Raw genomic sequence first — 72,089 nt, forward strand, 5'->3', positions numbered from 1 at the left:
TCAAGCAGACCAGTGGAACCGCGATGGGTGCTTCCATCTCCGTCACCACGGCAGACCTCTGCATTCAAGCTATTGAACAGAAGGCACTGCAGTCATTATCTACACCACCCAAGATTGTCTTGCCGTATGTAGATGACTGCTTCTGCGTCCTGGAAAAATCTGAAGTGGACAAATTCCTGGCGCATCTCAACACCATCGAGCCGGCCATCCAGTTCACTGTGGAGCGCGAAAAGGACGGCACCTTACCTTTCCTGGACGTGCTAGTAAAACGGCAAAAGGAACAGCTAAAATTGTCTGTATACCGAAAACCGACGCACACTGAACGCTACCTCCAGCTTCAATCCAGCCACCCAGCCAATCATAAGGCGTCGGTGGTCAGGACACTCTTAACTAGGGCAAAGACCATCTGCTCATCAGAAGAGGACAAAAGAAAGGAGGAACAAACCGTCATTGCTGACCTTAAGAAAAACGGCTACACGAGCAGCTTCATCCATCGCGTTGCCCGCCGTGTAGGCCGGAACCAACGACACGTGCAGCAACAGTTAAGTTCGAATTTCCGCCCAACCTCCCGCATCAGCGTTCCCTACATCAACGGAACAAGCGAGGCACAGGCACGTGTGCTTGCGAAAGAGGGTATCCAACTAGCGCACAAACCTGTGTCTACCCTTGGACGACTCATGCCACGCCCAAAAGAACGCCCTGGTAAAGAAAGGGCCCAAGGCGTTGTATGTAAGATTCCGTGCGGGGTTTGCGCGGCCTCATACATCGGCGAAACGAAGAACTTTAGAGAGGGAATCCGTCAACATAGAAACGACGTGCGCAAGTTCGATCACGAGCGTAGCGCGATTGCTGACCATTGCGACGTCCAGGACCATCGCATTGACTTCGACAACGCATGTATCGTTGACGTTGAGACAAATCCTCGAAAAAGACTGTTCCTAGAATCATGGCACATTCAAACAACGCCACAGAACATCAACAGATCTCTAGGGGCTTTACCATCCGCCTATGTGAATGGGCTTCGTCACATCATTGAAAAAGGCACAGCCGTAGAAGAAGAAGACCAGACACACGCCGTAGGAGAAAAATAAAAGGACACTGCTCCTCAACGGCCATAGCCGTCGTCGCCCCTGAAGAAGAGGCCGAATTGGCCTTTAAACGTTGGGTCCCTACAGAAGGGCTTAGTTGGTGTTCGAATTTTTTAATATTAATTACTCCCAACCAGACAGATCTCTCAAATGTTTACTTTAAAATTTTTAGGACTACTTTAGCATCGTACCGGGTAGCGAGAGGTTTTAAACGGTGAGCAATATTGTGCACATACAGTATCAAAAAGAAGCTTTACTTTTTTTTTCCTGTTTTTGGGTTGGGCAGTTAGATGCTGCAATGAGTCGCTGGTGGATAGTGCGAAGGAGATTTGAGGGAAATCCTGCGCGGAGAAGGCTGTCATCATGACGGAGGAGGCACAATACTGCCCACCGTTTCAATATTCCTGCTGCCCGGTGCGTAACGTGAAGGGACATCGCATGACGTGACACCATGTTAGTACTTGACACGGTGACGTCACTCGACACTATGACATTGACTTAGATATAGAGCGCAAAGCAACGGGATCGGTGAAGGGACCAGATAAATCCGCTTGTAAAGGTATTGAACCAAGATTTTGTACAGACGTGGCCGAAGAGCGTGCGTTAATGAAATGCAGATTTCCCTGCACAAATTTCCCCAGCAAAAGGCACAGAATGAAAAACTTAAAATCCCTACCTACTGCGTCCCTCTGCTACCAAAACGCATCTGATTGTCGCAACAACCGACAGAGGGCGACAAGTAAGATCGCAGGTAGATAGAGAGACTGTTGCAAAAAGTATCCAACTGCTCAATCGGAGTCACGTGGCTTATGGTCGCGTTTGCAAGACGAGCTGCGAGGAGGAGCCGAAAGTGTTGATCGTCTGCTAACGTCTCCGCCTTTCCCCCTGCTTTCCTTCTCGCCATGCGAAAACGCAGCGCATGCGGACTTGCGACCGATCCCCGCAGAAGGCGTCAGCTGTGACATTGCAAACGCTCCCCGTGGTTTGAGATGGACCTTCTCTTCAAGCTAGGCTCTCAACAGGCGGCTATGGCGGGCGCTTCCCTCGACCTCGACAATAGAGCAGAAAATGTTTAAGAGCTAGAAGCAATCCGTTTTTTTTTTATTGCGAATTTTCGTGCATTATTATTTTATTTTAACATTAAAATATAAAACTCGAAGATGAAAAAAGAACTCCAAAACAGATTTGTATTTTCGTGTTATATGTTTCGACAATTATTTTCGGCTAATGTCATCCGCTTTGCAGTCTCTTGTTTTTACCGCGTTTCTTTCCTTGTCTGTAACCTTTATCCGCGCTGCTTAGGGATGCAAGCCGTCTTCATGGTGCGCTTAGCTCCTAAAAAGCGAGTGAAGGTTGCTCTCTGGTACGGGGGCTGTCAGAGGACGAAGGATGTCCGCCGACGTTTTCTGGAGGAGCTTTGGCTTCGACCTCCGGACTCCCCTGCAAGTCTACGCTGGTTGAGACGCCTCAACGAGGAGAGAAACCTCCAAAATAAGCCACAGACCACAGTGCTGCCATCACCAAGTTAATGCTGAAAAATGCGGTACTTGGTGCCTTCCATGGCAGGCCCCCACCTGTTGACGCAGAGATCTATCGGCTGCTGCACCGCTCAGACGACTTTGGTGAGCACACAACCATCGTAAGTAGGTGCCTCATGTTTTTTTTTTTTCATTTCTAACTCACTACTCTGGAACATTTGTTCGGTGCATTTAATTTTAATGGGCGTTCTTCGGCCATTTTTGTGCAAACCTTTCGCAAGCCATCTTCATGTTCGATACGTTCACGCTCGCGCTCACGCTCGATACGTTCAGAAACCGATGTATGTCGTCCCTTCAAACAGCCATCGACACTTTGACACAACATTGACCTATTGCACCACGTGGCATTTTGACTTTGGCCGACATCAGAACATTACAGAGCCCGGTGACGACACGTGAACCATGGGCGTCACAGTGTCCCGTGAAGCGCGTCACCTGGTAGTGTCAAGTCAGGTTACATCCTGAAATTACACTGTGACGTCAGATATAAGGTCACGTGGCACTGACATCATTAGGTCACGTGACTGCGTCTCGTACCATGACGTAGCAATGTGGCGTCGCGTCAGGTGGCGTCACCTGACACTGATGTCGGGGGAAAATATATTGTAACATATAGTGACTTAGCGCGACACCACGTACTCACGTGACAGTACAGTGTTCCGCGACATTGTGACGTCTTTATATAGCCACAAAAAATTGTCATGCACCCTTCAGTGTCATTATTCCTGTGCCCGCCAAAGGTGCTCGAGCGTGAAAAGGCCCTATCAATGCGGTGCATTTCGCATGTAGTTGGGAAGTGCTAACGACACAGCAGCTATTTTTTGGGGTATGCCAAACTGGCCTATTAATAAAATCGGAGTAGCTAACCGCTTAGTTTCTTCCTTTTTGGGTAAACCATTAAAAAAACGTTGCAGTGCGTGTAAAACAAAATCCCATTATGTAGTTTTCATCGAGGTAGCTATTTTCTTTCGAATTTATCAAACATTATGTAAAGCGCGAGGTTGACCGAAAATCCCGCGTGACTACCCACAGGTGAACTGCGATGTCTGAGCCATTAGTCTCGCGATATGTTTTTATTTTCTCGCGCTTTCTTAATAGATTGAAACAAATAGATACGCGAAGACTATTCTGATGGAAAAAAGCACGGTATGGTATTTCTCAACACGGTCTACAAGTTTTGTATTGCGAGATTCAACCACAAAGCAATGTGCGAAAATTTAACTAATGTTTTTTTTGTTATTTAAGCAGTTTTGACCGTCGCGACAATACCTTGACTTGCTCGATATGGCTGTTAGAGATACTGCGGTATTTTGACACGCGTAGAGCTCAACCTTGTTTTAAGTTTAGGCACAAGTTAGCTGAAACGCCTTGCACGAACATCTGCTGGAGTAGCAGTAGGGTATCATGGCTGAGCAGAGATACTCCAGAAAGTATTTGGAAACACAAATACTGAGTTGCGTGCATTTTAAGGCCCAAAATACAGATACTGAGATACATTTGTTTTTGATGCAACGGGATATCTCTAAGATACTTCTGCAAACCCAGCGAAAAAGTATTCCGGAATACAGGTACAGATACTTATAGAAATGCGTTTGCTCCCGAATGGTGCTGGGTGGGGTGAGTGCAGTTCGTGGCGAATGCGAATGATAATTTATGCTTGTGCTTCTTTTTGGTGCCATTTTATGCTGTTGCCCTTACCTCGAAATCTTTGTTTATCTTAATGCCGCTAAAGAAAACATGTTACCTTTGGTGAACCAGATAGTTACAGAACGGTCAATACTGCGTGGCATGCACGACGAAAGGCGTAGCGAATCTAACGAGATACCCAAATCTGGCAAAGTATCTTGATACAAGCGATACACTGTTAATGTGTTTCACTACTGAGATAAAAATACATTTCTCACGTCTATCTCGACACAGAATTACAGATACCCAAAAGCATCTCCAAGATACTCTTGCGATACATTTGTATCGCGATACTGCCCAACCCTGTAGAGTTTTATAAGAAGGGAAGGCAAAGGGAGTGTTTTTCGTAGCCGTTGCTCGGAATATCATCTTTGGTTTAGGGAAGGGGGGAGAGTGAAAGGTCGGTGAACGAAAGGGGTTTATTATGGGGGGATGTCCCGATAGTGTTTCGTCTCCTATGGTCCTGGAGCAGGTGTTAGCGCCCAAGGAGGTGGCCGGCCCCAGTGAGAGCGGAGCCGCAAGCGGAGATAGGGGGGTCGAGCCTGAGCTCTTCATGGAGAGAGGAGCGAGTTGGTAGGCTTGCTTTCAGGAAGATCGCGGTGCGCTTTACAAATAAATGAGACTAACCTTGATTATGACCCGAAGACATGACAGAGGCCGTTGGCGCGCAAGGTGCAGTTGCTTGTGTACGCCTCCGAAAGATATCCGACGAACAGTAATAAAGCACAACATGAACACAAGAGAAAACTTGGCTCATGCTTTGCATACCAACATACAAAGATGACTGCAGGTAGGCTTCACCCCCCCCTCCCCCCCTTCATTGCCAGATACAAAGGGCGTCAGCTCCAGCAAGTTCTTAGCAATTATCCTTGGTAAGGGTAACCTAAAATTATTTTTCGACTTAATAATAAATGTCTCACCAGGCTACCGTCCCTCGGGGAATATTCTTCGTCGCACGTTATTCCGGGAGGCAGTCGCCGTTCGATGTTATCAGATTTGCATCGTGCCGAACAAGTGAGAAAGTTGAAAAAGAAAAATCCCTGAAAAGGACAAAATGAAATGCGTTATAAAGCCATTGCCATTTCATTTCGGGCCAAAATGCAACAGAAGTAGAAAAGAAATTCATTGGAATACTCGTGACCTGTTCCTAACTCGCTGTACCTTGGAGATTAGAATAGCATGCATTTTAGAAAAACATTGCTTTCATGCTGAATAATTGGCGCGGGGAAAACAATTTCGTTACGTCTTATAACAGTGCCTCCTAGACACTAGCTGGAAATCAAGGACAACGACATAGCGACGTTTCGAAAACGTTAGGCGATACAGCACAAACTCGCTTTTATAAATTATAGTTTCGTGTCAATACAGCGAAACAATACAATAGCTACCAATAGACTTACAACAAAATTGATGCAAGCTTTGCTACGTTAAAACGTAGGTATTCTTTGATTTCATTTGGGTATTTATAAAAAGACAAACTCGACCTTTACACTTTTTTTTTGGCAGTATAACCATTTATGACACTTTTGGAGCTCGGTGGCGTCAATCAATTGTACGGTAACGCTCCTTATATTATCCTGGTGCAGGGAACTATAAAGCTTCACAAGGAGTTAAAAAACTGTTTTATTCTTTAATGTTCATGAAGTGCTGATTTAGATTCAGGTTTTGCGTTGTGTTTCCATATGTTTCAGTCTTGCCATGATTTTGTTTTCTTTTTCACTCGTGCATATACCTTTAGCAGTTAGTGCCACTTACACTCGAAGCTGACATCCCTCAACGCTCAGCATTTTACTCCTTAACATTCTAATCTACAGTCCAAACTAAAATAGATCGGTAAAAGCAGGTGATTTCCGGGCCAGCGAAAGGGTGGCTATTTACCATGCAGTGGTGCAAGCCTCCAAATAAAGCTAATTACTGAGAGTTTTATAAAACATATCGGCAAGCAGATAGCCGCGCGGGGACCATTTTTGTTCCAAAAGAGCGCTTTTGAAGCGACGCTAGTCTTCGTCAGGCGCTTGCCAACCCCACGTGACTGTACGCGGTTTCTCATTTTGCATGCTAAGTGAGCGATACCTTCCTTTCTATTCGCTTTTTTTTAACAAACTTAGTGGCGTTATTTATTCGGCAGCCCGGGCGCACTCCCAGTTCCGGTAATGTTTATGCATCATTCTTCCACCCCCCCTAACAGGGAATTTTCTGCAAGAGTCAAATGAGAGACCATTTTCCCAAAAAATAGCGCGTGGATTTAATCTCTCAAATACAGCGAAACGCGCCGTCTAGCTGGGAACTGGAAGTGTTTGAGGGAAGTGTTTGAGGGTACACTGGCGCCATCACTCTTTAACTTAAGCAAGAAAGAGCGATTCGAGTGCTTTACAGCCCTTGGTTGTTTTTTATAGGCCGATTAATAAAATTCTGTGCCAAGCGAGGGTGATGCAAAATGCTGGCTGCGTATTTTAATTATTTTGCTCATAAACTCTCTACCGAAGCATGACAGAAAGGTTTGAAAGTCCCGACCACTCCCTTTCACATGCATTTAGAGCATGGCAGCAGTGCTAATGAACACTCCAGCCGTTGATTCATTGTGCATACCTGTTTTAGGGCCGATTATAAGTGCTCATAATACAGGAACTGTCGAAATTTTACTTACATCTTGATCATGGTTGCGACACACTCTATCACTCGCGTTAGCAATTTTCCAGTAGCAGTCATATGCGTCCTCTGGTTTCACAATCCCTCCTGTAATAAAGGAACGTGAAAATTAATTTGTTATCTTTCAATTATGTACAATTTTGTTCAGATTAAAGTATCTGAATATATTTTGCACGTAAAGATGTTGCGAAAACATGGATGATATGAGTGCAACACGCGTTTTTTTATCGCCGTTCTTGCGCCTGCTGCCCGAGTGGTACATTTCGCGCACGCCGAACTTCCCTTTTGTTCCTAATTGAAACCATGTTTATTATATTCACCTACTACAAATTAATTATTTAAATTTAAATAGTTATTTTACTAGCTGGCATAATTTTTGCAATGCGTGACGTCCACCAGTTTGTTCTCAAAATAGTTCCTTTCCTAGAACACTCTACTTTTAGGAACTTTTAGAAGTCTTCGCAGAAACATCAGGTATATACAAACAACGGTACACCCTGGAGCTACATCTATCCTAAATAATTATAATTAGACCAATGTATCTTTGTGTAAATACCTATAGTGTCAAATTTTTATTAAATGAACGTTGACAATTAGAATATGAACATGTGATCGCTCCACACTGCAATAAGGAGTACCGACAGTATCTACATTGTTCAGTAAAAAAGTTAAAACTTTCATTCAAGGGTACTGGAACACGGAAAACAGTTATTATTCTAGTAAAATAATTAGAACAAAACGACTGACATCTTGCAAAAATAATAACACGCAATCAAAAATAAAAGAACACAGTTGCGTTAAACATGACGAAAAAATATTCTACTTTTATGGTTTACAACTTTCAAAATGTGTTTTTTAGATGTTTCACAAATGTAATACAAACAAAGCGACTAAGAAAAAAAGCTTCAAAACAGCAACAGGAAGGAAGCCGCCGTGGGTTGAAAAAAATCACACTTCACTCAGCATAAACCTTATATAGTAAGTTTGAAGATCATTATTAGTTTACTTTTCTAAAACCCTGTAAAGAAGCTTGCACTCAATAGCTCTTGTAATTGAAGAAGAGGGAGCAATAACTATAGAATTTTATACTTATATTCAGTTTTAAAGTATAATTAAGAAAATATTCAGTGGAAACCACTTGAACTAATCTCGCAAGATCGGTTCCCTGAGGCTGTAATTCATTCAAAGGGTGCGGGTTTATGATAAAATTCGGATGTAGAAATACTCAAGGTCTTCAGTGCATCAGTTATTGCATACAATAGGAAAGTTCCCGACTAGTTACATATATATGGAGTTCCCGACTAGTTACATATAGAGTATCAACTGGAGAGTACCGACTGGGGAGTATCAACTGGGGTAAGCAGAAAATCAACTGGAGAATCAACTGGGGTACTCCAGCTGTTTCTTCAGCTACCAAAACAAATTGAATTTTCTGATTACCCGGATTTTATAGCTCAGGGTATGCTATTCATTGTATCGAAATTCAAAACAGCTATTAGAAAAACCGGAAATTAATATTATGGCAAAAACAACATTCAAATTTCCGCGTGTTCTCCAAGCGTGTGACATCACAAATGGTACAAAATTTCAGGTCACGCAGCTGGGCTTAAACCGAGAATGTCGAGTGTTTTTTCTTGCTTCTCAATGAATGAGCTTCCGAGGATTTTTTTTCCCACCAGCAAACGTCTTGCGGTCAGTTGGGAACGTAGTTTACTGCACATAGTGTACCATTTCTTTCGTCACACTACAATGTTGCCAGTAGGGGATCTCGGTTCGTTAAGCGTGGTGAGATCAAAATAAGAAAATTCAAAACGTTCGTGAAATTTCCTTGTTCTTTATACAATATCTGGGGGACTAGTACAGTCTTGTCTATCGGCGTGTTGAGCCACTTTGAAGCAAATAAGTTACAATAAAAAATCCTTAAACTACACCCTTAACCGCTACGCCATATTCGAATGTTTGCTGCGCGAGCTGTGCGCAAATCTCGGAAGTAGGCACACGGACAAAAGCAAATGGAGGGACACCGACGTGCTTATTGTATTGATAACAAACTAACTGACACAATATGCTCTGTTTTACCTTACATAAGACCGCATCGGACGCTACAGCAATCGGAGCCAACCCAAAGCAGTTGGAGAGTCGCGCTTGACCCTCGGGAAAGACAAAGCGACGCTTAGCCTCGTGATACGACTGGACAGCGGGACTAATGATGTTGTAGCGTCCCCTGCGGTGTATCAGAAGGGGAAGCGGAGTATAGTGGTGACAAGCGTAAACAGAGCTTCCCATGTACAACTCTCGCGAGAACCTGGTCGGAGGTGGTCGGCCGAAAGCATCGGTCACACGTTCGAACGGGTTCAAGTCCCAACATTAAGTCCCTGATAGCGGGCCATCCACCCCCCATGGTGACGAAGCAGCGGTATAACCAAACTAATAGCCGGTTTGTTCAAACTGCTTACCCATTTGGTCGAACTCCTCACTGGTTTGAACGAACTGGTGAGCAGTTTCAAACCGGTTCACTCGTCTCAGTGCGATACCAACAGGTTCTCCTACCGCTACGCTCGAACAGGAACGTGGTTTTATCAAACCCGCAAACGATTTGATCAAACCGTTGAGCTAACTAAACCTGGGATTATTTTGATTACACCGATGAGCAGCTCGAATATGCTGCTAAGCGAAGGTCGAAACAGATACCGCTATGGTTGAACGGGTACCGGTATGAACCTCTTGAAATTTCAAAGGGTTTTCTTCAGAAGGGGTGAAGCTATTTTAGACGGTACATATATGGGACTAAAAAGAAGTTTCCTCAGAAGCCACAAGCTGCTTTTAATAAGGCCGTATCGAATGTGTACCTGTATGAACGGGTGCCGGTATTAGACGGGTACCCGTGTCAAAAGGGTACTAGCATTAAACGGGTGCAACAATCTCATAATACCATATGGTCTCAGTGGGTCAACTAGTTTGACACTTGTTCGAATTCTAAACGTTTTTTAGGAGGGTTACTATGGCAACATGAGCGAAACACTGCAAAAAAACAGTTGTTCACAGTCAAACCAATTTATAATTAGCCTGCATACGGTTACAGGCACTGAAAGTACGAGCAAATAGATTGCGTCCCAATATGTAGAGTATGTGTTGTGACCGGAATCGATAATCATATACGGCCATCATATATAGATATTCTCAATCTATGATAAATCGTACTTATCTGTACATTCCTATCAATGTTTATAGACACATATAGGGCAGACAGCGTTTAACATGTGATATTATATTTACCGTCGACGTCGACGTGCAAAGTGACCAGCGCAGCAAAGATTGCCAGAAGCATTATTTTCATCATACTTTTCAGGTTATCTTCCACCTAAAACAATAACAAACAAGAAAACAAAGCATGGCAGTTTGAACTTAAGAGAGACATACATATATTTCCAATGTTTCTTTGACGGATTCAAATAGGTGGGCGAATAACTGAGTGGTCTCAATCATCCTTTTTAAAATACAATGTGATATTGTATAAAATGACAAATTAAGAATTAAATAATTTGTAGCACTGAATGAATTCAATTTCTAATTGCAATTACAAATTGTTTGCTTTTACTTAAAAAAATATTGATACATGTCTCGAAAATGGAAAGACAAAGTTCTATGTAGAATTTGTCCCCCTACCCTGAGATATTTTTTAACGTATTCTTTCACGCCGACCCGAGACAACTACTCTACCTTAAATTTGCCTTGTCAGGCTTCCTCTCCAAATTTCTATATCCTTCTCGCACAGGTGATAACGATACGCAGAAAAGAAAAAAGAAAAGCGCCGAGGTGAAAATTTAGTTAGGATTCGTTCTGTCCGAACGAATCCTAACTGACCTACCAATGTGGGCCAAGCTTTCAAACGTACAACGTTATTTTATTTATTTCTATTGTTAATAATTAACTCGTTGTGCCACCCAAATAATGGTGGCATGAGACGCTTGTTTCAACAAGCTTAAAGAAGGAAGGTGAATTCGCTGAGCAGCTATTCCTTATTTCTAGTGTATAAATGGGCAGAAAGTCGAGCATTTAACGGGGCTTCTTATGTATGTAATTTGTTAATTGTATAGATATAAAGCCTGGAGGAGTTTATAACATCCATAGAAATAAAATAGTAAGCTAGTAATTTTATTTCGTTTTGGAGTTCTGTCAGTCCCTCGTCATTCTTAATGAATATTTGTGAAAATCAAACAAAAGTAAGTTTATAAATTTGAAGCAAGTCTTTTTGTGTTTTAGGCTTTACAGATTCTTTCTTTTAACCATGAAAGCTACACCACTGCGCTTTGTACAGCTTGGTTACGCGGCCAGGGGGTCATAATATAAGGTGCTAATGTTCATGCTAAGTCAATTAATTACATAAATTGGATTATTTAACTTTCAAATATTTAATGTTAACGTAGGGTTCTCATTGCAGACTTGCTTAGCGTCATCGAGCACTACGACACCTTTAAACTTTAGAAAAACTTCAATCGGGTGGTACGTACGGTGGTATCGTTTACTACCCGCTCGTGCACAGCCGCAAGGCTGTGCACGAGCGGCTGTGCACGCGCCGACCGACCTTCATTTTCCGTCTCATCCGCGTTTCCTTTCCGTCAGCTATGCGCCTGTTGAACCAATGTGAATTTTAGCGCACTACCGTGCTTCCCGCATGCTCTATATATTTATTCAGTATACCTGTTTAGGGTATTTTACTGACGGTGAGCAAGTTTCTACATCGAAGCAAATTCTTATTTTTACGCTATAAAAATAAATAACAAAAGTTTAGTTAATTATATGCCTCTCGTGATGACAGTGTCCTGTAATATGTCCACCTGACCGTGTAACTCACCTGCAGAGACCACACTAACTGTGCTCCCAGGTAGCACAGAGCTCTGGGCCAAAATTTGGCAAATGTCTGAAAGTTTCGGGTTTTGAAAAACCCGAAGAAGCCCAAATAGAGCCAAATTTGACCTTCTTTTGTAAGAGTCAGGAAACGGCCTTAATTCGGAAAGGAAGTGCGGAAGTTAGGCTTGTTTTCCTGGTAGTTCGGCTGGTATCTGTCCTCTTCGGCCCAAAATCGTCAAACGAGCGCCAGAGTTAGGCTTACTGCAGCTACGGGCCAAAGTCGCCAAACAAGAGTCAGAATGCGAACCTGTCCAAGAAAGGGAAAGGAGCAACGAAAGAGAGGGGCTGGAATTTCCCCGTTTCCTCCTTTCCCTCCACTTGATCTGGTCGGAATACACTCTCTCCCCTGTAGCTTTGGCTGGACTGCAAGAATTTTTTTTTCTTTTTTAAGTTGTCTTTTCTTTGCTTTTCTGAAAGCAGAGGGAGCTTAGCTGCATTGTTCATGCCCCATCGACCTCGTCTTTCGTTAAGCCTCCCCACCTGCTTTCGTGTCTTCGTGTGTCTGTCAGCGAGCGCGACGGCCGCTTGAAGCAAATCAGAAGGGTGGAACGAAACGCGTGACCTCACAACGTAAGGCGTGTAGGACAAAAAGCTTGAACGAAAATTTGTCACGTGACTTTCTCACTCGCGTTGATGGGATCTCTGGGGCTGTTGTTTTCGCCGTTTTCCAAGGCGGGCCACATAGGTGCGGTTTCCGAAATGCGCTCTTCAGTGTTTTGTTGCTTTCGTGCGTTGCAGACCCAGCCGTGGTTTGTCGTCGTAAACAGCCAAAATACGTCCATGCAATTTTTTTTTTTTTTTATAATGGCCATCTTTTTCGCCGGGTTCCCAGGAATTCTTGTACTGTGTATGTTAGACGCGCTTCGACAAAAACTGGTCTTCGCCGACGACGAGACGTCAGTTGAATGTACGCAACCTTGCTTCTCGACTGTGTATTTAGGCTGCCCGAGGCGGATTATGCATCTATCAAGGATTACATGATATCGCTCTTTTATTAATAAGTACACTACAAGCATGTTTCGGATAGTAGTTCTGTTTCCCTCTCCATCTCCGCCGTTTTTGTGTTTTCATTTTCGAGTTCTGCTTGACATTAAAACAGTGTTAATTCTATTTTATAATTTGGTTTTCGTTTTACACAGAAACAATACCGTTGTAAACATATCGAGGATAAGCTGTGTGTAATGATAGTGGTTTAATAAACTTCTGGGGGCGATGGAAAACAGGCTGTTCGTCCGTGAATGTGATCAATATGCAACAAATGATATGCAACGTCCTATACAACACAGACTTGCACGACGTGCGGCCAACACGGAGCAGATGCATCGTAGAGTATTCGCACGATACCGCAAGAAGACTAGGCCGGGGCAAAACTACTGTACTGCAATACCTGCCGGATGTCAAACCTTGGTGCAAAACTGGAAATTTGCGCGATGCTGGAACCGACTTTCGGCCGGTACTAGCCCGACACTACCAAGTATCGCCTTGCTGCTTGGGAATGAAGATGATGACATCTGACCATCATGCTTCCAACGATTATTTAATTTAATCTTTTTGTGTGTGTGGAGCATGTGAAATAGCCCTTCTGTGGCACACCAGAGAAATTACGAACTTAATTGGGCAGGCCTCTGGGTTTTCTCTGGCACTTCTGGCATTTATTTGACACTCCAGTAGCTAGCCAGACAAAAGTTATACTTTGGCATGTCCGAAATCCACAAATTGGATGTTACTTTGGCAGTTCTAGTTCAGGTATGGCACTTAGTTAGAAAAGTCAACCTTTGGCATGTGTGAAATACCCAAATTACTCGTTGCTTTGGCAGTTATAGCTCGAGTATTTCTCTTATAGCGGCACTCCTTTGGTGGACCAGAGTAAAGCCAAACTTTGGCGTGCCCTAGTATCTCCAAACTATGGCTTAGTTAGGCAACGTAGTTCGGCACTGACAAGCGTCATGGAGAAAAACCTAACCAGGCCCAAGTTAGGCCCTTATGTTTGCCACCTTTCGCCAAAGTTGGGCGTTTCTCCGGCGTGCTACCTGGGTTTCCATGGTAATTTTAATACAAACCTGCAAATAAAAAAAAATATCTACATGTATTGTTAATTTTACACCTACTCCAGAAGCTTTGCCAGTGACATACATGTTCGATTTATTCAGCTAACTGTGCACCGTTCTTGTTCAACATATCTGATCAGAGAGCTGAGTGTTCAGGCTCACGTGCCGTTTTAGCCCATATTGGCTATGAAATTTTCGCAGAGAGATAACGTGTGCGTTTCTTAACGTACAAAATTTACTTTCAGTGGAGCCACGAGTTCAATGGACAAATTTGTTCGTTACTAAGTTTGGAAAACGCGAGACTAAAAATTGAAAATGCGAGAGTAGACAGGTCAAACTATACGAAAGTACGAATTTTGAAATTAGGGTTTTCCCGAAAACCAGTACGCACTTTAGATGGCTTTTATTATCACAATTTTGTTTTCAATACAGCTTGGCTCCTTCTTAAATATTTCCAACGGTTTTAGGCTGCCTTTTTTACGCTTTGTTCTAACTTTACTTTTGGTGTTTAGTTATATGTAAACTCAAATGGGCTTCGTACGTATGAAATTCGATATTGTCCTAATTAAGGACGAGCATAAGTCCACACATACTTCTTTTCGTCTACAAAATGTGTGCTATTCTGCGTTCAAACGTCTAGCCTTTTCTACAGGTACAGTAGTAATGTATTATTATAAGCAGACGCACTAAACTTTCGTTACAAAACAGTTCTACTGCGACAGACACAGGTCATGGAAAATATTTAAATTACAGTAAAAAAACTTACGTGATTCGTTTACCTCAAAAACGATGAAGTGGTAGTCTGTATTCTGAAGAGCAATTTTTACATCTTTTATATCATAGGAAGCGGTCACGTAACAAGAGATATTGCCAAGGGTATATTGCATAAAATACTTGACAGCAAAAACAACGAACAATGCTCAAACACAACGAACTTCAGAACAATTGTTGTGCAATAGAACTGTTGACATGAAACCACACAACTATATCGACCAAAAACCACATGTTCACTGGATTTTATTTAGACTTACGTGTGCGGTTTCATATGGATTCAGGCAACGAGGTGCAGCCGTATTTTTTATTTTGCTTCAAATTTTATACCTCGTGGCGCATGTTCCAAGTAGAACAATCCTTTTTTTTTATTTTACTGTCCTGAAATGTTTAGATTCTTAGAAAAAAAAATCTCAGAAGCGAAAAAGAACGACCAGCTTTTGACAATTGTCGTGTGTGGCGTTTTTCGATCTCAAAGTACAAAAAAAAAAGTCTATATTTTTATTCTGGTGTATATGCAAGTAGGTGAAACGACATTATAACTGCTATTTATTATTTGGGGCTCGAATCGTTGTAAAAATCCACAAACATGCATTCGCGATCAACTGTGACCTAAACTGCGGATTTTGTTTTAGTCGACTATGTTTAGTATTGCTTTTTTAAATATTACCACGTGTAGAACCTTTCACAACCTTACGCATTATGGAAATTTTGTGTCTTAATCATGTACGAGTACTCAGAAATAAATTATAAAACAGAGAAGCTTTTTATTTTTGCTCAATTTCAGCACGCTGCATAAAAAAAATTGTTTTTCTCGCGTCGCGTTCACTTTACACTTTTCTTTTAGCGAGAATACAATTCCGTTAGAGGTACATGGCCCTGTTTCGACTTTGAGCCTCTACGTATTCCACAAAAGAGCAAATGCCGATGGTGGATTTGTGGGTTAAATTGACGGTTGTGGTGTGTGGCGTTTTTGAATAACTCGCAATCTCAAAGTATTTGAAATAGATCTATATTTTTTTTTATCTGGATATATATGTAACTAGGTAAAGCTACATTCCAACTACTATTTATTATTCGTCGATCCAATCTTCATCAAAATCCTCAAACATGCCTCCGCGACCAACTGTAACCTAAACTGCGGATTTGTTTTTAGTCGTCTCTATTTAGTACCGCCTTTTAATTAATACCGCGTTTATAACATTTCATTACCTTCCATATTATGCAAAGTTTGTGTCTTAATCATGTACGAGTAGTGAGAAATAAATTTTGAAATAGAGAAGGTTTTCAATTTTGTTCAATTTCAGTAGCTGCATAAAAAACATTATTTAAAAAAAACGCGTGTTGTTTGCCGGGTAAAATGAGAATATAAACAATAAAGAGTGACAAAAATAAAAAAAAAACATGATTTTGTTTTGTTATTAACTGTAATTTCGCATTTAGTGTAATAAATTTCGCATTTAAAATTTAGGCTTCCAATAGGAAGTGTATTTCACTCTAATGTTTCACAACATTATACTTTGACATTTCTAACATAGTATAGATTAATTTATGTAGCGCATAGAATTCAGGCTTGAGGCCTCTCCAACCATGGCATTGGCGGAAATTGTCAGAAAACCTGCTTTCGGCAGTTGCGAATTTATAGAGTGTTTAGACGTTTGGAATGCCAAACTTATCATTGTACGCCTAACGACATCAATGTATTTAATATGATTACTTATTAAACTTCCCTTAGAGTCTTATAATAAAGAATAAAATATGGAGCTAGAACCCATAATCCCACCATCGGCATTTGCTCTTTTTTAGCATATTTAGAGGCATAAAACTCAAAACTAGCGCATATATCTCTAACGGAATGTATGCTGAATAAAAGAAGAGTGTAAAAAAAAAAAAAAACGCGGCACGAGAAAAAAAAGATTGCTTTTATATACAGCGTGATGAAATTGAACAAAAATTTAAAACCTTGAACATAGTTAAAATCAATCATTACCAACTCGCCCAACTAACCACCTTACTACTGTATAAAACTTTGTTTCATCATTTATTTCTCAGTTCTCGCATGTGATTAAGACACAAATTATGCATAATGTGGAGTGTAATAAAAGGTTCTACAGGTGCTATTATTTTAAAAGCGATACTAAGCATAGTCAACTATAAAAAAAAAAATCCGCAGTTTATGTCACAGTAGTTCGCGGAGGCATGTTTGGGGATTTTTACAAAGATTGAAGCGACGAATAATAAATAGTGTTGGACTGTAGTTTTATATACTTTCCTATATTTTACAATACAAAAATATAGAAGCTCTTGTTTGAATACTTTGAGATTCAGAGTGATTTAACAACGCCACACATGACAATCGTCAATTTAACCCATAAACGCACCGTAGACATTTGCTCTTTTTTAGCATATTTAGAGGCTGAAAACTCAGAACCACTGCATTTACCTCTCACGGAATGTATTCTGGCTAAAAGAAGGATGTGAAGGCAACGCAACGCAAAAAAAAAGCAAAAATATTTTTTTTTATCCAACGTGCTGAATTCGAGCAAAGAGTGAAAACCTTCTCTGCTTTATATTTGATTTCTCAGTATTTCTCGATAAGAACACAAACTTTGCATAATATGGAAGGCAATGAAAGGTTCTACGCCTGGTATTATATTAAAAGCGATACTAAACCTAGTCGAATAAAAAAAAAATCCGCTGTATAAGTCACAGTTGTTCGCGGAGGCATGTTTGGGGATTTTTATAAAAATTGCAGCCACGAATAATAAATAGTAGTTAGAATGTAGTTTTACCTGCCTGCATATATATCACAGTAAAAAAATATAGATGCTCTCTGTTGAATATTTTGAGATTGAGAGGGATTCAAATACGCCACACACGACAATAGACTACTTCCCTAAACCCCTGCATGCAACACGGCGCGCGTTGGCAGGCATAGTTTCGGTTTCGAGCGACACGTCGACAAGAAATTATACACAGAGCATGGACTATTAACGGCAGTTATCTCATGTTTTCTGGCCCCGAGAGCGTCATTTTTGGTCTCTAAACTAACCTAAATGGCCAGACCTCGAAGCTTTAGCACAAGCCTGAGACGTATAGCTTGTCTTAACACATGCGTTTTGTATTTTTGTACTTGAGCCTTTCTGTTAGCGTTCCAATCGAGGTATGTGGACGAGCCAGTGCAAAGAATCTCGACGCTGCGAAGCTCGGGGATCTTGCTTATGTACAAATCAACAAGCTGTAGCAACCAATAAGTATACATACATCGAGCTCGCTCCTTTACATTAGTATTGTTGGTCAGGAAGTTTGTTTCGTGCGTCCATAGGCAAAATATAGTTTTTTGGAATTATTCTTTTTCTTAATACGCCTAATTAGTGAGGTAAAACTGGGAGGCGCCATTGAAAAGCTCCATTTGAACACACTTCTCATCTCCTATCTGTACTGACTCGCAGCACTCCACGAAGTGAAGTCACCAGTCTTACCACCCGCTTGCATTCCACTAATATTCAACATCCCGTATGCGCATAAAGTTATCCCGCAATCCTATAGGCACATTCGCACATGCAAACCGTTTTAAGAAAGCAAAAGTCGAACACTTGTGTGAAGAATGTCGCACCATTCGTCAGAAGTGCGCCGACGGGCATGAACCCCTATGCGGTGCGCCAAACGAACGAAATTATTCAAAGCACATTTGACGGTTGCTAATGGCCATAATATTTGTTATGTAATCCCTTTTCCCCTGACTGAGTACGCCTAGATAATTTCAGACACCGCTCAGACACTGATCCTGGGCGTCAGTAAAAGCTCGTCTAAAATGGCTTAGCGAGGACTAGGGGACGCTTGTTAATGGCCTCCGTCGTAGCAAGCCGATCCCAGCGTTTGCGAGAACTTTATTTTCTATCAGCATAAAATTTTAGTGAGAGATATGTGATGATACGAGGAAGACATCATAGTAACTTTTGTGCACTACTGAGGTCAAATTTATTGTTTCCTTAAAAGTTCGTGCGTCAACGCTGGGCTCAACTTTAATACTCCAGTGAGGATGCGGCTTGCTTTACGCCCATTAAGTAACAAGAAGCGGGCGTTTAGCAAACAAAATACGTGTAAGGTTCAAGGTGACCATATTTCAGTTGTTGTTCACTGGTACGAGACTGGATTATTGAAATTGAGCTCAAAGAAACACTCGAGGGATGAGGTGTCTAAGCCACGACTTACTACGTTTGCATACGCTCGCACAATATCCGGTGTTTCGGGAACCAACGAAAGTGCCCCGGTCTTCGTTTTGTATCGCTCGAGAATGAGTGTATTGTACGTTTGTGAAAAGTCAGGTAATTGAAAACGCAAGCCGCGCGTTCGGTCGCGCCGTAATAGCATGAGATGAAGCTGCTCAATCGAAACCAAAACTGAGTGGGCAACTAGTTCCCAGAGTGCACTGCGTGGTATTTCGCCGCGATGGGACGCCTCGGTTTTGGAAGAAGTTTATATTGTCGAATCCTCGTCATTCTTTCCCGCTTCTTTGAAATTTTTTTGCTTTTTCTCAGAAACTAAACTTGTCAAGACATTAAAATAAAACGGATTGTTCTTCTTGGAATATGCGCCACGTAATATAATAATTTAAAGTAAATTAAAAAAAAAAAAAAAAACACTGCACTCGTTGCCTGAATCCAAATGCAACAGCCCTCGTATCCTTGTGTTTGACGTCATTTCCTTGTTGGAAAAAGTGTTTTTTTTGTATATTAACCTGTATTGTTTGGCATTTTGTTAAGCTAGCCGATCTGCGTGCGCACTGCTTTATTGTTTTTATTGAAACGTAACAGGTTATTGAATATATTTTCTACTGGAAATTATCAATTAATTTCGTTAAAGTAATCATTAATCTAAAACCGTAAAAGTCAAGTGAAAAAATATTGGTGAAGTGGTGGCGATTATTCTAGTTACAAGCCATGTATTAGTCTATAGCGTGTGCTTGCATTTAATAAGCACCAAGCTTGAAGGAATTGCCTAATATATTTAAAAAAACAATCGCATTTCCACGTGGTGAATGACGTTGATTGGGGCGAAGCTCTGGTGGTGCTTGTCTGCGTAGACGCTGAGCCGCAGCATGCCGGGCCTTTCGTTCGTTTTCATCCATTTCACGCTGCGGTAAAATGCTCAAATGCGTATGTAACCACGTTCCATACCACATATTCTCTTTCTGACATGGATGAAAACGAACGAAGGGCTCGGCATGCTGCAGCTCATCGTCTACGCAGACAAGCACCACCAGAACTTCGCCCCAAACAACATCATTCACAACGTGGAGATGCGTTTTTTTTTTGTTTTCTTTTGCCCTACACGAGCACGGGAGCACGTGCTCATGTCTTCGTGAGCACGTGACCTCATGAGCAGGAGCACGTGCACCCGACGGCGGACGGAAATACGGACATGGCTAGCCCCTAAAGGGGCATTCACACGAGGGAGAAATCCCGGGGATTTCTCCCCGGCACGCGCGCATCATGAGATGAAAACGCGAGGCTTTCGCACATCGCAAAGCCTGATGTTTTCGTCGTGGGATGCGCGTGCCGGGGAGAAATCCCCGGGATTTCTCCCTCGTGTGAATACCCCTCAAGGAGCTTCGCCCCTAAAATTAAATGATGGTATAGCCGTCGTCCCCCTATAAACGAAAGAAACTTCTGAAGCAATTAAAAGAAGTATGGAGTACCACGGGGTGGAATATAACAAAACATATTTAATTTTTTGTGTGTTTTTGGGTGTTTTTGGGTGTTTTCTTTTTGACAGACGGTGTAGCCCCCCGTACCTGGGAGGAAGTTTCTGGGCACGCAAGGGAACAAATGCAACTGACCCAAGAGTTTGATCCCTCTTTCGGCGATAAAGCGTTTTTACCTAAACCGGTCATTTGGGGGAAACTGATACGAGGTTAAAATTTTAATTCCGCCCCAGGAATAATGCTTAAGATTACGTTCCTCGTGTTTCCTTTTGGAACCAGAAAACCAAACTGCCCCGCGAAAGCACACAATGCTCTTCGACTTTGCGCTATGCGTTAAACGTTATTCGTCATTTCAAGTTTTTAGTGTTGCATTCAAAGAATAACACGTTTATTTATGTTTTTATTTTTGCTGGTTGACTCTGAAGTTTTTGTTTTTCTGTGTCAAAAACTGGTACCGGAAAAAAATGTTACCGTAAAAAATGTCCCTAAAATGAATGTTTCTGAAAAAAGAGCCCCTAAAAATGGCCCCGAAAGAAATGACCCCAGAAGAAATGGCCCCAAGCGAAAAGTTGGAAAAAAAAAACAAAAAAACGTCCCAAAGGTTAAGGAGAAAAATAATTCCCTCAGAACACATTTGGAAATGAGAGAGAATTATTGAGTTGGTAGTAAGTTTCCATTCGGAAATTTGCCCTCAACACAGTAATTTAATTTTGTATAAAATGCTTTTTATTTAAATTTTGTAATGGAAAATAGGGAGGTGCACTTAGACACACTTGCCTGAAACGTGGAAGGGATTGATGTTGAGTGTCAATGGCCCTCGATGTCAATGGCCCTCCACACTGTTGAGCCATCCAACAGTGTGGAGGGCCATTGATGCAGTACTCTCAAGGGTGTCGACACTAACCATGAAGATGGCCGAGGACCCTGGCGGCACTTTTCCCAAGAAGAGGAGCAAGCCATCACTTGTCGAAAAGCAACGCCGGCTCAAAAATCTCTGTGAGGAGTATCATATGTCAATGAGATGACAACAGCTGAAAAGTTCTTGTGTGCAGTCGGCCATAGCATGCAATCCTAACATTTGTACATGCACCTTAGATGTTCACGTCAGCGTGTTGAAGCGAATTCCCTAGTTTGTTTTTAATCAAATAAAAAAGAAAAGGACAAAACTTTGAACTGTAATGTGATTGCGGTTTGGTCAGAACTTGGCGAGGTTATTATTTACAATTTCAAAGGGATTCCTTCGGCAATATTTGGTTCTGTGCCACTTGGAACTATTTTTTTTTTCTATTTTCTACTTGAACCCAAATCCTCCAGGGCCAGTTTTTCCGGGAGCATTTATTCCCGGTGTGACGCACCCGTCTTGAGTTAATCTTCGAAATGGGGCGCTCGGGCCCAACCCAAAATCCGGCCAGGTGCGCGCGCGCGCGGGTGTGTGGGTGTGTGTGACTGTGTGAGAGAGAAGAAGAGCGAGCAAGGAGGGGCTCTTCGGGAGCGGTGAGGAACGCGGATGCACCCCTCTGATACTGCTGGGCATCTACCCTCTGATGGGTGAACTGGACCAAACTGATGGGCGACTACCCTGCAATGGGGAAAATGGACAAGCCTGTAGAAGGGAACAAAAAGGGAAGAGAGCCCGGGGAGGAGGACTGGGGGCGGCGGAGACGAAGGGTGGGAGGCGAGCCAGGCCAGTGGCAAGCGGAACAAAGGGAATCGGTGAGGCTGCGGGGCGACACCAACGAGAGTGTCGACATTCCTGGACTCTGCGCGACTTCGACAGCCTCCGAGACATCCAAGCTCCCTTCGAGACGTCCGAGTCCCCTCCGAGACTCCACCCAAGCACTCAACCAAGTCGTGAGTGTTCGCCCTTCGAACTCGTTATCGCGTCGTGGCGTGGAACTCTTTCGGAACATTCCTAATTATTTTGCGAGAGTGTGAGTGATTTTATGCCATAATTATCTACCTTACCTGTATAAAAGTGCAGTTTTGTTATCGACAGCCCTGGGTGCCTCACTCCAGCGACAGAGCCCGTGACGACTTAGTGACCGAAACGCAGATTTTAGGGTCGTCACACCGGGACATTTTTCCGGGACCAGTTTTTCTACACTTGCGGAAAGCGGAGAAAGGACGTACTGGGGATCTTTGCTGAACATGTTCAGCAAAGATGTGGGTGGTGGCGAGAAAGGGAGTATATAACAAGGCGCCTCAGAAAGAACATTTTGTGCGGGCGTAAAGAAGCTACAAGGCCGAACCCCGAGCTTTGAAACCCAAGTCTGAGCTCCTGCGCTCGTGCAGTGAAAGCCTCGTTCAGGCCACCACACTTGTTTTTGCAGCACGCTTAAAGGGGTACTCCACCGATTTTTTCAGCTACCACAACTAACGATATTTTCTGACTCCCCGACCTTTAGCCTTTCCGGTATGCTATTTAGCATCGCGAAATTGCCAGTGGAGCAAGTAGTCTAAAAATAGAATATGTCAATCATTTGTTCCGTGCTTGAGCGCGGATACGGGAACGAGCTTCCAAAGCACTCTTTTGACATCAAGAAACTGCTTCAAATCCGTTGGGATCCGTTCTGTAGTCCAAAAAGTTAACGCCTGCCTTCCACTGACGTCACTTTGTTGTTGTTGCCAGTACAGACTTTCAGTTTGAAAAACATGGTGAAGACCAAAACTGTAAATTCAATAACTTCGCGAAAAAACAATATTTTGACCTAATATTTTGGATACTATTTTAGCAATGTTTGTTGGTTAGTTTAGCAAAATTTCAAGCAAATCGGAGACAATGAAAAAACCGGTGGAGTACCCCTTTAACTGGCGCATAAGGAGAAACAAACTGCAACTAATTCCGCATGTTGCGGACGTGCTTAAAATATTGTAATTTCCGGCACAGCACCTATTGACCACAAACACTAATCCGAGAATTCACCAACTCATTGTTTGTTAGTTAACGTGCGCAGACCTAGTGACGCAGTCAATACGTGAGCCTGATTCGCCTGATGGGCACTTCGGATGCATGACGGTGAAGTGAGTTTTCGAAGAGGCGAAAAAGAGTCCACAATTATTTCCAAATTTCTATATAAAAAATTAGCTTCTCGTTTTCTACCCTCGTGTACTAGTTTTCTTCTGGTCCACTAGGCAACTTGAAGCTTTGCATCAAAGTTAAAAATCTTAAAATGTTTAGAATATAATATATCTAAGCTATTTTTACGAATTATTTATAAAACCGTAAGCAATTTACAGTCTCGTGCCTTCGGGGATCAGTGTAAATATTTAAATGAGATCAGCTTCGAATTTAATGCTGGACACCAGGAGTGCTGACTACAAAATCTTCTTCTTTAGTGAGAAAGAGTACGCCGTGTTAGAAAAGAAAGCGCAGTTTTAATGCTTTTTGTTTTAAAGATCACATTTCTAAGAGTTTTCTTAAGTGTTTGACTGGATCGAAAATAAGCCTTTATTTAACTAAAAGCGGAACCGGCAAATAATGTTTGAAAACCGAAACCTCAACTAGTAGAATCGGAATTGATTTTACAAGTATAACAATAGCCGTAGCCGAGTCTTTTTTTTTTTCGCTTAGAGTTTTTCGTTGTTCACCAGAAGCACCGGCGTCACTATCTGTGGCTTTAGAAACACGCCACCTCGGCAAGCTTTTCACAGGTGCGGTCAACAGCAGCGTTGTTGCTATGCGCTTGCTACAATGTCTCTGGCTCATGTATGCCTCTATGCTAACAAAAGCAATTGTTATCGTTCAAGCAACGTTTTCTTAGAGCTGACGCACAGATCACGTATTTTTATATAACGGCACCTATTGTTATTATTCAAACACCTGTATTTTTGGGCGGCGGATCTCTGAACAAGGTGAAGTCAAGGGCAAAGAAATTATGCTGTGGATTAGGCCTTCCTGTTTTAGCGAAGAACGTGAACACTAGTAAGAAGCTGTCCCGGGACATATTTTGCGCGGCTAAGACGAATAAAAGGGACGTCCCTTTTAGGTCGGTAGTTACACAAAGAGACTCGTGGCAGTACCAGTTTTCCACCTTTCTCAGAAAGCACCTTTCGTCATTGACACTGCATGATGGGCTCCTGGTCCGTAGCTCAGATGAGATGATTGACTTCCTGAGGGTTTGGTCTAGAGGGAAGTGAGATGCCTTTCCATTTGATGTTGAAGATCTTTACTCTGTCCCTCATCAGGCCCTTTTTACAGTTGTAACCAAATGCATCGAAAGGAATGGAGAAATGGCCTTCCGGAGCTCGTGTGGTTTGAGTGTAGAGAGATTCATTGAACTCCTGTCTTTCTATCTTGAATATACCTTTCTGTATTTTGATGATGAGGTGTATGTGCAAAAACAGGGTATTTGCATTGGTTCGCGAGTGGCCCCCGTCTTGTGTGATGTTTCTTTTGGCACATTGTGACCAAGCTATAGCTGAAAGACTTGAGAATAAAGGCGATTTGAGAGTTTTTAGGTATGTTCATGATTACCTTGTCATTGTCCTCGCACCTGAGGTGCTCACTGTAAAAGATGCAGTTGATTTGATGGAAGTTTTTGCGGCCTGCTCCCATGGGTTGAGGCTTACCTATGAAAAAACCTCGGGGGGCTCTTTGCAGTCTCTAGATTTGAAACTTGTGTTCCTAGAAGACCACATTTGCTGGCCTTATGAACCCCGTATTAGGAAGGGTGTGCTCCCTTACGACTCCGCACTTTACCAACTGTAAAACGAGGTATCGCCCAGTCCTGTCTCGGAGCTGCATTGGCCAAATCTTGTCATCATGAGATGGGAAGGAGCTTCCTGTTACAGGTGGATCGTCTAGTAAGTGTGGGTTTTCCGCGGAAATCTCTGACTGACGCAGCGGACAGCCTGAAAAGGAAATATAGAGGTGTTCGCCTCAACGCCCGTGAACGGCTGGAAACCAGACCGGCCATCATTTCTTAATTTCACGCAATCTCCCACAACTTAAAAAAAGTTGCGGAGCGTTACAACGTTCGGGTTGTTTTTCCGGCCCAGAAGAAACTCTCGTCCTTGTGCTGAAGCATAAATGCCCCGGAAGAGGCTAGTGAGGAATGCAAAAAGAAACACCAAACGAAGTCTGTGGATTGTAAAACATCTATCGTCTACGATATACCATTATCCTGTGGGCGCTCGGAAGTAGGGCAAACAGGCCGCTGCATTAATGATCGTGCGATGGAGCACGCAGCAACTAGCAAACAGACGGCGTCAGGCCATAAGGCCGGGCATTGTGATCGATGCCCGTGCACCTCGAAGTTGTCAAACATAATCTTCCTGGGGCGACACAGCAAAAAAACAACCAGAGAGATTCACGAATCATTCGTCATCGAAACAAGAGGGGTATATCTGCATCAGCGAGCAGTCAGTGGCCTTATCAGATAAAGAACTTCTATATTTATAGAAAGAGGGGGGGGACGCTGTAAGTGGCAAGGTTTTTTTTTTAGGTATTTAAGCATGTGTGTCTTCTAATAAATTTTCTGTCTAGACTGTTCCCCGTGTTGTCGTCCACTACTTCACTTGTCCCCGCTCCTTTGGCGCTCATTCCCAGCCATCTTCAATGTTCGTGCGTGTGGCGCGTACATTGCTTGCCTTCCAAAGCGATGAACATGTGTGTGCTGGGCTGGGATCTAAGACATGTAGACTGTGATTCTCGTAAACAATGAAATGTATAAAATAGAATGAACTGCATTCGTGTAGATAATATGGCAGCTTACTGGTCATGAAGATTATGTTAAAGTGACGATTAAAAGATCTCCGCAACCACCAAGCCAAACATCAAGGCGCAATGGAATGCGTATAAAATACAAAAATACACTGTTCATCTCCAAATAAAGAATATTTTCTTAAAGATACAATAGTGCGTGAGGTAAAGAAAGATATAAAAAATCTTTTAATTTAAAATAAGTTAACAAAACCTACTAAAGAATATGTACCCCTATTTTGTTTCTTTTTACTTTTGGAGTAGAATGCAACGCGTTCAAACACCCATCCAGGAGAGCACATTCGAAGGGGGTAATTTTATATAGGAGTTCGTGTTTTAAAATTAAATTGGCTTAGCACAGTTTCCATCAGTTGTAAATTAGCATGCCTCCACTCAACGACATTATTATTTTCATGGTTCAAAAAAAACTTTTCAGCCCTATACGAAATTTCTCCACAATAGAATAAATTAAAGACGTTTTGATCCCTTCTTCTGCAGGTACTATTGCACGCTTTTACAAACGAGGCAAGGCTCAATCGTATATTAATGGAGCTCAACACCTGCTTCATAACCTTCTGTAATAGCAGACAGAAAGAGCAATAAGTCGAAAGTCATGTATAAATTCAGTCTTGAACATTGTTTAGACGCTTCACTTCTCGTTTTCAACATGTCAGCCGCGTGAGTGGAACTCCGGGAGTAGCCCGAGCTAGATTTGACGTCCGCAACATTTATAGTGTAGGTAGAAAATTAAAAAAAAAAATCCTGAACCAATTGTGAATAACAAATGTGACTGTACAAAATGTCGACTATAGTGCCAGATTGTCTACTATATTTCTCGATATTATTAGCGCTGTTCTTTGGACGGATGTCGTAATGGTCCCAGCCGGCATGAGTTTGCGCTTGCCGCTATTGAAGCTGTTCCAGCTGCTGAAGGATTCTCAACTCGCAGCACGAGGCTATAAAGTATTCCGAGCAAAAGTGAAAATGTTTCACGTGATACTAGTTCTCTCGTCTCACAGTTTGCGCAAAAGCACCTTGACGTGTCTGGCCTTCATTGCTGCCGGGGAACGCTTTTTTTTTCTCCCACGAAAACAAGGGTAAAAAAGAAGCTTTTTCCCGGCACTGTTTCCACAATCTATCGCGGAGAAGATTGCTACCCATTGCAAAGGAACTTTCAAACTTTGAGCTGCGAAAAAATTATCTCGATCGCTGGCGTCCGGAAAGCTACTATGCGGCTGCCCGAGTCGCTCGTCCGCCTGCACATCCATGACGTACGCGGGTAGGGAAAAGTAGGGATTTTTCATTGTTGCCAGTAGAGAGTCGCCTCCTAGAACTCTCGCGGCTGGCGTAACTTTAAAATTCAAAAACTTCACGGAATTTTTTTTTAATATCTTGGTTATCAGTTGAGAAAGGGTCATTGATGCGGTCTGCAAATTTCCAGCCAAATCGAAGTCTACCAAAAAATCGGCGGAGTTCCCTTAAAACGAAGCAAGCTTTTGCGCGTACAGTGTCATCAATCTTCGCTAGTGTCTGCTGTTTTGTAGTCAGCTGGTATTGGGAACTTACGTCGTCTGTAAATATCTCTCACAGCCGAGTTGCTTAATTGGAAGTCATCGCAAATATAAGTTACACTTTGCAGCAACCAACGTTTATAGATAAACGTTGGCAGCGACTGTACTCTCGCACTCCCAGCCATCACGTCGAACAGAAACGTGCAAGCTTCAGTTTGAAGTCGGTACTTTTCTACATATATGGCGACAGCATCAATCTGCACTCGGTGCATTTGGCAAGTTGGTTCGGGGCCGGTTCTCCGTGCAGCACCCCGCGGGTGCAATGCGGTAGAACTCTCATAGTGCAAGTCCGGATCACGGATCGGGAGCCCGTCGCTGGCATCACCGGCGCCCATTGCTTGAAAACAGGCAATACACGCAACTGTAAACGAGAAACACACTGAAGTAGGAAGTTTGTAGGCGGTACTCGTGGACGAGTTTTTTTATGACGTGCTGCGATCATTATATCGGGTACATGAAGATCAAATAGACATTCGTCAGGCGTTTCAACATCGCTTTAAAAAAAAGTGGGCAGGAGCACCACCGGGTTTACCGACGTCGCTTGCTTCGGTTGCTAAATAAATGACACGTTGAACGACTGAACGGCACGCTCCGAGTATTAGTTTGCCACGGAAACCCTCACAGCCGTCCAAAGAAAATCTTTCACCAGAAGTACTATGTACAAGTGGATAAAACGATGCGAATATCCCCCAGAAAAGGCCTTCCAACTTATCGTTTACTAAGCTCTGGTGACTTCGAGATCACGAATGACTCCACAACAACTTTCGGTAACCCTTGTTTTATTAAACACATCACAGTTAATGCCCAACAATGTCACCCATGACCCTCAACAGCATATTTATTTAAAAAAAATAGTATTCTAACGCGTTGGATATTCTTGCCCAGAATATTAACTGTTATTTGCGGAAAACACAATAGAAATTTTCGTGGTCGAGAACAACCTACTAAAGTAATATAATAGAGTATTCCAGTTTCTCCTATAGCATGCATTAGCTCGAGTCAAGCGATGACTGCCGGTGGTGCCACACGACCCCAGCAATCCAGGCCTCTATCAGCGATCCCGCTTCCTAAGAGATCAGCGGTGCCAGTGCTATTAGGCATAAATCGTTCCTTTGCATTCAATTTTCGCGATGACAACGTAAACAGCCCCACACTGCCAAATCTCGAGCAAAGCCTGTCGTCTGCAGAGTCTGCAGGTTCACTCGGAAGTACCAAAGCACCACCACGCGGGACAGGTTCGATGAGTTTAAAGTGGTTTCAGTTTCGCTTTTGAGTTTGTCGTCTTGGTGGCGCAGGCATGTCAACTTCTTTCAGACAATCATTTCAGCGGAATTTGAATCGACTGAAGGTTTCTCGTGCCCTTTGACGCAAAATAGTGCAGTAAATCCATCATTGAAGATATTGACAAAAAGTCGTCTGCTATCGTTGCAACAGCCAGACAGACGCGTAAGAAAATGGCGTCGCTACCCGCTTCGCCCGTTTGGCCGGCCGTTTCAAAATCTAGAAAATAAAAACCGCGCGTGTCCGCCATACGATTGAACATTCTGATTGGCTTTCTGGAGAACCCCCCAGAGCGGGGGGTTCTTTTTAGTTTTTTAGTGCGAAACCTAGAGTAGCAAAAGGCAAAGCAGGTATCCTGAGTGAGGACGGGAGGGGCCTGGGAGGAGGGACACCCCGAGGTTCGCCTCTGACTCCAGAGGAGGAGAGAATTCTTGGAATCCTCGGTGTGGACACAGCCCAACGTTGCGGCGGTCCAGTGCTGGGACTGGAAGTGAGATCACACCATTTTGCATTCCGCTTGCCGACTTTTATGGTGCACCGATTAGCAGTGGGAAAAACAGCCCCAAACATTGCTGCCCTTCTGCATGGTGAAGCAAAACCTTGCTCAAATTCCCTAGAGTACATCACCATCTTGCTGTCATGTAGAGGGTCACAGTAAATTTGTAGCTAATTTTAAGCCTGACTGCATATATCAAAAAAGGTTCTGAAGATAGCGGGATACGTGGGTCGATAGTTGGTGGGCCAATAGTTTGCACGTCCTAGCCACTAATAGAGTTGCCAAAACTATTTCAGCCATCGGCTGAAAATGCCCTTCAAACTGGGCCATAAACCTCGACGGAATTCGGGGACCATCGAGCCCAGTCGCTGAGCCGGATGACGAGGCAGGAGGCAAGTGTTTCTTTCAATTAACCTAAATTTCTTGGAATGAATTATACATACAATCTGCGCATCTCTGAGGTTGTCTCACAGTTTTATCTTGATTAGAAAACATGATATGTTAATCCGATAATAATTTTCCTTAACCAGGGTTATTCGGCCCCACTCCACGCCCAGTATGTGGTGCCGGTAGTCTCCACTACCACCCCACCCGGTTCAGAGAGGAGTCAGGCGATCTCCTCGTAGAGTCCCAGGCCGACATAGTGACCCAGGTCACACGGCTCATTCAAGCGGTTCACCAGCAGGTCGAGGTAGTCACAAAGCAAATGCATTCAGTAAACCAGAAACGTGTAATCCGCACGCAGCGAGTTCACTCAAGAATCTGAAGCATGAACTTTTGGACACTCATCTTTATAAAGTGAGTGCAGAGGCAGTTCATTATATACGAATTACACGTGTGCAATCATTGCCTAAAACAAATGGAAGCAGTAGACAACCATAAAAAGCAAATATCTCTACTTTGCACATTACGCATCAGGTGCAATAGGCTGGTCATATTTGTGACACAACTGCAAACCACGTAGGACACATAATGCGTAAACCCTTGCGGTGGATGTACCAAACTCATCCCCTTTCTATCAGATAAGTGGCTCTAATTCCTTATTTCATCGGGCAGATATTCTTTAATTTAGGCAAGCTTACCCTTTGGTTTCATTAGCCTGGTCCTATTAGTACATAGTTTTGTGACAGGTAAATGAAATGTAAAGCTCCGATTAACTAGTATTTATGATTCTACTACCACAAAGCGGCAATCAGCATATTGGTAATACGCTGTGCAAAGTGGCAGAGAATGTGCAGGGCATAGTTATCAATTACATGTGTGACTGCCTATATAACATATTATCCATCGTAATAGTTGCAAACAAGGAGGAAGCAAGCAATTTATACAGGATTAACTGGGGGGCTAGTTGGTTGAATATCTAGACGGTGGTTTAAAAAGCGCAAAGGACGAAGAAGAGAATGAGGGGTCCTGTCCCCTCGTTCTCTTTTTAGTCTTTTGCGCTTTTTAAACCACCACAATTTATACAGATTCCGCATGAAATGTGCGATGGTGCTGTGTGCATTTTGCTAGGAATAAACATTTCTACACTTGTTTCACCCTGCGATATGCAGTAATGTGAGTGATACTTATGGATACATGATGCACTGCTTTGTACATATCAAGTAAAAAAACATAAGGTGTTGCTCTACCCAATTCACGTGGCGAGGTCCTTACTGCCGACCCTGCAACATTGGAGGGAGTACGAGAGTATGTCAATGCTGAGTACATGGACGATGAGCGTGTCGACGATGAGTATGTCGACGTGGACAAACCCCTGCAACCAGTTGAAGCAACTGAACATTCGCAACCGATCGATGCAGTCCAGAGCCTACAAGTGGGAGACTTCAACATTGACATTCCTCTCGGCAATCTAGAGGAAGCAGATGGCAGTGGTAGCCGGAACAATACAACACCCGCGATCGACAGCAACCTACCAGACTAAACTCAAGCTGCAGTCAACGCCCTTGTGCCCCCAACCACGTTATGTAAACGAAAGCGCACGGCTTCGTTCTGGGCCTCACAAAACAAACAATATCGCGCTATGAACTATAACCACAAGACTCAGACCTGCGTGGTGCTCTCGGGTGATAAATTAAATTTAGACGGCAACATTTTCGATTGGGTGGATGGTGGAATGGTGCGTGCCAACATAAAAGGATCAAGTACGACAGTTGAATGAAGAAAATTCTTGGGCCCGTTACACATGTTACAAAGAGCACCATATTATGCAGTGAAGAAAAGCTGTGTATGAAGCTGGCAATAAATTCATCAAATATTGCACTCTGTGAAATGATTTAATAAAGTTAAACAAAAGTTATTTTTTCCCTCGAACAGGCGACAAACGAGCTGGTATGCGTGAGCACGCAGGCCACGAGGCTTCTGTGCCCGATTACCTTCCTGGCAATTCAACGCACAGAAAGTGGCCACGGAATTGACTAGGGACGCACCTGATTAATAGCGAGGTTGGTTCCCTTTCTCTTGACACTCCTTTCGACTCTCATAGTAAACATTACAATTTCGGGTGACTTTTCAGGACAAGAACCTCTTTACCAGAACAGGAAGAGCTGCCTGTACTTTATATATATTATATATATTTATATTTTAAACTTCTAATTTATGCTTCAAACTTTTCTAGCTTGTGGAAATTGGTATGTGCAAAACATGTTAATGATCTTTGATTGATTTCCACACAGGTGGCTGTGCATGGAAACATTCCTGTCAATATTCTCGACATCTCCCCCTGAACAACTTCCAAAAACGATGAAGCCGTGATTGAGAAAAGGCCTGTAAATATAGCAAAATGACCAGCTAGGCCTGTAATGTTATGCTGGAAACGTCCGCCCAGATCGCAAAACTATTACCTTGAATGCTATCTAGGAAGTAAATATATCACTAGGCAAAATGTTTAACCACTGTTGTCGGACACATTTGAAAATTTATCAAAATTCGGCATACCAGAACTATTCAGCATTTTTATTTGCTTACTCAGCAAAGCAATTAATGAAAATAGATTCACAACAAATTACAGCGGCCAATAACCACATAAATATCAAAGCAGAGAAATATGCAGCTTATGCATGGTCAACATATGTGAACTTTCCTAACAGAAGATAAAAAGCGGACCTCCCTCAAATAATATGTGAGTAATTTTGGAAAATGCCCTGGAGATGCATCACCCTACACATGTGCTATGTCCGATATGGCTGGGCAGAGTAGTTCTTCCCAATTGAATTCGCTTACCATTAAATGTTTTTTACAAAGCACTTATATGGCTGTCGCAAATGTATAGGGTTCAAAAATCAAAGGATCCTGTCTCCTAGAGAGCTTTAACCACAGTCTTCCAATATGGCCTGGAGCACATCAGTTGTCAAACTAGCATAGCTAGTATAAAATGTATCTCCTTGCACATCAAGTGTCTTCAAGGTGGAAAACAATAGTGTAGGTAATAGCTACAGGGCCATAACTATAACAATGCCTTTTATTAGGGCCAATTACAGGGGCCTATTTAAAGGACTGAACTATGCTCTAATTTAAAAATAATTAACACTGTAATAGAAACCCAGATTTAGCTGAAGAACTGAATGTTTATTGCGGCTGGTGTACAGTTTACTGAAACTTTTATACCTTCGTTATAGTCCTTCACAACTTCAGCTCAAAGCCGAAAGTACAATCATAAATTGACTGCTGAATATCCAACTAAAATTGAACACTTGTGGGAACAGTTGTCACCATGTGAGCTATAGGAGCAAAGACTGATGTTTGGTCGAGGAATGAGACCATTATCCCGGATGTTGTAGGATAATAGGCCATAATTATAACCATGTTGAATGATGCCGGTTTTAAAATTAGTACACTAGACTCTCCCCAAGCAGCCCAGAGTTGGCCAGTCATCGGCCAATTGCTGGTAATGGTCATTGGCCAAGTAACCAGACAGTGGCCAGAGACTGGCCACTGACTGGCCTTTATCTGGCCGTTGTCCAATAGCCACTGGCCACCAGCCATCGGCCAAGCATTGGCCAATGAACGGCCACTCTCCGGCCACCGGCCAAAGGACCATCGCCAGACATTGGCCATTCCTTGGCCAAAATCCGTGCTGCATGGGTCACTAATGTAAACTCCAGAAAGCCACAAATTCTGTTTGAATTATCAAACATTCATCTAAATATGATGCAAGATAAAATTATGATTTGTAGTATGAATGGCTACACATACAAAACAGATACTTAATGATTTCCTCTACGTAGGCCTACTGATCACAAGCAGGTATGCCACATATGACAATTTTTTTTAAATGAATTGTATAAATTCTTTTATCCCTAAAAACTGTTGTTTATCATGGACGGTTTAGACAGCAAAAGACAACTAACACAAAATGAAGTTTGTTCATCGGGCCAAGAGGTTGTCTAATGTGGACAATTAAACAGGGGACAAGCGAACGATGAGACAGGGCGCCGCGCAGCAGTTTTTATGGCAACTTGTGCTGACGCTGTGACGTGGACTTATGCCATGCCGCCACGTTGCAGCGTCTGTGGAAGTTGCTACGGAAATTTTTACCTGGTGCCCCTTTTCATACCTTATGTGCGTCCACCCCAGCACCAATGAGTGCGCTTCTCCGCAAGCACCAGTGCACTGCGGAAACGCAACACCCACGAAAGTCAGCTTCGCGGGTGTTGCCTCTCTGCAATGCACTAGTGCTCGGAAAGAAGCGCACTCAACGGGGCCGCAAGAACAAAAAGTATAAAATGCATGAAAACGCCGTGCAAGTGAAGCGGCTTATAAACATATTAAAAATATCCAGGGACCACCGAAATTTTAAGATCTGTTTGAATTAATCAGGAGTCAAAAATATCAGTCTGATTTATCGCGGGCCTACTGTTACTGTAAAATAAAAAAAATAACTTGTAGAGTTCATTTTCGTGTTACCCATTTTTTATTTTTTTATTTGGCATATTACTTTTTACATGGAGAGGACATGTTACTTGTTTATTGGTGCATATAAATACATATAAAGGTTCACCAATCTTTTCCAGTGTTCTTTGTTTATAATACCTTCATTCAACCTAATTTGTTTTGCTTGTTCTCTTGCGAGCACTCGACAGCCACTAGAGCTGTCGCTAAGAAGCAAATAATAGTGATTAAGTGGTGCTGTCATGGGAGGGGGCGGGTGATTCAACCAGCAAACGAAAGGATAAAAACTGAGTCATCTGACCTACGTTACCCAGAAATGCGCTCACGGGTTTCCGGAGCTGTTAAATTTTCTCGACGCTTTTAGCCTCCAAGTTTTTTTAGTTTTTTTTTTTTTTTTAAAGTTTAGGTGTGTAAAGTTTATGTCTTGTTGTCGCGTGACGTGAAGTCGCTGGTTGTCTCGTGACCGGAAGTCACTCGTTCTTCGGGGGTCTGTGCTGACGTTGTCGCCGCCGCTTGCCTGTCAAGGGTCCCTTCTTTCGGATATAAGCGGGATTCAACCGCTCATCACTCAATGGGCGAATTTCGCTACACAAACCTGAGTTTCAGGAATGCACGGTAGGATTCATTCTTTTGGAGGTTACTTATGATAACGTAATGAAGGCTGTACGGCCCTTGGATGTTTCTTTGAGAGCGCTGGAGATTTTTAATGAAATCCAGAATTATTACCGTTTTGACTGTTTTTAGCGCGTTTTGAGGCATTTTTGAAAATACAAATATTTAGAAGACAAACGTGACAAAACGCTTGGCCATACGTACTAGGGGTGCCTCTAATCTTAATTTTAAGACCATGACGAGAAAGCAAAATATTGTTGTATTTGCGTATTTGTGTAAATAAAAGCACCCTGCTAATTTTATTTCCAACTTGCGAAACGAGATGGCGACACTAGTACTAAATGCCTCAAACCGGAGATTTTCTTGCTGTTACCGTTGTTTTTCTCTCGAGCTCGAATTCGACCGCGATGTCTCGTTGCTCGTGGATCGGTAGCACGTGTAGCGAAAGCTCACGCTGTAAAGCTCACTGATCGTGGATTCAATCTACCGCCTCTGCCCATTTCAATCTGAATGAGCATCGTACCGGCGTGCCGTCATGTATCACTATTGCGTGATGTACGCTAAAGTCGTCAGGTAAGCAGCGGTATACTGCACTGTCGTTCATCTCCAACGAATACACCAGATGTCCTCAGAGCTGACTAACTTCCCGCTGGGAAGTTAGTCAGCTCTGAGGCGCGCGTGGTCAAACGCTTGCATACGCTACAAGTGTGGCTTGTAAGCACCCTAAGATCGTGCAGGGTTGAACAGACATATCCTAATATGTAGAGTGCCTCAATGTCCTTCTGCTGAGGGTGATGCCACCCTTTGTAGTACCCGATTCCGACAGCACGCGCTCACGGGTAAAATACAAATAAATCTACGAAAACAAAATGTCGCCATAGCACAGTCAGCGCCACAAACGCGTGCCGAGATTCGCTTTTTTCCGCGCTTCTGTGCAAAAAAAAAGTGTAAGACAAAATTGCCAGATGTCTCCACTCTAAGCAAAGCGCACATGAAGGCACCCTACTAATGTGTATTTGGAAATAAAAAAGAAATTGTTAAATGAGTTGCAAAGAAGGCTAAAATACTTATTCCGAACGACATTTATTTTATGAAACATTATTTCAGATATTTTCACACTCTGTAGACTTTATTTGGAGTGGATATATATATATAAAAGAAGCATGATTTCTATTATTATGTACAATTACAATATATTTTCTTAACCAACAAACACGCGCTTACTCTGAGATGCAAATTGAATTTTGACGTTACCGTTTTGGTGCCCGAAACAATTTTTTTCTAAATTTAACACTTTCTGTTTTTCGGATTTCTAAGAAAACCAAACGGGCCATCAATAAGTAGAAAATACGTTTCTACCTAAATGAGGTGTACGTTTTTTTGTGTGTGCGTGTGGGTTTTTTGTTTTTTTTTCTCTTTACTTGTCTAATTTTTAGGCAAAATCAAATGAACCTCCAAATAACTTTAGTGTCTTCATAATTAACCTCGGGAATTCACTTGTCTAATGTCCGTTATGAACACCTCTTTCAACAGTTATCTTACTATGTCACGGTGGAATGAAGCGGTGCTACCTCACCTGTCTGTAAACAAATTGAGGTGTGAGTACGTTTATACAGCTTAGAACATAGTCTTCCTCAACATGCGACTTGCCTCCCAACTGTAGGTGAGCAATTTAGCCACTGCATTACAACCGGTACCTGGGGTCTTTAACGTGCATCACGCAATAGTGATACACGACCGCACGCCGGTACGATGCTCATCCAGGTCTAAACGGGCAGGCGTGGGGTTTGAACTAAGGATTCATATGTTACACAGCGCGAGCTTTCGCTCCACGTGCTCCGAGCTGGTGTGCTCCAGCCAACTCGGCCACCGATCCCTTTTTTTATTTATTGCACTCGGCCACCGATCCCCTTTATCTGTCTGGACTAAAGCCCTTCGATGTGTTTTCGTTTGTCTTGCAGGTAGCGTCACATGCGCCAGTGCACGAGGCGTTCACGTTCATGTTCAAATATATATCGCAAGGTTGAGGGAGATTGTATAGAATTGCAGAGGAATATTGGTGCATTCAATGTATAGTGCTCAAATAACGGCCCAAGCTGAATTCGAGAAAGACTAACATTATCCAATTTACTCTAAAACAGAGTACGTACATGTCCTTCCACGCTCAACATATCTGAAGTAAACAAAAAGTTATTCATATATGATCCTGACATGTTATCGGACTTCGCACTTCGGATGGACCCGCACAATGATGCTATGCTCCCTTCATCAACGAGGATGCTTGCCATGGTTTCCAGAGCTACCTGAGAGTTTAAAATACCATCATCTGCGCATGAGTTGTATGCTGCGTCCGCTCCAGTCTGGACTTGGTATCTACTGCCTAGATTTTGAGTTAATTCTTTAAAGGGGCACTGACACCCCAAAGGTCGTATTTATTTTTATTGTCTAAAATGATGCAAGTTGCAGTCATAAACACGCAAAAAAAAACGCATTGCGAAAAAAAAATTTCCGCGCGCGCGCGCGCCTTTTTATTTTTGGCGTTTGATTTTCCCGCCTCTCGCCTCCTCGCTTCTTTTGATCGGTGACGTCAAGAATCATGAAATTTAGAAGCTTTGTAGGCGACATCTCTATAACATTTAATTACGGCAATCCTAAAACATGTTTTTTAACGCAATTGCGAACGCACTACGGCCCTTCTTTTTGAAATACCAAAAATCGGGAGTTCGTTGTGGTGCCGTCTCCTGGATTTGTATCCTCCAACGGAAAACAGGCGACACCGCTCAAAACCGGTCCGCCGGAACGCCGCCGCTCGCTCCTTTCCCCCTCGTTTTGGGTCGCCATGGCAACAGCAGGGAGTGGTGAAAGAAAGGGGACTCTCAGGTCTCCGCAATTTTTGACGTCAAGGCACCGGCGCCGATCGCGCGGGAACTTCGAATTCGGCATTTGGAAATTGTTTTTTTTATTTCACGAATACTGAATTCCCAAATTTCAAATTTTGAGGGTAATGTCCCGGCATCGTTTTCAATCGTTTCGGATAATAAAAAAAAATATGATTTTGATGTGTCAGTGCCTCTTTAAAACCTAATCAAGTTTAAAACATCCAGAGAATTTACATTAGTTTTATATATGGTCGATACCTCGGAAATAAATGTTAGCATAAATATAATTGGCTATTATGTGAACTGGGTACCTACACATTTTCCGAAGAAAAAGACCTTCATGGTTTGTTATTTTTGCGTATTCTTTTAAATGGCAAAGTGCCATGCCCAAGGCAAGATCTCGTCGTGAGCTTTTGTGTGCCGAATTATTATGGCGAGTGAAACTGTCCTCTGTTGGTAAGTGCTTCAAGCTCTCGCCCATCACATGAATGAGACTCATTTTATAGTGTTTCACTGTCTGTGACTGATATGTTTATGACCTTGAATAATTTAAGAAAACCTAGTGATGTTGAAGCTGCCATAAAATGTGTGGAAGTTCAATTTGTAATTTATATTTATAAGCGTACTGTTAGAATGTTAAGTGTGTTTCTCTGTCCGTGTTGTAATGTATGTGCTGTGACAGACAATATCAGCTGACACAGTCCTTCACACTTCTTTGGCATGCCCGTCTGTTTTGACAGAGCTTTGGTGCAAACCAGGAATTGAATGCAAAGTGGAGGTCCCAGACTTCAAACTATTTGACAAAACTGGAGATAATAGAGCTTGTCGGGAGTGCATACGCAGAAAAAACCCAGGTCGGATGTTTCAGCTCATATTGCCCACAGTGCTACCACCAGAATGGCATGTTGTTGCTGGTGGAATAGTGAACAAATGTGATTGTTTTTTTCACTATTTTACTATTTCACTGCAGTGTCCTGAGAACACTTCGTGCTTTACCCATGGCGACCCAGGGGGCGGTTCTTGTGGCTCAGGTCCACCGTTGTTTGACTCGCCCTTTACGTCGCCTTCTTCAGCTTCAGGTTCCGGCTGCCCCGCAGCGATGCAAACGTTGTGCAGAACTGCACAGGCTGCAATGATGGTGGCAGCGGTCTGCGGTGGGTGGTACAGGGTCCGGTGCTTGTAGAGGGAACGAAACCTGTTCTTCAACAGGCCGATGCAGCCCTACACCGCAGACCGCAGGGAGGAGTGGGCCACATTGAAACTCGCTTCCCAAGAGTACGGATGGAGCGTGCCGGGGACTGGCGTAATGAGCCACGGGGCAAGGATATAGCCACTGTCTCCTGCATGCCCAACAAGCATGCGTGACATCAGACATCCAAATAAATGAAGCGTGGTCAGATGAACCTTGGCCACCAGTCCCAAATGCATATATCAGGGGTGGCCAAACTACGGCTCGTGAGCTGCATGCCGCTCATCGCGGGTTTAAGTGCGGCTCTCGGCTTTCGGGTGAGTGTGCCCTCTTTCATTCCTGTGTTCCAAAGACGAAAAGAGTTCTAAAATTTAAGAAAAAGCTCACAGACCTCGCAGCCTTGTACTGCACCACGTATATACAGCTGGAGAGCTCTTTGACACATTTGTGTGTACAGTGACACTCTTTATCTTATTCTTCTAGAAAGAATTGCGAACCCTAAACGTATAACGGGCGCCAGGGGCAGTGGCTGGCTAGCAAACCAGCCGAAGCATTCATTTTTGCTGAGCGGTTAAAGTAACGTTCTGCTGCTTTTTGTTATTTGTTGTAGTCAACAACTATACTTGTCCCCTTTGGAAAGCTGGTCCCTCCATATCGTGTTTTTTAAGTGCCCCCCCCCCCCCTTTTTTTCTCTTTTCCTGCGGCTCTTTGAACTTTTGTTGTTTTGTCTGCGGCTCTAACCCCATGTCCCTCTGGCCATTCTTGGCATATATTCTCTAGAGAATACACATCTTGCAGGCAGGGATGTGAAGCGGACCAATCTTCAGAATGTTTCCTTCTTCGCCCGCACAACCAGATACCTCCATCAACCTGAACCAGACATGAACCACGCTAACACTTGCATAGACTGCAGTAGTCCAATTATGGGACAAATATTATTTTGCAATATTAAGGAAGCTTTTTACCTCAATTTTATGACATATAACTTGGTAAATGTCCTTCTCATCGGGCATATAAGGAGCTGACCGCGGTGAGTTCTAAAAGACTCCTAGCAAGTGATAAATTTTCGACCTTTTCGACGAAATTGTGTTATCTGCAGAGCCACTTGGAATGTTATGTTTTACCTGCGTGGGATCATAAACCGGTGTATATCCCATCTTATAAGAACAAAATATGTATTTTTTTTCAGTTTGTCTTGTAAAAATCAGGAAAACAATACTGCATTGTTTTGGGCAATAGCTCATTTACTTAGATAATTAGAAATATGAAGAGTCGTACAGATGTGTAAGGTACAGTTTGGTCACTATTTGTTCACATACATCCTTGTTGGTTGTTTTGGTAATTATTGCATAAGACAGAAGACCCAACTGACAAAGAGTGCCGCGGCCTCACCATTCACCCCACTGTCATGTGCAGTTGTGAAATGTTAGTTTATTTTGCTGCCCAGCGGGAATTGACCAGGCTGAAGGAGGCCACTTTCTATTGCCCTTCAAAGCAGACATGTACAAATTACTCAAAAAAGGTAGTTAAGTTACTGAGCATCGACGCAAAAAGTAGTTGAAGTAGAGTAGAAATTACGCATTTGTAATAATAATTGAGTAAACTACTAACTACAGTAAAAAAGCAGCGAATTACTTAGAAGTTACTTTCGAAGTTACTTTTTATGTTTTTGTGGCAGCAAAATGAACAGAACTTTTGATCAGTGAAAAACCCTGCGAGCCGAAAATAAATGCAGTCATTTTATGACTTCCAAAATAGTTTATTCGCTCGCCGAAGCAATTGTCTTTCAAAGTTGTTATCGGAGAGTTTTCCTCTTTTTCTTCTAATAACGTCCTCGGTCAAGCTAAAAAGACGTTCCACCGTGGCGCTGGATGCAAAGGCAGCGTCGAATTTCAGAAGCAGGCTGTGCAGGGTCGGGTAAGCGAGTGTAGGCATCTTTGGTGTCCGTGACGACGTTGACGTGTTCTGACGTTGACAGAATTGCAAATTGAATCGAGTAACGCTCACAAATTATAGATCATTACCATTCTGATGGAAGACTTGCAACCCGAATGTAATTATTATGACTGCACGGCCTTCAATAAAATGTACAAAAAAAAGCAAACGACAGTTTTCGGCAGTACACATGAACACGAGAAGTCTAAAAAATAAGGTCGATACAGTTGAAGCTCTCTTACATTCTGTAAATGCAAAATTTGATGCAATTATATTTACTGAAACCTGGTTAACGAGTATTGACTCACCACCTAAGTTTCATAGTTATAAATGCGAAAGTCTGGTCAGACAAGAAAAAAGAGGTGGAGGCGTAGCAATCTATATCAAGGACAATCTACGGTACCAAATAATTGACGAATTCACGAGGATTGATGAAAACATTGAAAGCTTAGTTATCAAAATATCGAACACAGTAGTTGTTGCTTTATACAGACCGCCTTCGGGCAATATTGCTGAATTCATGAATACGCTTGATAATATATTGTGTGTTCTAGGATCAACTTCAGCGCCTCTCGTGATTCTGGGAGATATAAATATAGACACCATTTCCGATAATTCACAAGCAAAAGAATTCAGAGATTTTCTTAATGAGCATGCCTGTAATATTGTGATATCGCTGCCAACAAGGGTGACCTTAAATACTGCCACCTCTCTCGATGTATGCATCACAAACTTAAATAAAAATGATGTTATAGCTGGGGTTTTAGTACAAGACATAAGCGATCATCTTCCGATTTTTTGCTTGGGATCTACTCCTGAAATGGCTCGTGTAAAAGACTCGAAAACGTTTTGGCATCGTACAATAAGCGAAGATACCCTGAGCAAATTTAGTTCCCTTATAGAACAGGAAACCTGGGATGACGTTTACTCTGAAAACAACGCTACAGTAGCTTATCAAAACTTTCTAGTAAAATTTAAAAACTGCTATGATACAGCTTTTCCTCTGAAGGAAACAAAAGTAAGAAATAAAAAGATAAGAAAACCGTGGGTGACTGCTGACCTGCTGAAAAGAATAAAAGATAAGGATAGGAAGTTTCACGCTTTTATTAGGCATCGTGACCTAAGCATGCTCGCTGAGTTTAAAAAGATAAGAAATAAATTAAACTCGGACCTAAAAAAGGCGAAGTGCGAATATTATCAAAATAAATTCGAACGCAATCACGATGACCATAGAAAAATATGGGACACAGTAAACGATCTCACTAATAGAAAGCAAGCAACCAACCACGTGGAGCATATCCTAATAGATAATCAAAGTGTATCTGGTGAAGCACTTGCCGAAAAAATAAATCAGCACTTTGTTGATATCGGCAAGTACGCTGAACAACACGACTACATAGCTGAATACACAACGACCGTTAATCCGTCTGCATCTATAATGCTAGCTCCGACAACGACAAGGGAAGTTAATAAAATAATTGACAGCTTAAAAAATAATGTTGCCGCCGGTGATGACGAAATAAAGGCACTGCCGATTAAATATAAAGCAGCTCTGCTGAGTTCATTACTATCCGACGTTATAAACAAGATGCTTGTGAGTGGTGACTTTCCTGACGAACTAAAATTAGCGAAAGTTATTCCTGTATACAAGGGAGGTGGAGCAACAGATATTCATAATTACAGACCAATTTTTCTTCTGCCAATATTCTCAAAAATTTATGAACGCGTGATCAATGATAGATTAACTAGCTTTTTTCTGAAGTATGACATAATAACGAAAGAGCAATATGGCTTTCAGAAACATAAATCAACCGAGCAAGCACTCCTAGACATTAAGGACAAAATTGTAGAAAACATTGAAAACAAACAGCTCACGCTTGGTTTGTTTTTAGATTTTAAAAAAGCATTCGATACTGTTCAACATGATATCCTGCTAAAAAAACTTGAGAGATACGGTATAAGAGGAATAGCGCTAAAACTAATAGAATCTTATCTACAAAATCGTCAGCAGTACGTCTCTATTAACAACATAGCATCTAGTAAATTGAGAATACAGCACGGCGTTCCTCAAGGTTCCATTCTCGGTCCTTTATTATTTCTAGCTTACGTGAATGACATAACGATAATACCAGGCTCCCCTGAGTTAGTAATGTATGCTGATGACACAAATGTCTTTTTTACTGGTGTGACTAAAGAATACCTAGAAAATGCTTACAATGCTTACCTCATTAATTTATCGAATTGGTTACGAGTAAATAGATTGAAGCTAAACACAAGTAAGACAAAATACATAATCTTCAAACCTGTTAGTAAGCGAGACAACAGCTCTATTAACATTATATTTGAAAACACCGTTATAGAACAAGTTGCAGAGCAAAAGTTCTTGGGGGTCTGGTTTAGCGAAGAGCTCACGTGGTCCACCCATGTAAATAGAATGAAGGCAGAGCTGTCTCGAGTTGTTGGTATTATATATAAAATGCAAAATTTGATACCCACTTGGTTTAAAATGACGTTGTATTATTCTCTCTTTTATTCTAAGATCAGTTATGGTTTGTTGGTTTGGGGTACAACCACTGCATCTAACTACAACAAACTAATCATCCTTCAGAAAAAAATTCTTCGTATTTGCGAAAATTACAGAGGTAATGTCAGAAATTTGAGCACTCCACCACTTTTTGTTAAATATAATATATTGAAGGCAGACCAGATATATCACTTCGAATTATTTCAATGGATCTACAAAAACAACCTCTATTTGACACAGACACCTCCTTCTAGTGCCTACACATTACGAGACCCGAAACGTAGAATCCCAAGCATACGAACAAATTATGGCAGGCAAAGTTTATCGTACATGAGTACTAAATTATTAAATTCCCCTGGCATTGCTGTTAATTTTACTTCCCCTTTTCCAAAGTTCAAAAGAGACTGCAGACGAGCTCTGGTTTGCAGTGATATCGCATTTTCATCTATTTAAGGCATGCATATCTATTTATATTTATTTTCAATAAAACGTAACGTACTACGAAACTTCGGAATTCTCAATTTTGGCTTTGTAGCCTGATTTTTGGTTTTGATTTAGCTTGTTTCCGCTTTCTCTTATAAGTCCTTGTTTATAAATGTTTAGTGGATATGTAAAAAAACGGTGTCTATTTTTGTCTTTATCTTTATTTTTATTTTATTTGACTTCTGGGTTATGATAAGCATATCGCCCCGCATTGTTCAAGCAGTGCCGCTTGTGTAGTTGTTTGAGCTGAGTCATTGTATTTCATGTGCTTTCAGATATTTCTGTAATAATTGTTTCGATTTGTTTTTATGACGATGGCTGTCTTGTTATTTATTATCACTATGACTTCTTTGAAATGCTATTTCCGCTGTATGAACTGCAGGGGGCAGAGGCGCTGTCAGGCATCATGCCTTTATCTCTGCCCCCTCTGCGGATTGAAATCCGCAAAACCAATAAAGAAAGAAAAAAAAAAAAAAAAAAACATGTGAGTCTTGCTTCGGCTAGAGGGTCTATCATAACAAACTCTCCTCTTTTTTTCTTTTTTTCTTCGGAAAGTTGAGATTGTTATGACTGACCCCTGTTTATTCTCACGACGTTCGGAGATTTCGCCGAGCGAGTGCACCTGACCGTCAAGGGATAAAGTCTCGCGCCACGACGATGAGATCATCCGGACGACTGCGCGTCTCGTTGCAATGTTATAGCTACGCCACTTTAAAAAAAAAAAATTGTTTTTTGCCGTTGACGTTGGGTCCAACTAAAGGATCTCCCAAGGGTGACTCGAAATCCTTGCCTGCGACTACGGTATCCTGACGCGCCTGACAAGTAAAACGTTTTCAACAAAGAGGAGGTCTCCCTGGCGTGGAAGGTCGGAAGGACGCGAAGGATTACGTGAACGAGCATCAGCGCTCGTACAGTTGCAGCTGGAAGCGGGAACCTGCTCCCATGAACGGATTATCCCTGTCTGCGTTTATGCGCGGGGGAGTCCGGATTGCAAGGGAGGCTGTGCTGACGACAAGGCAACCATGAGAACAGGCGCCCAGCCGCGAGTTCATGCCAGTGGCACACCATGAAACAAACAACCACCCTCGGAGTGTCCCCGTCTTTCACGTTTGCAGCTGGAAACGCGGCGCTTGCGTGCATTACCGGATTAGGCCGACACCCGACCAAGGCTCGTCAAGCATCTCTGACTGCGTTCGTGCGCGCCGGTGTTATGTTTTGGCTGCTCGTCGTCGCCACCTTGGCCCAAGGACGCCTGTGATGCAGTTTCTAGGGCTGCCGAGTGTAAGTGCGTGGGAACGGATTGTGAAGGGGCCCCTTGTTCGTGAATACCACTTAATCTGCCAGCTTCTTATTTATTTCTGCACTCAAACTTTTGTGATGAAAAAAAAAAATAGGATGAAATTTCGAAAGTAGTTAGTAATTTGAGTAGAAGTTACCTGTAAAACATAGTTAAATTAAACTACTAATCACCCAAATAGAGTTGTAATTGAAAGTTACCAAGTTACTCGGAAAAGTAGTTAAACTACAGTAGTTTGAGTAGAGTAGTTGAACTACGTCCAAGTCTGCTTCAAAGGGATGACCGCTTCCAGACATAGCTGTCATGGGCCCCACCAGGAAAGCTGGGTCTATGTAGATTATGCGGGCCCTAGTGTCGCACACCTCCAGAAAACAGCAACACAAGTTTGTCACATCATTCACGTGGAATTCCAACACACTACTGTAATTAATAAAGAATCAGCAATGCATGGCCAAGCCTTTAAATATGGTTAATTTTGTTTTTCGCCTCTTCTTCTGCTTTGTACTGGGGCCCTCTTTCAACACCTTGTGACAAACACGGGAATGTTTGCTAATTCGCGGCGAAGGCCCGTGTGCATCTTTAACGTGCTTGTTGAAGAACGAGTACTCCCTGAAACGTTTCCCAATTTTCTGTTCATTTTACTTCTTTGCGTTGGTGCGTGCGTGCGTGCGTGCGTGCGTGCGTGGGAGAAGTTTTATTGACATTGAAGGTTTTTTTCACTCCATCCCTCGAAAAGCCATGCTTTTCTCGATACGTGGATGTACTGTCAAAAACGACGCAATAGGCTTCCGGAACGCTAGCGGCGTGTGTACTGATAGGTTCCTGGAGCTGCCGAAGTTATATTTGGTGTCAAGATTTATCATTTCTCATATATGACGGTACGTTTTATGTGCAGAAGGAAGAGTTTTCAAACGGCGAACGAGTGTTCAAAAAGGCGTCTAGGGTCGCTAAACTCGTCAGCAAAAATATTCTTTGTGTTATGACATAGTGGGGGGAGGAGCCGAAGAATTGCTGCGATGCTTTTTTTTTCTCACGAACCCGCAGATCCGTTTGTCTTCGCGACGTTCTACGTTGAGGGGACGAAAAATCCCTACGCCTCCAAGCACCGAACAAGAGCAGCACTAGAGAGCGCGCGGAGACGACCGTGGCTCATACGTGTGACGCCACAACAAAGATTATCAGCTGCGACCGTCATGTTTGATGGTCTCTAAAAAGCACGATGGATGCTTGGGAATTGCATTTTAAAATCAACACCGTCGAAGTTGATAGTCTGGTATCGTTCTTATTTCCGCCGATAAAGCAGAATTTACTAAAAAGCGTTCCTGCCGTTCTTTTGATTTATCTTGGCCTTTCGAATCTGGCCAAAGTGTATCCCGACGTGGCTAGGTCACAACCAGCCGACTACCGTTGTCCACTTTCGGGCGAAGTTCGCATCCGGGCAGTTGTCCTCTCCTCGGCGGGATAAAATAATTTTATGGTAGACATTCAAAGATCAGTCAGTTCGGGATTAAGTATGTTTATCAACGGAAATAAGGAAATAAAAGTAATGTCAGGTTGTCAATATTGGCGGTGATGCTTCAAGGACACTAAACTTGACATCGTCGATTTGAACACGCACCATCAAATTTGTCGTTCACAACTGATAATCCTGACTCCATCGTCAAAGGTATCAACTATAAAATGACGTCACTGAACGCGCCCGCACACTATATACGTGCCCTGGCACGAGTCCTTCGCTTGAAAGTCTGTCATGGCCACTCTTGAGTTCATGGAATGCGAGCCGTTTTAGTTCCAGAATCTCTTGAACCGTTATTTCGAAAATTGCAGGCTGTGCTGTTCCTCGTCATTGCTCATTGGAACAGCTCTAAGCAGGGTCGTCGAAACAGGAGGGTGGGGAGGGGGGGGGGTATTTAGCCCCCCCCCCCCCCTCCTCCAGTTGCGTCGAAAAAGGGGGCAAGGCGCATAAGGGTGGAAAGGGGGGGGGGGTATCGCCCCAGCTCCGAACCACCATATCATTTCAGAGAGTTATAATAGAATATTAGGGGAAAGGAATATCCCCCTTCTCCACCACAATCACCTCCTCTCTCTCTCTCTCTCTCTCTCTCCCGAACAATTTCTACGGCCCTTCTTGAGACTCCTATTTGTTTATGCGTGTGTGTGTGTGTGTGTTGGTCGTACCTTAATTCTCTCTTTGGAGCGCAGCTCTTCGGCGCCCGTTTCCGGGTTTCGCGGCGTGTGCGTCGCCGTCGGCGTAACCGGCCCGCTAAATTTAGCGCGAAATTGACGTCACACGACCTCAACACCAATTCCATTCCCAGCTACGTGACTTCAACGCCAATTCACTTCTCCGCTAGATTGTCATGTGATGTCCTTTTCCCTGCTAAATTTAGCGGAAAAACTGAATGGGAGAAGGAGGGGACAAGAGGAAGAGGGGAGGAGGAGGGGCATACCCCCTCTCCGTACCCTCCCTTATTCCTCCTCAAGAGTTGATCTCTAATTTCGCATTACAAAGATTTGTAAACGTCTTTAATTTTTTTTTATTTCCCTTTCTTCAACTTTTTTTCTTGTTATCCCCCGTTTCCCCTCATCTCTCAGGCATTACCGACGTGTCTACACAAACCGCCTGTGGGTGACCCCTGCGGCATTGTTGACAGTGGCGGAAGATGAGCTCCATAAAGCCACCCGCGTACACCGCGCACGGCTCCACAACATCACAAAGTTCAATCTTCGCCTCGATTCCGAAGCGAAGATTTTGGCCTCAAAAAATCCTTCCCAAAGTTGTGAAACGTCACTTTGTCGTCAACAATAACTTCCACAAACGACGATCTTGCGACAAGAAAGTTCAGAGTATTTACCGGCCGCCTAGGTACAATCTTCGCATCATTGACTCTAACGCGGCGTAGGGATGTAGGGACACTCGGGCGAGACGTCATCAGTGCAGTCGTTCAATCGGCTGGCACCACGGTGTTGCTCGCACGCGCTTCGATAGAGCTCGCTAAGACTTTGTGTTTTACATTCTCGCTGGAATTTGAGCACCGAGAGAGCTTGGATGATTGACACCTGGCTCGGCTTGACGTCAGCGTCGCGAGAGTCCAATTAGCGCGCTCCGCAACTTTCGGACCCAAAGTTGTGCTGGACGAGTTTAGCTACCTAGGGCGCATCGGAACGCAAGGAGGAGCACGCGTAAATCAAAGGGCAAAAAAAAAAAAAAAAAAAAAAAAAACTCGCAAGGAACGCGCGATTACACGGCAGCCAAGCACGTGTCGTCATAAGCTGAGGTCGGGGGAAACAAAAGCGCGTGGGCGCGTTTGGGGAGCAAACGAAGGCGGCCATCTTTGACGATCCGGATGAGGAGTGGGATTGTAAAGGGTTTCGTTACGTAGATGGTTTCTTTGTTTTGTTTAAAAAATCTGAGAGTATGCCTGATGCAAACGTCCACAAGTCCGTTTTAGAACTATTAAAAAAAATTCGGAAGGGCGCACGTTTACTAACAAAATCAGAGTGGAGATTTTCTTTTTTTTATTTTAAATTTGAATTGATTGCTAGACACGTCTGCATGGTCTTATCACCCACGTTCGAGGAAGAGTCACCTCCCATGTGATTCGTCGCACTCCGGCTTCGTAAAAAGAAGTATAGCTTCTTCTAGCCGACAAGCCGCCCTCGAGGAGTTGTGTCACCAAGTGGATAACGATAGTCTTGGGCCGGCAGGTAAAACGGCTGACCGCTGCGGGTTTCCCAACATCGATTTTATTGAGCGTTGCGGAGGCCTTCTAAAGGGAGCTATAGGGAGGACCTCGACCAAGGAAAAAACGACCGAGCAGAAGACCACTTGGCATTTCGTACCTTCACAAGATTTAACACCCCTTGAAAAACGTTGTGCTGAGGTACGATGTTCAGTTAGCGTTTTCTAACCCCTGCAATGTTTTTCAACTGCGCCTGAGAGTTGCGAATAAGAAAGGTAATGGCCCCACTTGCTCGGTAAAGCAAGAAACTTAATATGATGACTGCAATGTGGGAATTGTTTTACAGAAATCAACTGTCCCATAAAAAAGCCTATATTGGCCAAACGAGCAAATCTGTTAAACACAAATTGCGGGACCAACGCCCTACGTTAGAGTCAGAAGTGGAAGCGTTGGAGGGGAGGGGGGGGGAGGGGCGAGAGGCATTTACTTTTTTGCGCTAGCTGTGGGTGCTGACCCATTTTCAAAGAGCCAGAGGCCAAATGACAAGAAAGGCAGAGGCCTAATGACAAAGGAAATGCAGAGGCCTAATGACAAAGAAAGGCAGAGGCCTAATGACCTATGCGATTAAAAAAGGGGGTAACAAATACGTCAGCCAGGCGTCGCTGCATGTAAGAAGGAAAGAGATCCTTTTTAGATACATGTAGATTCACCATCCAGTGATGGGATTCTTGTTACTGATTCTCTTTTCCTTAACTTTCAGCTGAGAGTCAGCACCACTCCTTTGTGCACTTCTTCTGCTTTGTCTATGTTTTTTGCGCGCCGTTTGTCACAAGCCTATCAAGCCATTCTACGTCTCATAACGATATTCTTCATTGCACCACGAAGCTTTTTGTGTAGCCTGGCACACAGTTGTAATCATTTAAAAAATGCAACTGAGGGTTCGGTCGTCTTAACGATCGGTTAAATAAAATTGTCAATGGTGTCTATATGCTCTTGCTGTCTTCTTAGTGATCGTTTCGTCCGCTGTAACTTCCAAGGTTTTGGAACAGTTTTACCTGTCTTGGAGCTGCCGCTAGTCAAATTTTGAATATCCGCAATTACATTCAGCAGCAGTTGGTTCAGCTCCTATTTCTGTATCGCTTGCTTTCGTGCAGGATTTAAAGATATTTTTAACGAAGAAAACTAGACGAATTTGCCAAAACGCAAAATTCTGTTTATAAGCTGAGACACAACCAACCTTACATTAACAGCAAGTTTTATGGTTTCAACACTGTATATGAAAATGTGTCTGAACTTTCCACGCACTCCGGACAGCAGCCCCAGAGTCTACGACCGAACAATGAAGACGAATCAATACAGGCAAGCGCTTTCCAATAACGTAAGGCGAGGGGCTGTGGACTGGCTTCCTATAGCATAAATAAACTTTCTTTTCGGTTCACTAATATAAAGAGTGTTTCATCTAAACGTTACGAATAGAACTCGGTCGTTGACTCATGCGATGCTGAGGGGGTAGTACTAACTGAAACGTGGCTTCCCGTGTAGGTTCGAAACAATTAAGTTTTTGAATATGGCAAGCGTTTCAATGTGTATCGGTACGATAGAGGGCAGAGGTGCGGTGGTGGTGTTTTGATTGACGCGGCCGATAACCTTTGTTCGTCTTCTGTAGAAGTCGTAAGCAATTTAAAACTCGTGCGGTTAAATTCTGAGTATGTTACAAAAGGTTTATTTTAGGTGTTTGTTATGGACCACCGTCGTGAAAGGGGTCATTAAAGGATTTCCCTACTTCTTCCTTTTTAGCTTTAATCCTCAACTCAAATGCGAATTGTGAAATCACGTCGTCGTGACATTCATTGGAACCGGTGCGATGACTCCTAGCTTCCACCGTGCTTTTTATGCACACCATAGAACTTGTCATTCCGCAGTGACGATAAGTTCCGTCAGGGCACTCATTGGCCAAGAACGCGAATCGAAATATTCGTCGACGGATACATTGTTGACGAGCGCGTACGTCCGAGTGACGCAGTTCTCGTGTCCAATGCGTGAGCTGGGCTCAGCTGACGTAAGGTTGGTACCGCTGACGCGCTTTGGGAACCGCGGATGTATCATAGTGACAAGGCGGAGAGCTTTCGAAGGAAAGAAGGTACAAAATAGTCCGCTATCTTTTTCAACGTTCTTAACGTAAAGCTGGCTTATGACTTTCTACCCTCTTCCTTTTGGCCAACTAAACGATGTGCGATTAGTAAAGTCCCAATTTAAAATAATTTCTCCCAGCCCGAAATTCGTATCATCGCCCCTTTAAATTAACAAATCAGCTTCAAATAAGCGTCGGGGCACCCTCTAGGGTAAAAACAAACAAAAAACAAGGAACATTCCGAGCAGCCACAGCAGCACGGCCGCTCCTCCTCTCATCAAGGAAGACGCCGTCCAAAGATCCAACGTCTCCCTTTTATATTTTTTTTTGTTCATTTTGTTACTTCATTCTGTTGTTGGGTTCGACTACTCCCTTCTCTGTGACGATGCCGTCTGTGGACATACGTTTGGCGTTTGTTTTGTTACGCGATGGTGTGGTCCGACCGATCAACCAATCAGTTTGTCAGAATGGTGTCACGAGGTATAAAATGGCGAATCAAATAAAAATAATAAATGCAAAGGAGCGCAGCTATGCTCGTTTTGCCCTGGGCGCTTCGTCTTCCAGAGGCGAGCATCGCAGTGCTATGGTGTTTAACCTGTGCCGTCTTCATGACGCCATGAAAGACCCTCTCGAAGCAATTAATTTGCTTTAGCGCATGGGCCTGCTCCTGGCTCCTGGGTTTTCGTGCGTGTCCAGAGTGCGAAGCTGCGAGGACAAGCTGCAAGTCCGTGCTAGATCTGTGGATGGCTACTCCGGGAGGTGCGGTGTGTGGATGACTCGTGAGGTGTCCAAGAGGAAACCGGCCAAAGTTCGGTGCCAGGGCGAGGTCTCGGTATGAAGCGGTTCCTTTTTCGAAGGATCGCACCTGACGCTTCTCCAACTCATGAAAATCATCTTCCGGTACCAGAGCCTACCGTGCGCCGTCAATCAGCGGAATATTGATGTCGCAAGTAAGACAATAACTGATTGGACGAGCCTTTGTCGGTTGTTGTTGTTTTTTGCGGTTTTAATGGCGCAAGAGCATCAATGGCCATACTGCGCCAAACAAGGTAAGTCAATAAAAAAGGGTGAGTAGAATTAAACTATGGGGAGTAGAATAGTTCTAAAGTTTGTTTAAAAATCCGGTATTTTCAAGGAAATCAAGAAGTCGTTTGAATGAGATCAGTGCCCGCTCACCAAGCAGCAAAGCAGGGTGGAATGGAATGCGATATTTAAAAAGATCAGGAAAAAAGAATTTTCGCTGCTGCCAAAAACCAGGAGAAAGAAATAAAAAAAAGTGAAAGCCGTTTACAACTCCCAGTAACACCGAATTAGAGCGCAGCTCTTGAGGAGAAGGAGGGAAGGGCACTGGGGGGGGGGGGGTGAAGTGACCTGAGGGGGTCACGTGACCTTGGGGGGTCACGTGACGATGCCGATGACATCATCACTGACGTCACTGATGACATCATCGGCATCGTCACGTCATCCGTGATGACGTGACGATGCCGATGATGCGGATATCGGTGACATCATCAGTGACGTCACTGATGACGTTATTCGTGATGATGACGATGACGATGCGAATGCCGGTGACATCATCAGTGACGTTACTGATGACGTCATCAGTGATGATGACGATGACGATGCGGATGCCGGTGAGGTCATCAGTGATGATGACGATGACGATGCGGATGCCGGTGACGTCATCAGTGACAATGACGTGATCGGGGAGGTCACGTGACGTCGGCGGGAGGTCACGTGACCTCGGCGGGGAGTCAAGTGACTCTGGGGGTGGTCAAGTGACCTCGGGGGAAAGGGGGCCACGTGACCTCGGGGAGGGGTTCACGTGACCTCGGAGTGATCGCGTGACCTCAGGGTGGTCACGTGACCTCGGGGTGGTCCCGTGACCTCGGGGTGGTCCCGTGACCTCGGGGTGGTCACGTGACTTGGGGAGTCACGTGACTTTGAGTGTCACGTGACCTTCTGGGCCACGTGACCCTAAGGGAGGAGTCACGTGACCTATGGGGGTCACGTGATCTTGGGGTGATCTTGGGGGTCACGCGACCTTGGGATGACCTTGGGGGTCACGTGATCTTGAGGTGACCTTGGTTACGCCGACGCCGACGGCGACGGCGACGCCGCTCGAGCCGGGAACGGGCCCCTAAGAGCTGCGCTCTAATATGAAGAACAGTCAGAGGTTCACCGCAGCGCTCACAGGATGGAGGTTCTTCACCAGTAAGCAGGCAGCTATGAGTGAGGTAGGTGTGGCCCATTCTCAGGCGGCATATGAGGACCTCGTAGAATCTATTTTTATTGTAAGATGTTTCCCAGGTACCAAGGTCTGGCTTAATGGTGTAAAGCTTATTGTTAACCTCTACATTCCACTGGGACTGCCACGATTGCAAGACTGCAAGTCTTTTAGGCATTTTTAAGCCTTGGTGGGGGATGTGGACATGTGACACGGGAAGATTTTGCGAAGAGACGGCCAGTTTATCTGCAGCCTCGTTGCCTGCAATGCCCACATGGCTAGGAATCCAGCAACACCTAATGTCATGGCCATCCTGTAGGCCCTGCTGCACCTTAACACGCACAGTTAGGGTCAGCCGATTCTTTGTTCATAAAACACAACATACAGCCCGAACAACACTCTGGGACTCTACAAAGATGATGGCTTTCTTTGTTTTACTCTGAATTATATGGTTAAGCGCCACCATGACCCCATATAGCACGGCAGTAAAAATACTGGCAAGAATGTTTAGACGAGCGAGTTTGGAAAAACGAGAAGAGTATACAGCCGCACCAACATACATTGACGGCTTTGCACCATCAGTGTAAAAATGATTATAATCTTTGTATTTTTCCTCCAATGCACAGAATTTCTGTTGTAAAATTAATGGCGAGACTCTTTGCTTCCTGAATTTTGTGAAGCACCAGTCACCAAAAATGGGTTTGACATTCCATGGGGCAGTATGGTATGAACTATTGAAGAAGTTAAAATCACGAGTCAGATTGAGGGAGGAGCGAAGACTCTCGACGCGAAGGCTCAAGGGCCGCACAACATTGGTTTATGGTTAAAGAGGCGAGAAAACCTAGAGTTTTGAATACAACTATATGTGGGGGAGCTGGGGTGCGACAAAATTTTGTAAACATAGTTGAGGCTAAGTAGCTGTCGCCTTTTTTCAAGCGACATTTCATGACAGTCAACATACAAGCTAAGCACAGGGGAGGTGCGAAAATCACCAGATGCCAAACGCAGCCCAAGGTGATGTACTGGATCGAGCATTTTTAAAGCAGACGGTGTCGCAGAGGCATAGACAATTGAGCTATAGTCGAGGCGGGATCGAATGAGAAAAGAATGTAGACGAAGGAGACATTTCATATCCGAGCCCCACGACTTGTGCGAAAGAGCTTTGAGTATGTTCGATGCCTGCAGAGTTTTTTGCTTGAGGTGTTTGAGAAGCGAAACAAAAGTAAGTTCACGGTCGAAAGTAACTCCTAGAAACTTGTGCTCCGTTTTGACAGCAATGTTGTTTCCATTAAACAGAAGTGTAGGATCTAAACAGAAGCCACACCTTAAAGAAAAGGGAACACAAACAGTTTTCTCAGGAGAGAACCAAAAACCATTCTCATCAGCACGTGAAGTCATTTTATTTATGGCCAGTTGTAGCTGCCGCTCAAAGCTGGACATATTATATGGCGCTACTGATATCTGAATGTCATCGACATATAGCGAGTAAGATACTCAAGGAGGAATGACTTTGCTAAAAGAGTTTATTTTTATTGCAAAGAGTGTGGCACTAAGGACTCCACCCTGAGGAACACCATTCTCTTGAACAAACCAGTCTGATAAAGTTGTTCCCAACCGAACTCGAAAAGTGCGTTTACACAAAAAGCTCTTTATACACTGAAGCATTCTACCGCGTATTCCGTACATAAACAGGTCGTGCAAGATGCCATACTTCCAAGTGGTGTCATAGGCCTTGACCAAATAAAAAAAAACAGATACACAATGCTGCCTGTTGACGAATGCCTCGCGCACAAAGGTCTCCAGCCCCACCAAGTGGTCTGTTGTAGAGCGCTTAGGACGACAGCCACACTGATTGATATTCAAGATATTATGTTGCTCGAGAAAATAAATAAGACGCATGTTAATTAATCTTTCAAAGGTTTTCCCCAGACAACTTGACAGTGCTATTGGTCTGTAACTGGCAGGAAAGGAGGGGTCCTTGCCAGGTTTCAACAACGGTATAACTTCAGCCCGCTTTCATTCAACAGGGAAGTAGGCACCACACCACAGGCCATTGAAGTATGTGAGAAGAGCACCGAGTGACTCTCTAGATAAGTGTCGGGTCATGTCGTAGTGAATTCTAACGGAACCGGGGGCAGAATTCTAGCGGGAGTTGAGAGCCACTTCGAGCTCAACCGTTGTAAATGGCTGATTGTAAGGTGCAGACGCTCCCCCTGTGAAGCAGAGCCTCGTCTTTTCCATGCTTGCCTTACGCTTCAGGAATGCTGGAGAGTAATGTGCGGAGCTTGAAACAGCAGCGAAGTGAGTGCCCAGCACGTTAGCCTGGTCTAGCAATGAGGCTCCAGAAGAAGGAAAAAGAGGGATTGTAAAACAGCGGTATTTCCCCTCGACCTTGTGAAGTCGGTCCAACACTTCCTTTGCTGGAACATAGCTGCTGATGGAGGACAAGTAACCTCGCCAAGATTTTCCTTTAGCCTGCTTCCAAGTCCAGCGGGCACAAACTCTGCGTCTCTTGAATTCCATCAAGTTCACAGATGTCGGGTATCTACGAAAGACACCCCAAGCCTTATCTTGGTTATTCTTTGTCATGGAACATTCCTCATTCCACCATGGCTTACATTTCTTGGGGATGTTCGAAGAAGTTTGAGGGATGGAGCAAAGAGCAGCACCAATTATATGCTCTGTAATGTAGGTTGTGGCTTCGTCATGAGATAATGAAGAGAACACAGAGGGAACAAGCTTGGATTTTTGGCTAAAGAGAGCCCAGTCTGCTTTTTCTAGCTTCTAACGCGGAGTCCGTTTCATGAGACTGGGAATAGGTTTCACGCTCTCCAGAGCAACCGGAAAGTGGTCGCTTCCAAAAGGATTATTTAAAACACTGCATGTGAAACAAAACACAAGGATGGAGATGAAATGGAAAGATCAATGGATGTAAATGAGTTGTCAGCTGCGCTAAAAAGGTAGGCTCTCTGCTGTTCAAAAGACAGAGACTAGATGACAGTAAAAACCGTTCAATGACCCCACCACGCGAGTCCTGGCGTGTGCCACCCCACAAGGGATGGTGGGCCTTAAAATCTCCTAAAAGTAAAAAGGGGTGAGGGAGCTGAGTAACTAAATCATGGAGATCATGAATATGCAGTAAAACATTTGGTGGAATATAGATGGAAACAATGGTGATGAAGCGGTCCAAGAGGAGACGTACAGCTACAGCCTTAAGGGGCGTAGAAAGAGGAGTCTGAGAACAAGCAACTCCACTTTGGACCATTACTGCTACTCCACCAGATGAGTTTGATGTGGAACGATCTTTTCTAAAAACGTGGTAACGACGTAAAAAATACACATGATGATCATTAAGGTGCGTCTCTTGTAAAGAGAGAGCTATAGGACAGAGGTTGTACATAAAAAAAGTTAACATCGTCAATATTCCGTAAAAGGCCGCGGAAATTCCACTGCATAAAAGTAAATTTAGCCATTATTCTAAAACTAAGTTAAAAATTAGTAAATCAGTAAAAGTAGTAAGGTACAAGTAAAAGTAAAAACGTGAACTTTGCCGCGCAGGGCAATAAAGAATGTACAAGATCACGTTGGTGGAATCACCGGTTTTTTTGCTCTTGTGCTTACTCTTTGTAGTCTGCCACTCCATGTCGTCTTCATCAGACGCAGGAGTGGAGACTTCACGCTCATCCCTGGCCTCAGTTTCCTGAGGCAAGGCTTTTCCTGCAGGTTTCTTCGGGTTCGGAAAACGGGGCGCCATGCGCCGCCCGCGACCAGACCCAGCCAAAGCGGCAGAGGAGGTGCTGGGCGAAGCGTCGCCCAACCCTTAGCGAAAAGTCGTTCAAAATCAGTATACTGAAAGTATACTAATAGTGAACTTAGGGTATGTACTAAAATCGTACTAGTTTCACACTTTTATGAAACAAAATAGTATACCTTTAATACACCCGAAGTACATATGTAGTATACCATAAGTGCACCTCGAGTGTACTTTTAGCATAGTATAAGCGCACGTTTAGTGCACTACATGCATACTTTTAGTGTACTAAATGTACACTACCAGTACATATATACGGAGTGTCCCAGATAACTTGCACCAAACTTTAAAAAAAAAAACAAAAAAAACGGAGCGTTCTGCGGGAGTGAAACCAACTGTACACTGTTAGAAAGTCTCTTGCGAAAGTGCACGAAATTGTTTTAGTGCGCCTAGTTATTTAATTAAGAGTAACAAGCTAAATTTTGACATCTTCGTTTAAAAGCCGAGGTGTGAAACGGAAAGTTGTAGAGTGCAATAAGAAACACCCAATTAAACCATTTTCAACAAGGTGCACTTTGCATGCTCCTTTTCCCTAGCCTTCAAAAAAAAAAAAAGCCCGCGAAATACAAAAAAATATCCCGTTACAACTCGCTTCACCAATCACGGCGTGCGAGCGCGCCGCGAATATGCGTTCTTTGAAGGCCGGAAAAAAGCACGAAAACGTATTATGTTTCAAACACTTTAATTGGGTGTTTCTCAATGCGCCCTGCAACTTTACAATTGATATCTTGGCCCTTAAAAGAATATTTGAAAGGTTAGCTCATTAATCTTATAGTTATTTACATAAACAGGCGCATTAAAAAAATCTGTGCACTTTCTCAAGACACTTGCTAACGACAGTTGATTTCACTCCTGCAGAGCCCTCCGGTGTTTTTTTTAAGTATGGTGCAAGTTATCTGGGACGCCGTGTATGTCGGGCGTTCTGAATGGAAAGAACGGTCTCAAATTGACCAGAAAAATCGGTGCCTGCATTTAAAAAGCTGACTTTTCAAAGGTGTTTCTTTGAACGGCTGTATTCCAACCTGTGAAATTTCATCTCATACAGCTCCATTCTCGTGAAATGTCAAGAAACGCCGTTGACAACTCAATTGATGATGATAATGCAGAGGCGCCACCATCGGGAGATGCACTCTTAAAAAGGAGTCAGGAAATTAACGAGGAAATCTTTGGCAGCGCTATTCCTCGTGAGAATGATGTACCGACGTCTTCTGAAACTGTGTGAGAAAAGCCATAAAGAAGAGGTGCACTGCATTTTTCAAATGAAAGTATGTACGTGTAGCATACAAACATTATGATCAGTGTTCTTCGCGAAATTGATAAGACAGAAATTGAAATCCTACTTATCACTTTATTCAAGTTTCCGAGCCTGCCTCACTGTACATTGTCGTTTTTGATGGTGGTATGCCATTACATCCTGCGTAAAAAGATAAGAGAAAATTACCCTATGCCACTCTATTATATAACATCACATAATTCGCTCAAAGGACCACTATGTGAGGAAGGCAAGATAGTAACAACTCCATCCTGACAAAAGGGCGAGGAAAATCGGACAATATCGTTTCTGAAAACCTGATACCTGAAAGAAGCTCGAACACAGAGCAAACGAAATGATTGGCATTTTCTTAATGCCTCCTTTTCTTTTGCTGTGAACACACATACAAGTCATACGCTATTACACATTCAGTGGTGCGGCGTAATTTATGATAAGTACTTTTTTTTATATATCTTCGAGCTTTTAGAAAAAAGATTCAATATAATGGGTCGGACATAAATGGTTGCTATGAACTATCCTATATATTTACACATTATCTGATATCATAATAGCACTAGGGCAGGGTAGGGCTGTACTGCATCAATTATAAATTTCTAACCAATTAAAAGTTGGCATTTATTTAATTTATTAGTATTGGCTATTGTTCTTTGACAAAGAATAACTGGGCGAGTTTGTACGTTGGTAGTCTTTCAACTCCATCGAATATTCAGGTCCTTTTAACACTTTTTTCATGCTTTTGCTTTTTCTAACTGCTATGCCTTTTGTAGCGGCTTTCGCCGCCACTAGAAAACGTGACATCCAAACTCACTTTATTCACAACACAAAATCGCAAACTTGGAAAGCGTGCCGCTTCGGCACACGCAAAGAGATCGTCCGTCTCTACGGCGCAGGCATCAGCACGGGCAAGAAATCATGCTGCTCGCTCTTGTAACGTTTTTCACGCTCCCGCTTTATGAAACAAATCGTTCACGAGAGACTGTTGGAACCCACACCTCAGAACTAGCATGACCTGTGATTGCTTGAACTGCCGTCAGACTGTACTTGAACGCTCCGCAAAAGCGTCGTCGGGCGACCGTCGTAGGGACGGCGCCCAGGACAGGCCCTCGGCTGGCCCTCGGTTCCGCCGCACGCGAATCTTTCTCACTCTGCGGAGAGAGCCATAAATTTTGAAGATACGCTCTTTTCAAATAACTGAATAAAACCGGGTAGAGCATAGTGAGTGTCAAGCATTGCTTAGCAAGCACACGGTACAAGACAAAGTTTGAAACAGTGGCGCACTTCGCAGAAACAAAAGGAACTTCCTCACCTTCGCTTGCACCAGTCGGCCATGACTGTCCGCCACTTGCGACGCTGTGTCTCACAGCTCGCAGTAATCGCTTGCTATTATTGAACACGGTATTCGTCAGTAAGATATCTAAAATATCCGCAAAAACGGCTAAAACGTAAAAAGGAAGCGAGGCTCGAACTCTCCGGAACTCCAACGGCGGCCGAACGGAAGCTGATTGCAATAGCGATGGTCTTGCGCAGTTTTCAAAAGTCTCTTCTTTTTGTTATTTTTTTTTTTTTTGAAGACAATACTAAGCAAATTATGATATCAATAATAATATTGTCACTTTATTATATTCGTAAAAAGTTAACAAAACGTTTAGCCTATCTTAGGTTTTATCTAAACTTTCGGTTTTCTTTTTCAGTGTAAAACCGAAACTATCTCAAGCAATTTCTCCCTTGTCGCCAAGGCTATTTTGATTCATCAGCGCATGCTTGCACCGCTGGTCTTTCGGCTTTTCTGGAAGGATCGGCTCTCGCGGCACCTAAATAATGAGGGCAAACTCGTGTTTTGAAACAATGAGCGTGCCCGTCTTTTTTGACGAGGGAAAGACACGTTAACTTTACGTCGATTTTTTACAGTGTGGAAATCTCGATCGACGGTGTTGTTCGTTGCTGCAATTGTCAATCTCTTTTCACGTGAATTGAGATGTCTTAGAGTTTTGCAAGATAAATCTACACCATGAAACACTTTCGGTGAAAGCTTGAGGTTGTTACATAAAGGCGCCGATTTCTCCAGCCAATTTCAGAGCGTGCTTTCATTCATAACATCACTTCGCTTACGCGGTTCGGAAGTTGATTTGCGCTGCATGCGAGCATGCAAGGTGGAGGATCTTATGTCCCCATTATTAGCCGTGGTTTCTTTTGCCTCCTGTCCTTTTGATTGCTGTGGATGCAGATATCTGAAACAGCGTATAGTTACGCTGAGACCTGCATTACAAAAACACCGGATTATCCTGCAAACGTAATTTGTCTACTAGCCTATTAGGCAGCACGCAAGTGGCGGTGAACTTTGAAAACAAAGTCATGTGCATGCTGTTTCATCAGCAGCATTAAACACTTAGTGCGATTGCCCTCGATCGCCCAGCTTCCGAATAGTGCTAACAGTTTTTTTTTTACAGTAAACTTTTATTCTTCAATAAAGGTAACAAATACAGCTCAGAGAAAATAAAAGCTATCTTTGCAATAAAAGTAGACTGTTCAATTGATAAATATAGTAGAAATGACTAGCTAAAATAATTATTGACAAGTTAGATAACGCTACTTTCCGTGGCGTACAATGTAGCTAATTTTTCTATTTGTGCTTTTTTTTAGGCGTACGTCCATGTTGTATTCGCGACGTAAGTATGCTCTGACAGTGCCGGTCGTTACCCCGGGGGACTTTTGGACCACGTGGTTTGCAGTGAAATGAGAAATGAAGCATCCCTTTGTCACATTACGTCAGCTATACCCGGTGATATTTTTTAATCCACTGGTTTCAGGAAAATTGGGGGCTCCATGTCATGTTGATGCACTCTTCATGTGTGTCGTGCGACTCGGCGGACATTACATGGGTGAATAACCGTGGCAACATCTTTTCAAGTAATTAAAATCCGTAAATTTACTTTTTTTATTATTTCTGTTTTTGAGGCAGTCGTTATTGGAGCCTAACACAATCAAAACTATTCACGAAACAGCAAGGGGCTTTAAGATATTTATTTATCAAATTTCGCACTATTTCCCTTGATTCAAGAACCACGCGCGGCAGGGGCGGGCAAAGTGGAGAGTGAAATTAGCAGTTTTGACATGGCATATCGATAATGGCATGTTTGTTTGTGTTAGCGAGAACTTCTCATACTGGAGTTCTATGCATTATTTAATTTTCTAGTGAAGTTACAACCCTCATAAAGTGCTGTCGCATTCAGCATGAACGAAGTTGCACTCTTTTGAAAGCGTGCCTTTGGTGGATGCTCCAGCATCATACTTCCAACGGTTCGACTGAAGGGAATACGTAAGAATATCATCCTGCGCTCTGTCCAGTGCGCTGTTTTTAATTAGGCGACGAAAGGCAGGGTTTTAGCTATGAATAACCCAAAACTCGTCACCTTTTCGCAAGTTGTTTCAGTTGGGCTAGAGTTTATTCATAGCCCCTTTAAAATTGAAAATTCAACATGGTCAATTACACTGTAAATTAAAAAAAAGTTAATTAGACAACGTACTGTTACGTTTATTTACTCATCTAAATTCCTCCGAGCTCTACAAATATTCTGTGAAAACGGCATGGGCCTATCTATCACGTTTTTAAAGTGTTGATGTTAAAAATCGCACTATATATATATATATATATATATATATATGTGTATATATATATGTATGTATATATATATATATATATATATACCCGTTATTGTAATTTGAGTACACCGACTGCAAGCACTGAAAGTAGACCTTTAGTATACTTAAGTGCACTTTCGGTAGACTGATTTTGAACTACTTTTTACCGCGGGCACTACGATTCTACTACATGTACTAGTTTTGTAAGGACGAGTATACTTTCAGTCCACCGCCATTTTTACTGGAAGTATACTTTAAGTACACTTAAAGTATACAATCAGTGTAAAGACCGCACTGAAAGTATACTTTTAGTATACTTCAGTACACTTCGAGTGTACTGATTTTGAACGACTTTTCGCTAAGGGAAGTCAACCCGTTCCTGTCCCTTAGGCGCTGCAGGTGCGGCACGAGAGCCATGCCGCTCCTTCGATGATGCTCTCTCCAGGGAGTGTGGGCGAGGGTGTCGACCCTTCTCCCTGGAAGGAGATAGCAGAGGAGGGACGGTTGCGGCAGCCACTAGAGCCACTCTATATAGCAGCGTACACTGTTAGAAAAGCTCCTGTCAAAATATGGGACACATACATGCTAACCTTGTTGCCACAACATGTACTGTATTACCGGACTACAGAACATATTCCATACTTCTTTAGTACGGGACATGTTGTTGCTGTACGGGCAACCACAACAAGCTCCATACACCATCATCACGGAACAAGTACTGTATGCTACAGGATATGTACCATCGTGGCATACAGCAGCACATGTTCTGTTGCAAGCCATGCCAGAACATGTACCATTTTTACGAAGTACATTACATGTTCCAATGCGTCCAAAACGACACAGGCTACATTTCTTGTACGTACGGAAAAAGTTCAGTCTTGTTTGTGATAGTACTCGCCCCATTTTATGTTACTGCCGCTATTCATGAGTACATCCGGGCTTTGCATGTCACATGCCAAGCTCCTCCATGAAGAAGTTGATATGCGACATGCAAAACAGGGATGTCCTGGCAGTTTGCAGGCGCAACTTGATGCACGTCTTTGCAACATAAAATTACCTGCAATGCGCAAATGTTCCCCAAACTTGTATGTATGGAAAATTTGAACTGTCGTATCTAATGCGAGCACTATCCTGAAAACGGAACAATGAATCTGTGACATATATACTCGATAGAACAGCCAGGAATGCCATGAGAAAGTGTTCACATGCTACGTCAAGTTTAGAGAGCATTGTACATGTAGTGACGGGGATAAAGGCAGATAAACATTTGTAAAAAAAATAGTTATCAAACTAAGTTCACGCTTGGTCCTGTTGGTTCCAACCCATAGCAACGGACCCATTGCAAAGAAGACTGAACAGTTTGCTGCTTCAAAAATATTTACATTTATTTTTCTTTTAAATGACTAGAGCAGATACACAATAAAAAACACAGTCCATGCCGCAAATATTTTGGGGGGCAGCTCAGTCATAAAAAAAAATATCAAAGTGAGCAGTCTCCTAAAAAAATGTGACCAAAAATTATGCTGACATGCTACATCTCGAAAAGAACCATCTTGGCCTATACAACAAATTGTAATATTAACAACAGAAAAGAAAGATTAATCTAAACAAGCACCGAAGTTTCTTTCCACTTCTTTTGGAACTTCGAGAACTCTTGGAGGGCTCCCTGCGCCTTCAGATGCACCAGAGCAACTTTTCTTAACGACTGCCGGGAGCCCTCCTGCGGGTTCATTGCCACAAGTCGCCTGAAGAAAAAAAGATAACATAAATAATGGGTGGGATTTCTTAGAGGAGGATGTATAACAGAAGCTAAGGAGTTCCTGGCTCCTTCTTTAACTTCTCTATCGGTTAGTAATCCAATCTGGACAAATTCTAAACCTCGCCTATAGTATACTTTCAAGCCGAGACACGCCCTTAATTTGGACAGTCCGTGCACACACCATGAGCCTCCAAGCCTGATCCTTGCATCAAGACGAATTGTGATTGTACACACAAAAAAAAAAAAAACGATTCAGCTTACTGGCATTAGTTCTCAGTAATAACTGGACACATTTCGGATCTTGTGTGAGCACACAACGCTAAAACATTCTACAACCCGAGACGGAGGCTACAAAGGAGGACGAACACATCCGTCTCAACTAAAACGTATGTCTTCGAAGCCTCCATCTCGGTTTGTAGAATGTCATATAAACCAGCTCGCCTGTCTAGTAAAGTTGTACCCAACGATACTTCGGTTAAAAAAATGAATTCACAGTACCAGTAAATGCAATATTACAAAAAAAACTTGCCTGAAGTGCTTAAGCAGAATATTCTGGTTATTATTAGAGGGAGGTTATCATTTGAGCCCGTTCTCGTTTCGCCCTTCTCACTTGGCCCTTCTCAAAACAACCATTCTCAAAAAGATCTTCTCTCTTGGACCTGGCGCATTTGGTCCTTTCCCGTTTCGTCCTTCGCATTTCAACCCTCCTCATTTGAGTCCGTTCTCGTTTCGCCCTTTTCACCTGGCCCTTTTCAAAACAGCCATTCTCAAAAATATCTCGCTTTGACCCGTCGCACTTGACTCGTTCTAAACGAAAATCGTTTTTTTTTTTTTTTTTTTTTTTTGGGAGGGGGGTTATATTAATAAGTACATTGATATATTTTGTGCGTGCGTGTGTGTGTGTGCCACGCTACAGGCATACTCTCTCCGCCAAGGATTTTAGCAGTGCGTCGAGATCGTCGTGAAAAGCTACTAGCTGACAATAAAACAGACCAAGTATTTATCGCACCCAGATCATATTCCGAGATGTCACGTTTTTTGGGGTCTCTCGACCTGGGACAATGCCACCACTTCTATATTGCAGTGTTTCTCAAATGGGGGTCGCGAAGGCATCTATAGGGGTCCGCGAAGCCATGTCCTATCAGTCAAGCACGACAATATTAGTTGTCTTTCTTCGCGTCGTTAAGAAACGTTCCAATTTTTGGGTGAGTACTCTCGTGCGTGTGTCAATGAGATAAGTCTACTTCACACTAGCAAGTAGTTACCCAGGTAGCACGCCAGAGGAATGCCCAACTTGGGCAGAGGTCTGGCAAACATAAGGGCCCAACTTTGGCGCAGTTAGGTTTTTGCACCATGGCACTCATCAGTGCCAAAGTACGGTGCCTAACTATAGCCTTAGTTGGGCGATCCTAGGGCATGCCAAAGTTTGGCTCTTCTCTGGTACGCCAGAGGAGTGCCAAAGTTGGTGCCATACTTGAGCCATAACTGCCATAGTAAATCCTAATCTGGGAAGGCGAGGCATGCCAAGGTTTGGCGTTTCTCTGGTCCGCCAGAGGAGCGCCAAAGTTGGTGCCATACTTCAGCCATAACTGCCAGAGCAACGCCTAATTTCGGTATTTGGGACGTGCCAAGGTTTGGCGTTTCTCTGGTCCGCCAGAGGAGCGCCAAAGTTGGTGCTATACTTCAGCCATAGCTGCCAGAGTAACGCCTAATTTCGGTATTTGGGACGTGCCAACGTTTGGCTTTTCTCGGGTCCGCCAGAGGAGCGCCAAAGTTGGTGCCAGACTTGAGCCATAACTGCCAGAGCAGCGCCTAACTTCGGTATTTGGGACGTGCCAAGGTTTGGCGTTTCTCTGGTCCGCCAGAGGAGCGCCAAAGTTGGTGCCATACTTCAGCCATAGCTGCCAGAGTAACGCCTAATTTCGGTATTTGGGACGTGCCAAAGTTTGGCTTTTTCGGGTCCGCCAGAGGAGCACCAAAGTTGGTGCCAAACTTCAGCCATAGCTGCCAGAGTAACGCCTAATTTCGGTATTTGGGACGTGCCAAAGTTTGGCTTTTCTCGGGTCCGCCAGAGGAGCGCCAAAGTTGGTGCCATACTTCAGCCATAGCTGCCAGAGCAACACCTAATTTCGGTATTTGGGACGTGCCAAGGTTTGGCGTTTCTCTGGTCCGCCAGAGGAGCGCCAAAGTAAGTGCCAGACTTGAGCCATAACTGCCGCAGTAAATCTTAATTTGTCGATTCGGGGCATGCCGAAGTTTGACTTTTCTCTGGCTACCCACTGAAGTGCCAAATAAGTGCCAAAAGTGGCAAACAAAGCCGAGAGGCCAGCCCAAGTTTCGAATATCTCTGGTGTGTCACAGAAGTGCTCTTTCACGCGTCCCAGAAGAGAAATAAATTAAACAAGCGTTGGAAACACGATGGTAAGATGTCATCACCTCCGTTCCCAAGCAGCACGGCAATCCTTTGCAGTATCGTGCCAGTGCCGGCCGAAAGTCGGTTCCAATATCGCTCAACTGTCCAGTTTTGTACCACCGTTTGATACCCGGCGGGTATTGCCGTACAGCTGTTTCGCCCCGACCTAGCGTTCGCGCAATATTGTGCGAAAACTCTACGATGCGTCTGCTTCGTATTGGCCGAACGTCGTGCAAGTATATGTACGTTGCATGTCATTTGTTGCATATCCAATCACTTATACGGAGAAACAAATTTTTTTCGATCGCTCCCAGAAGTTTATTAAACAACTATCATTGCACACAGTGTATTCTCAACATATTTACAAAGGTCACACTTCTCTGTAAAACGAAAAGCAAATTATAAAATACAATTAACACTGTCCTCATGCCAAGCAAAACTCATCACATAAAAACCGCGGAGATTGAGAGGAAAGCAGGACGACTATCAGAATCATGCTTGCAGTGCACTTACTAATAAAAGAGCGATATCCTGTAATCCTTGATAGATGCATAATCCAACTCAGGCACCCCACAAACACATTCGAGGATTCGAGGACTGACGTCTCGTCGTCGGCGAAGAGCAGTTTTTGTCGAAGCGTGTCCAACAAACACATCACAAGTATTCCACGAACTCCGGTGCAAAAAATGGCTGTTACCGAAAAATTGGCATGGACGTATTCCGACCGTTTACGACGAAAAAACACAGTCGCGTCTGCAGCGCACGAAAGCAACAGAACACTGAAGAGCAGTTCGAAAACCGGACCTACGTGGCCTGCTTGTTTCTATAACTAGGCAAACGGCGAAAACGACAGCCCCAGAGATCCCATCAGCGTGACAGAGAAAGTCACGTGAAAAATTTTCGTCCAAACGTTTTTGTCCTACGCGTCCTACGTAGAGAGGTCACGCTGGGTCACGCGTTTCGCTTCACCCTTTTGATTTGCTTAAAGCGGCTGTCGCGCTCCCTGACAGCCACACGAAGACACAAAAGCAGGTGGGGAGGCTTTGCAAAAGGCGAGGTCGAAGGGGAATCAACAACGCATAAAAGGAAAGCCAGCCACTTTCTGTGGCTCCTCGCGCCCCGCTTGTCGGCTTTGGCGAAACAACCTCCCTCTCTCTTTTCACAATTTTTTTCTTCTATCACCTTTTATCCCCTTCCCCTCCCCCAATCCAACGATGACCGTTCGGCCCATGGCTGTAACTCCCACGATGGTTTTTCCTCTTTTGCAAGACTTCTCTCTCTCTCTCTCTCTCTGCCGGTGACCTTGTCGCCTTGCCTAGTCTGTCAGCGTTCAGCTTCCATGGAGGGCCTCAGAAAGATAATCTCCTTTCTTGAAAGCGAAATGGACGGGGTGGTTATGTTTTTCGGGCTTGTCGCCATCCGATAAGCCTCATTATTTCTGTCAGACATGTACAAATTACTCAAAAAAGGTATTTAAGTTAAGTTAGTGAGTATCGGCGCCAAAAGTAATTGGAGTAGAGTAGAAATTACGCATTCGTAATAGTAATTGAGTAAACTACTAACTACTGTAAAAAGTAGCGAGTTACTTTGAAGTTACTTTCGAAGTTACTTTTTTATATATTTGTGGTAGCAAAATGAACAGCAGTTTTGATCAATGAAAAACCCTGCGAGCCTAAAATAAATGCAGTCTATTTATGGCTTGCGTTTTCGCCAAAATAGTTTACTCGCTCGCAGAAGCAATTGACTTTCAAAGTTCTTGATAGGAGAGTTTTCCCCTTTTCCTTTTAAAGACGTCCCCAGCCCAGCTAAATAGACGTTCTGCCGACGGGCTGGATGGAACGGCAGCGTTGAATTTGTGAAACAGACCGTGCGGGGTCGGGTAAGCGAGTGTCGGCATCTTAGGAGTCCATGACGAAACTTGTGAGGTTTGCCTCGGGTAGAGAGTCTTTAATAACAAACTTTCCTCCTTTTTTTTTTCTTCGTCAAGTTTAGACTGTTATGACTGGCCCCTCTTCATTCCGACGTCGTTCTGAGAGTAAGCTGGGCGAGTGCACCAGACCGTCAAGGGTTCAAGTCTCGCGCCACGATGATGAGATCATCCGGACGACTGCGCGTCACGTCGTAGTGCTAGTGCTACGCTACTGAAAAAAAAAATTGGGTCCAACAAAAGGATCTCCCAAGGGTAACTCGCAATCCTCGCCGGCGACTACAACATTCTGACTCGCCTGAATCATTTTTAACAAAGAGGAGGTCTCCCAGGTATGGATGGTCGGAAGGACGCGAAGGATTACGTGAACAAGCATCGTCGCTCGTATACAGTTGCAGCTGTAAGCGGGAACGTGCTCCCATGAACGGATTATCCGTACCAGGGTTTGTGCGCGGGAGAGTCCGGCTTTGCAAAGGCGTATGCGCTGACGACAAGGCGCCCAGCTGCGAGGTCATTCCAGTGGCGCCTCCCGTGGAACCTGCCGCTTGAGTCAGAACTCACTAAAGACAGACAGCACGAAAACAACAATTCTCAGAGTGTCCCCGTCTTTCACGGTTGCAGCTGGAAACGCAGCGCTTGCGTGCATTACCGGATTAGGTCAATACCCGACCAAGGCTTGTTCAGCAAGCATCTCTTCCTGCGTTCGTGCGTGCCGGTGTTATGTTTTGGCTGCTCGTCGCCACCTTGGCCCAAGGACGCCTTCCCTAACAAGGGGGCCCCTTGTTCGAGAATGCCACTTCATCTGCCGGCGTCTTATTCATTTCTGCGCTCAAACTTTCGTGATGGGCAAAATTAGCATTATATAATTTCGAAAGTAGTTAGTAATTTGAGTAGAAGTTACCTGAAAAAAGTAGTTAAATTAAACTACTAATTACCCAAATCAAGTTGTAATTGAAAGTTACCAAGTTACTCGAAAAAGTAGTTAAACTAATGTAGTTTGAGTAGAGTAGTTGAACTACGTCCAAGTTCTGTCCCCACCCGCTCGCAGTGGCCTCCCATGGCTGTCGTACCGGTGAATTTAGGAGCGCAAAAATACTCCAGAAGCCGGGCGAAGACATGATAAATGTAATAACAAAAACGGCTTGACATCACAAAAATAACAATTTAATTAAACGTTTCGCCTCCCGTGCGGGAGGCATCTTCAGTAGGGCGCAGAGCGAGTTAGAGTCGCAAAAAAAAGTTCGGCTATTTAGGCATAAAGTTTGTGTACACGTCCGGCAGGGGGCCACGGTTCTTGTTTACCAGCGATGAATCACTTCCGCGTTTGTCGTTCTGGATGAACCAAGATTCCAGCAGCTTCCTCAGTCCCCACCTTTTATCCCTCGCCTTGTCAAAGTCAAATTGGTGTCCTGACGTCCAGGCATGGTCGACGAGTTCGGACTTGAAGCGGGCGGCGTTCGTGGAATTGGCGACATCCTGTGCGTGTTCTTTTAGTCTTGTTTTTCTTTTTCGTTCCGTCTCTCCAATGTAGGAAGCGTCACATTCCTTGCACTGCACCTGGTAGATCACGACCCTTTCTGCCTCTGGCGGGGTCGGGTCTTTTGGCTTGGAGATAACATTGGCAATTGTTCTGTAGCGTTTGTATACAGTGCGTACCCCCAACGGCCTAAGGGCGCGTCCCCATGCCTCCGAAACCCCCTTAGCGTACGGGATGCACACGACGTCACGTGTTCGTTCGGCTCGATCCGGGCGCCGACGGGACATTTGTTTCTTAACGCGATTGATGAACCGGTCGGGGTAGTTACGTTTCTTCAAAGCCTCCCGCACATGGCTAAGTTCTTGATCGCTAAGTGTTGAGTTAGATGGGACTGTTTCTGAACGATGAAGGCAACGATCTTACAACTGAGCTTTTGTGTTGAGTAGGGTGATGAGAGTGGTAGTCAAGAAAGTTTTGTCTGTCACATGGTTTACCATATACGGATGTCTCCATCTTAAAGAAAGATTCACTAGTTCTATGGACACGTACATAAAAAAACGGCAAGGTACTATCGGTTTCATGTTCGCAGGTGAACTGAATTGAGGGGTGGACACTATTCAAATTGCGGTGAAAATCGGTTACGTTCTCTCTGTTAACTATTACAAAAGTGTCATCGACATAGCGACGGTAGAACTTCACGGGGAAATCAATGCCAGACATTACCTTTTCCTCAACATATATATTCCATGACGAGATTCGAGACGGTTACGGAAACTGGACTCCCCATAGGGCATCCGCTGACCTGATGAAATATGTCCCCATTAAAACTAAAATTACACTGGTTGAGACAAAAACGCAAAAGGAGTATAACGTCATCAACAAGGAGGGTTGTGCGAGTGGACAACGACTGGTCTGCCAACAACCGGTCACGGGCGACATCAACCGCCAGGGTGTTGGGGACATTCGTAAATAATGAAATCACATCAAAGGATACCATAGCCTCGTGCGGTAGCAGGGTCTGAGCGCGTATAAGTTCAACAAAGTCATGGGAATTCCGGACGCTAAACTCATTGTTTCCCGTAAGAGGGCTCAGAATCAAAACCAGATATTTGGAAAGGCTGTAAGTGGATGAACTAATAAAAGATACAATCGGGCGTAGGAGGCAACCCGGTTTGTGAATTTTGGGGAGTCCATACATCTTGGGTGTCGCGGCGTCAAGGGAGAAGAGACGACGGTATAGGTCGTCACTGATGCGTCCTTTCTTTTTCAGCTCTCGAAGGTGGTCAGCTAACTCTCCTTCGGACTCAGCAGCGGGATCTCTTGATAGCCTCACGAAATAGCGACTGTCATTTATAACTTCATACATCTTCTTCATGTAGTCATCCCTATCAAGCACAACGGTTCCTTTTCCTTTGTCGGCCTTTCAAATCATGATGGAGCTGTCTGACTTCAACTCATTAAGAGCAATGCGTTCTTGTTGATCTAAATTTGACCCGGCCGGTTTCACATTGTTCGAAACACTGACAACGCGGCTTCTCGCGAGATTCACCCCTGTGACATCGTGCACATGTCTGAGTTTCTCTTCAATTTCAATTATGAAGTCAGGTTTTGGAACGTACCGTGGAGCAAGGACATAGTCCAGTCCTTTGGATAGCAGAAATTGCAAGCCAGGGTTGGTAATAGTAACATAAAATACGTAGGGGCAGAACTCCCTGCCATAAATAAAATGATTTGGCTAACACCAATTTAACGCGAAATAGGTGCAAAGAGTTTTGCGATAGGAAGCGTAAACCGAAAAAAAGGAAAAAAAAAAGAAAGAAAGACTGAAGGAAAGGAGAAATAAAAAAAAATCTGGTGACGTGGCCAAAAAAAAATTCTGTACATGTGATGTTTCTTGTTACGTGACCAAACAAAAAAAATTAAAAAAAATAAACGAAATAAAAAAAAAGCACACGAGAAAAAAAACCAGCCAAGTTTCGAAGCTAGGCCCGCTTGATCGTGAAACTAGCGCGCTGTCCGTTGCGCCAACATAACTTTTTTTTTTCTTTCTTTATTGCAAGTTGCGCCAACATAACTCCGCCTGTAATGCTCACGCATTCTCCCATCATAGGAGAAAGCTTAGTTGCCTTCGTAGTTTTTCATGCATGTGTTATTTTTATTTGTGGCAAGAGTTCACGTCCAGAATGCTTTTAGAGTTTTCGAGCAAAACGAGTTTTCTTCATGCGAGTCACCTTCTAGAACCAGTAGACCGCACTGGGTCGTCCGGCTAATCAAGCAGCTTTTTTCAAATTCTCTAAAGTGCCCGTCCTCGGATCTGAGGTCGCCGTTTGACAAGCTTAACTTTCTTCCACCTTTTAGCCGGAACCCCCACCGCAGCTTTGTTCCGTCCCCACTCCCTCTCGAGAAGATGGCTCGCCCCGAGGCTAATCCCATTCTCTAGACGCTCTTTCCCCCCCAACGATGGCCCTTTCCCTCCCCGTCCCCTAGCTTCGG

The 72,089-nt window shown here is 43.5% G+C and overlaps 1 protein-coding gene and 1 pseudogene across 1 annotated transcript in view; both read right to left on the bottom strand.

Moving 5' to 3' along the window:
- LOC115309860 overlaps positions 1–10,301 on the bottom strand; it is a 13,261-nt gene extending 2,960 nt beyond the window's left edge. Inside the window, exons 1-3 of the mRNA XM_029968112.2 lie at positions 10,238–10,301; positions 6,960–7,048; positions 5,233–5,352 (exon numbers count right to left, since the gene is read on the bottom strand). Of these exons, the coding sequence (XP_029823972.2) occupies positions 5,233–5,352; positions 6,960–7,048; positions 10,238–10,301 (273 nt within the window). The remainder of the gene's footprint in view (positions 1–5,232; positions 5,353–6,959; positions 7,049–10,237) is intronic.
- Positions 10,302–38,776: 28,475 nt separating this feature from the next.
- On the bottom strand, positions 38,777–45,833 carry LOC115309884 (annotated as a pseudogene).
- Positions 45,834–72,089: the final 26,256 nt, after the last annotated feature.

The sequence above is a fragment of the Ixodes scapularis genome, unplaced genomic scaffold, assembly GCF_016920785.2.
Source record: "Ixodes scapularis isolate PalLabHiFi unplaced genomic scaffold, ASM1692078v2 PGA_scaffold8__174_contigs__length_109621045, whole genome shotgun sequence".
Taxonomy (NCBI): Eukaryota; Metazoa; Arthropoda; class Arachnida; order Ixodida; family Ixodidae; genus Ixodes; species Ixodes scapularis.